This window comes from Cajanus cajan, chromosome 2, assembly GCF_000230855.2.
Source record: "Cajanus cajan strain Asha chromosome 2, NIPB_CcT2T_4, whole genome shotgun sequence".
In the NCBI taxonomy this organism is placed as follows: domain Eukaryota; kingdom Viridiplantae; phylum Streptophyta; class Magnoliopsida; order Fabales; family Fabaceae; genus Cajanus; species Cajanus cajan.
In genome coordinates, this window is record NC_138518.1 from 8,506,960 (window position 1) to 8,579,048 (window position 72,089).

Below are 72,089 nucleotides of genomic sequence, written 5' to 3' on the forward strand. Positions count from 1 at the left end.
TTCTCCAATGGTGATGATGTCCGAGAAGAGCGTTGTCGTGTTCCCTATCATCTTGTCATAATAGGGACTGGTCAACGAGTTTATAAACAGGGACACCGTCTCCTTATCCGACAGCGGGGGCTCTATTTGTGCCGCCAACTCCCTCCATCGTTGGGCGTACGCCTTAAAGGATTCATCACTTTTCTTACTCAAGGCTTGAAGATCGGACCTATCGGGTGTTAGGTCGATGTTATACTTGTAGCGCTTGAGAAATGCGTCGGCCAACTGCCTCCATGTACGCACCTGATTCCCATCCAGCTGCATATACCAGTTGAGTGCGGTGTCAGCCAAGCTCTCTTGGAAGCAATGGATTAAGAGCTTTTCATTAGTGGCATATGCAGCCATTTTTCGGCAATACATAGTGAGATGACTTTTGGGGCAAGTCGATCCCACATACTTTGGGAAATCGGGCACTTTAAATTTGGGAGGGAATTGGATGTCCCTCACTAAGCACATGTCGGCGGCATCTTTGATATCAAAATCATGCCCCTCCATAGCCCTCAGCCGGTCCTCGAGAGCGTGGAATTGCTCCTTTGAAATCTCGGGCTCTCTAATTGTAATCCCCGCCCCAAGGGGTACAGCTCGCGGAGGGTCTTGCTCTTCCTCATGATCCTCCTCATGATGGGACTCATGGTCACTGTGGTGAGCCCCGTGCATGTTTTGGTGACGCATGAGTTCCATCATTTGCGCCATCTGCTCCTTGAGCTGTGAGAGCTCGGTTGTAAGCTTCTTATTTTGTTCCTCCAACGCGTCCATCTTCTTGAGTTTCTGCGCGCGCGTGAGGACAGAGAGATGACCAGCCACTTTCTAAAATGAATGCTTAATCTAATTAGTTTATTTATGGAATGAATACACACTTGACATGAGCTTGGTAACCCTCCATCTTTAAGGCGCTGCCTTTTTAAGACGGAGGTTTATCACCCTCCTTGACTTATGACCTCTCCCCAACGGAGAAACTCAATAGTCGTGGGTCTCTTTCACTCATGTCAAGGGGTATTGGTGAGCCTAAAATGAATGATTATGAGGATGCATGATGTCTTATTGGTAATGATGCACATGCTCCTTACTTTTATTATATTTTCACACATGGTCTTTCCTCTCATGTCATGACATTTTTCATGCATGGGGGTTATTCTTAGACCTTATCACGAGGTTTATTATTAATGCACAAACAATGTCACATAGACCTATACACAAACAATTCACTCATCCACGAACAGTCACGAGCGAATCACGAGGTAGGGGTATCCTGCAGAAAATTGCATATTCAAGGAGGTTCTAACTGTTCTCATTGGTCTGAGGCCCCCAAGGTGCCCCCATTATAGGGACCCAATCCCTCTCGTCGTAAGTCGATGGAAAGTTCCAACGCACTGTCGGACTTGAGTTCATGGTTATCACCTTGAGTGATGCTTTCCGACAACGGTCTACGGGCACCTATAGACCCATTCGACAACCGGCCGTACTAACATCCACTCCCTATGGCTTTCCACTCATGCCCCCGGGTATAGAGGGAACTGTTGTGTGCAAAGGTTTGTGTGCAGTTTTTATTTCAAACAATTGCAAAAATTTAAACATTCAACAGTTATTAAAAGCCACATAGATAAAACATATTATCATACAAGCTAGGGGTAATGAAGCAATTTTAAACTATTATTTTAGAAATAATCCATCACTAAATGGGACTGACTCTCGAGGCTTCCCCAGTGGAGTCGCCATCTGTCGCCACCCGCCGAAACAGACGTTGGCATTCGCGACGATGGTCGGACTCTTTTTAAAGGTTTGAAAAGTGGTGAATTGTTAGAACGACTTATTCTCAAACTGAGACCTCATCGAACTAACAATTTTATTAAATGAATCACCAATCCATGTTAATCTCAAGCGAGACCCTCCATGGATTAGTGGTTTTCGCAAAAGAAGGGTTCTTGGAGTCGCCACCAATGTTTTACTCAAAACATTGGAAAAAGATATAAGGCAATTGATTTCATAAATCAACTTTGGCCATTACAACCAGAGTCGGGTAAGGGAGTCGGTTACGTGCGAGGAAGGTGTTAGCACCCCACAACGCCCCTTTCGGGTTCCCTATGACGGATTATTTTATAAATAACAGTGTAAAATTACTAAATTACCCCTATTTATTAGAAACGACTATAAACGAGATATCTACATGATGAAAAATGCAATGCAACAATCAGAAAGCAATAAAAGGAAGGATTTGAAAAAGAAACCTTTGAAGCGTGCTTTTATATATTCAAACAGACGTTAGGAGGCTTTTTGGCGCTCCTTCCCACTACACGCTTGCTCGCTCCTTCCCTAAAGATTAATTTTTACTATGGAAATCAAAAAGATTTCCCTTCGACTAGTTCGAATCCTCAAGCTAAATGCTCAGAACTCAAGAACTTTGTCGGATCGGCTCTCGGAGAGACTTCTAGGGCAGAACACTGCTCAAAAACCCCAGAATACTCAGCAAGAGGGTCCAAAAGTATGGAAAAAGTGTGGGAGGACGTGCAAATGACGTCTTATTTATAGGATTGGGGCGCAATACGGCCTGGGAGGTCAATACGGCCCGTACTGGGTTTTTGAACTACAGTACGGCCGTATTGAATTTGGTACGGCCGTACTGAAGTTCAAAAACTTCAGTACGGCAAACTTCAGTACGGCCGTATTGAGTTCACTACGGCCGTATTGCAGTTCAAATGGCTCAGTACGGCCGTACTGAACCTCTGGGAGGGTGTATTGAGCTCCAATCCTTGCACACCCTTATTCTAAGCTACTCTAAGACTTCTAGACCTACAAAGAATCATCCTAGGGTCTTCCAGGAGTCCTTCCGGCTGACTTTCCTTCAGTCTTTGAGAGTCTTCGAGCTTTATTTCCGACCCGGACAATTTTAGGGGTCTACATTGATGCATAGGCAAGTAACATCCTAATGGCTTCTAGTCTTGCTACTGGTGCATATGTTTCTTCATAATCTATACCTTCTTCTTGATTATAACCTTTAGCAACTAATCTAGCTTTATTTCTTATGACTAAACCATGTTCATCAAGTTTGTTTCTAAAAATCCATTTTGTTCCTATAATGGGATGATTAGTGGGTCTATTTACCAAATCCCATACTTGATTTCTCTCAAATTAATTTCATTCTTCTTGCATAGCATTAATCCAATGTTCATCATTTAAAGCTTCATCAATATTTTTCACTTCTATTTCAGAAACAAAAGACATATTGTTGCATGCTTCTTTTAGAGAGTTTCTAGTAATTACCCCTTTTGTTATATCTCCAATGATATTTTCAAGAGGATGATTTCTTGAGATTCTCCACTCTCTTTCAGAATTGATGTTTGTTTGACCTTCTTGGATTGTTGAATCCTCTTTTTCTTTATCTTTGTCATCCTTGTGAGTTTTCTCATTAAGATGAGTATCTTCAAAGCTTTCTACAATTTCATCAACAACATCTCTTCTTGGACAAACAAGGTTAGTTTCATCAAATACAACATGTACTGATTCCTCAATAGTCATAGTTCTTTTGTTGTATATTCTAAATTATTTACTATTTAGAGAGTATCCAAGAAATATCCCCTCATCAGATTTAGCATCAAATTTTCCTAAGTTATCTTTTCCATTATTAAGTACAAAACATTTGCATCCAAAAATGTGAAGATGTGAAATATTAGGTTTTCTTCCATTGAATAACTCATAAGGAGTTTTCTTAAGAATAGGTCTAATCAAGGCTCTATTCATAGTATAGCATGCAATGTTGACAGCTTCTGCCCAAAAATATTTGGGGAGTTTTGAATCATTAAGCATTGTTCTTGCTAATTCTTCTAATGATCTATTATTTCTTTCTACTACTCCATTTTGTTGTGGAGTTCTAGGTGCAGAAAAGTTATGTTCAATTCCATTTTCTTCACAAAATAAATCAAAATCTTTATTTTCAAACTCTTTTCCATGATCACTTCTAATGGAGACAATCTTTAAGGTTTTTCTTATTTTGAATTAGTTTAGCAAATTTTCTAAAGACACCAAATGTATCACTTTTATTAGCAAGAAACAAGGTCCAAGTGTACCTAGAGAAATCATCTACTAAGACTAGACCATAGTAACTTCCTCCAAAGCTCATAGTTCTAGAAGGTCCAAACAAGTCCATATGCAAGAGTTCTAAGGGTCTTGTGGTTGTAACTATATTCTTTGGTTTGAAAGATACTTTCACTTGTTTTCCTTTTTGGCATGCATCACATAATTTATTTTTCTCAAATTTAATTTTTGGTAATCCTATTACAATCTTTAGAGATTAATTTATTTAAGTGTTCCATGTTTATGTGAGAAATTCTTTTATGCCATAACCAAGATTCATCATTTTTACTCATGAGGCATTGAGAATGTTTAGGATTATTTTCTATTTTAATTTTATATACATTGTTAATTCTAAATCCCACTATCTTGACTTGTTTATCATTTTTGTGTTCTATTAGACATTTTTGTGAATCAAAGGATACTGAAAAATCTTTATCACAAAGTTGGCTAACACTTAATAGACTATGTTTAAGACCATCTACAAGTAAAACATTTTCTATGGAGGTTGAGAAATTTGTACCAATTTTTCCAATGCCAAGTATTTTTCCTCTGTTGTTGTCTCCATAGGTTACATGTCCACTTCTCTTAGGAGTGAAGTCAATAAATTTTGAAGCATCTCCTGTCATGTGCTTGGAACATCCACTATCAATGTACCAAGTTTGGTTACTAGAATCCTTCAAGACAAAGAAGGAGTTGATTTAGGTACCCAAGTTTTCTTTGGGTCCTTAATGTTAGAATTAACAAAAGAACCTTTTGGAATCCACACCAAATTCTTGAGATTGTTAAAATTCTTTCTAATATAGCAATTTGAAGAATTATGACCTTGCTTCCCACAATAAAAACATGTTATTAAAGGAAAACTAGTAACTTGTGTGGGAACAAAGAAATTTTTGTTCTTCTTTTGTTGTTTTTGAGGATTATATCCTAATCCTGTCTTATCAAACATACATTTTTGCTTTCCTAATATTATATCTAAATTATTTCTTCCATTTGTAAATTTTGCAAGAGTGTTTCTTAAATTACTAATTTCTTCCTTAAATTTATTGCAAGTTAAACATGGATGATTTGCTTTATTAGTATCTAACTTAGTTTTAATTTCATGTTTTTCATTTTTAGAGTTAATCATCTTAATTTCAGTTTTGAGATTATCTAATTCATTATTTAATGTTGAAATCTCATTTTCTAATTTTGAAATTGTTTTCTTATAAGATGATACTAATTTAGCAAGTTTAAATGATTCTTTATGTCAATCATTGAATGCATCTTGAAGTTCATCAAATGAGATTGAGATTTCATTGTTAGAAGATGTTACCTCTTCTTCGCTTTCGTAGTCATTGGCCATAAGTCCCAAATTTACAACTTCATTTTCAGAGTCACTTGTAGAATCTATGTCGTTTTCTTCCCAAGTGATATAGGCTTTCTTCCCCTTCTTTTCTTTGAAACTTTTCTTATTATATTTCTCCATCCTTCTTTTATAGATTGGACATTCTAATATCAAATGTCCTGGTTGATTACATTCATAGCATTTTGGGGTTGAAGAAGAGTCTTCTCCTTTTCTTTTATTGTTGAAGTTGATTCTTTTTCGGTTTCCTTTGTTTCTAAGGAATTTTTTGAATCTCTTTATAAAGAGACTGAAATCCTCATCATCCTCTAAACCATCTTCCACAATATTTTCTTCTTTCTCATCTTCTTGTTGAATGGATGATGATGTTTTGAGTGTCATCCCTTTCTTTCTTTTATCACTTTCCTCATTTTGATTCAGTCTCATTAATTCCATTTCATGTTCTTGGAGTTTTTCGAACAATGAGGCACTACTAGAAAAATTAATATTTGTGACGAATTTTGTGACGGAAAAAATAGCATCGCTAATAGTGACGCATTTTGTGAGGGAATTTTAAGTTTTGTGACGGACTAGAATTTATTGACTTTTGTGACGGATTTTGTGACGGAATATATTCCGTCTCTAAAAATCCGTCACAAATTTCGTCACTGAATCAAAAAAAAAAAATTTGTGACGGATTTTGTGACGGAAAAATTTTCGTCTCTAAAAATCCGTCACAAATTTCATCGCTAAATAAAATGTTTGTGACGGATTTTGTGACGGAATGAACTTCGTCTCTAAAAAATCCGTCACAAATTTCGTCACTAAAATGAAAAAATTTAGTGACGGATTGTTCCCTCTCAAAATTCCGTCACAAATAGGTTAAAATATTTTGTGAAAATTTTGTGACAAATTGTTCCCTCTCAAAATATTAAATTTTATTTATGAAACTTTTATATTTAAGAATTATGCATAATTAAAGAAAATATGTTAAATTTTTTTTTAAAAAAATAATAAAATTAAAAATATTTTATTTCATTAAAGGACTGAAAAAATTATGAAATTTATTTAATTAAATAAAAAATTGTCAATTTTGAACATAAGAAACTAAGACATTCATTAAAAATATTTATAAAAAAAACTTGTGAAATTAAAAAAAAAAGAATATTAATTTAATTTTGGCTTAATTACATTTTTGATCCCTCAAGTATTGTAATTGTGCAATTTTGATCCCTAAGATTTTAATTGGATAATTTTAGTCCCTAAAGGATTGTAATTGTGCAATTTTAGTCGTTTAATTTTTAATTGAACAATTATAGTCCCTCAAAAATCATAATTGTGCAATTTGAATCTCTCCCATTAAAAATTTAATAATTTTAAAATTTTAATATATATATATATAATAATAATAATTTAAAATTATACAATTATTTGCTTATTTAAGTTAACATATACTATAATTTTTATTAATGTAACAAATGATATATATTTATTATTACTAAATAAATAAAATTTATATATTATTAATAATTTAATATTGCTAATAAATTAATATCAATAATATTTTTAGTATATTTATAGATAAATTGATAATTTGATAAATATAACTTAGTATATATTAATATACTTTTACAAAAATATAAATATAGTAGATAAGATATGTATATTTATATTTTTGTAAAAGTATATTAATATATAATAAGTTATATTTATCAAATTATTAGTTTATGTATAAATATACTAATAATATTATTGATATTAATTTATGAATAATATTATAAATTAAAGTAAAGAAATTAGAAGTGTCAATTTATTTTTCTAAGTTATTGATTTCTTATTTTTTAGTTTAGTTGTTTATTGAAAAATATCTTTCTAATTTCATAATTTTATAATTTTAAAGTGTAAATTTTTAGTTAAAAAATTAAAAGTTTCTTATTTTATGTTAATAAAATAATATCTTTTAATTTCTTTATTTTTATGTTTAAAAACAAACTTATAAATTAATGTAATTTAGATTTAAAAGTGACAAGGATAATTTACAAGTTTTTAATTATTTTTTTAACTTTAATTGTTTCTAAATGAAGGAAAAGAAGTAAGAAAACAAGAAATCTTGAAACCCTTCATTGAGTCATATCTAACAAATTATGAGACACAATCTCACACTCTAGTGAATCAATTTTTATCAATACCATAGTACTTGGCTCAACCATGGCTTTGACAGTAACACATGGTCGTTATGAATTCGATTAACAAGAACATGGAGAGGTTGGGAACCTTATATCAAAGATTTAATTCGAATGAAAATGGAAAGTACTACTACTGTGATGAATTGGAATGCATATTCAATAAACCCTAAACACTTTGATTTTGAAATGCAAGAATTACTTTGCTCCATCCTCTTTCAACCGTCAATAATTTATCTATTTTAAATTATGTCTTTTTTTTATTATAAAAACCAACAAAACTGTAAAATTGGATAACCAACAAAACTACTACATGGAGGTTATTTTTTAATAAAGTGGAGATCAAAACCTTTGTATTTCTTTTATCTTTAGTTAAGTTATAAATAAATTTAAATTGATTTTTTTTTAAAAAATGAGTAAACATGATTTAGATTAAAAAAAAAGACTAAACATAATAATTTATTGTAGATTTTTTTTATAATTTTTTTTTGGAAAAAACTCAAATGAAATTGAATTTCCAAATAAAATATTAAAAATAACATAAATTTAGTTATTTAAATTTTTGTAATTAAAAAACCCATAAAAATTATATAAATTTCAAAATTCAAAATTAGGCTAATTTTAAAATTGAATTTATAATAAAATATGATTATATATTTAAATTTTTAAAAATGAATTTAGAAATTATTGAAATGACAATTTATATTTATGTTATTTTATATAAAAAAAATGAATTTGATAAATAGAAATATCTTAAGCGGGAAACTATCCCGCTGTTCAATTTTCCCCATTTTCATGAAAATTCAAATCCCATAAGGCAATGCGTTTCAAATTTCAATTCCAAACAAAACCCCTATCTATCTCACGCGCAATCTGGTGGGATTTGTTAGGTCTTTAGCGAACGGTGTCACCCCTTCACAATTTGTTTCCTCTTTGCTCATACACTATGGTCAAGTAGTAGGGGAGGACATGTATTCCCCTTTGTAATTTTCCTTTTTTTTTCCTTGTCTCTTCGCCCTGTTTAATTTTCTCACGAGATCAAAAAAAAAACCCCCCGCGCCTTACATTTCGCTCTGTCTCCCCAAAAATTTAAGAGTCCGCCGCCCAGGTTAGGTTTTCAATTCCATTTCTCTATTCTCTTCCTCCTTTCTACTCCATTCTCTTTCTGGCTTGACGTGCGTGCTCCTTTGCTTTTTACTTTCTTGCTCGTGTTTTCTCGTTAATGTTTGAGCATTTGCTTTCGTCAACAACAACGATGGTTCAGAGGCTCACTTACCGGAAGCGCCATAGCTATGCTACCAAATCGAACCAACACCGGGTTGTTAAGACCCCTGGTATGCTTTTTCTTTCAATTTTTTTATGTTTTGTTTTTCCCCAACTGTGTGTTTTTCTCCTGATCTCAATTATGCTCCTTCGGTTGTTGTCAAAATCTGATTTTGTTAATGCTGTTTGGTGGCTTAACTGACCTTTGCAAATGGGTATGTCTCAGGTGGGAAGTTGGTGTACCAGACCACTAAGAAGAGGGAAAGCGGACCCAAATGCCCTGTCACTTGAAAGAGGATCCAAGGGGTATGTATATTTTTTTTATTTATTTTGTCTTCTTTTTCATATTGCCTTTGAATACTAAGGATCAGTGATTTGTTGTGAAGAATCTAATTTGTATATATGAAAATTGGTATACTTAGAGATCTGGGTATTTATAAAATTACTGAATGTATCTGATAGGCATGCTTTGTACTCTGGGGAAATTTGTCTATCTTGTGTCTTGTGAAATTGTTGAGATGGAAAATTTCTGGATGATTCTTATTTTTTTCCCTTCAATTTTGGTTCAGTGCCTAATTGATTATGTTTTTTGTGACGGGTATGTATCTATTGAGGACAGGTTGTGGGAATGAGATTGAGCTGCTTTTCTTAATGATTTTTCTCAGTTATCTGATTGGAATGGGTGTTGGTATGGACATTTTAAGGAGGTGTTTTGGATGCTATAATTTTCAAGTCCTTTGGGTGTTTGTTGGTAGCCTTAATTCTTAGATAACTGAATTCAGATTTTGAATGTTAATGAGTTATGTGTAATGCGGTGAACACTTTTTTGAAATGATTTATATCAGTTATCTGATTGGAACGAGTTTTGATTATGGCTTATTGTTGTAAGCTCCTGGCCAAGCTTATGAGTAAGCTTTCACTTAATATGAACATATTGAATAATGATGTTTGGGAGAACTTATTTACATTTTGTTTAGGCTTGGGACAGTTAATAATAATAGCTTATGATGTATACAAATTTTGTTTCAACTTATTCCAATCTTTTGAATAACATGAAAACCGCTTACAATGTATATGAAAGTAGTTTTGCTATAATTCCTCTTCCATTATAGTAACTATTTATTCAAATGTGTACATGGTAAACACTTACGTGTAAACAACTTAATTAAGCACTTATTGAAGAAGTGCTTATGTGTGTAATTTGTACCTTTAATCAATGAGGGAAGAAAGTTATACTGTTTTTGTAAGCTATTTTGGAGAGCTAAGTAAAACAAACTAAAAGAAGCTTTTGAACTTTTATAGTGCTTGCGTTGCAAGATAAACTCAATGAAACTGTAAATAAGTTTTTCCAAATGCATGTTTTAATAAGTGTTTAATGAAGCTGTTTACCTAAATTTGCCTTTGGTATTTAATTAAGCTGTTTATCGGAACATGTCCTAAGTAGTGTGAGCAGCATTCTTCTCCTATCATGATTTTCTAATCCTTACATAATCTGCAGATCCCACACTTGAGACCTGCTGAATACAAGAGGTCCAGATTGCCTAAGAACCGCAGGACAGTAAACCGGGCCTATGGAGGTGTATTATCTGGTGGAGCTGTTAGAGAAAGGTTTGTTGCACAAAAGATTATTTGATAATTATACTTGAAAACTTAATTTGTGCTCAAGAATTTTGACTTTCAATGGTGTTAAGTATGAATGTGGAAACTTAATTTGAAATTTATTTTATGATTCTGTGCTTTTTGGTCTTTTATATTTAGAATATGAAATGATTTTTAATGTTCTTGTCGGGAGCATGCTTGGTGATGCCCAACACGTTGAGGAGGTAAGGAGCTGTTTTAATCATCAAACTCTTTTGTGAGATTTTCAATTGGGTGCAATGTTTTATTGTCGGGAACCCCAAGTTCATCTGAATGTTTTATTTTAGATGACACCTGGTTTGTATGTTTGGTAACACTTTAATTGTGCAACACAATTTATTATTTAAGTTATTGTCTGCAGTTAGTGGTGTGCTATTTGATTTGGTTTTTTAAGTTATTGGTTGTATTGCCTTGACTTGACTTCAGTTTGCCTATTAAAAACTGTTTCAGGAAAAAGTAGGATCTGGCTTGTCTCTAGATCAAAAGTAGGGGAATCTTGATAATTCAGAAACTGGAATTGGTGAGTACCTAAGTTGCTGGAGTTTTGTTATTGTGTTTTTGTATTATTTATTCCGTATATAGTTTTGAACCCACCTAGGCATGTAGTTTTGGTTGCAATAATTTATATATATTGTTCCTAGAATTTATTAAGTTTTACTTTTAGGTGTAATGTGTTGATGAAGTTATACTGTGCATTCATGTTCATAAGTAACATAGGAGGGAGTCAATATTGAACAAAGATATATTACTGAGAAGGTTTCTGATTTACTGAAGGTATTTATAACCTTTTTATCATTAAATTTTATAATTATTACTGTTAGAGTTTTACTATATGAGAACATATGAATATAATATGTTGGACAATAGTAATGAGTTATTATATACAGTTGATTAATTGTACAAATTAAATACGCAAGATCTGGAAATCAATAATTGTTCCATTAACATACTATAAACGCATTTTTCAATGATTGTTTGCATCTGATAGGATTATATAGCACACTTAGTTACTTGTTATTAAATTTCAGAAGACAAATGTAATTGTTTAGTCCAGAATAATAGGCTCTGGTAATCGATTACAAGACTTGGTAATCGATTACAACGGTTTAGTTTCAAGTTGTAAAGTTTAAATTCAAATTTGAAATTTTCATCTTCTGGTAATCGATTACAAGAAATGGGTAATCGGTTACCAGAGAACCTTTTAATAAGTAAATTTCGAACATATGATTTTCATTGTCTAGTAATCGATTACATGTATAGGTAATCGATTACCAGACTCTTAAAAACAATGGTTTCCTCAAATTTAGTCATCAACAGTTAGTGAGAGATTCATCCCAGTTAGTGACGGATAAAATCCGTCGCAAATTGTGACGGAATTCTGGCGTCGCAAATTGTGACGGATTCTACTTAATTAAAGTCATCACAGTTTGTGACGGATTTAATCCCTCACAAATTGCGAGGGATTTAATCCCTCACAAATTGCGACGGATTTTTATTAATTTCTAAACATTTATTATTAGAAATTAGTGACGAAAATTATACTGTTTGTGATGCCTTAATTCCGTCACTAATTGTGACGGAGAAAATAATCCGTCACTAAATATTTTGTGACGCCAAATTTTGTGACGGAATCATTTTCGTCACAAATTCCGTATCTAATTGATTTGTGACGGATTTTATCAAAATTAGTGACGGATTTGTTCCCTCTCTAATTTTAATTTTTCTAGTAGTACTGAGACAAGAGGCATGGTTGTCAGATCTTTTGATTCAGCAATTGCAGTCACTTTCGGTTGCCATTCCCTACTCAAACATCTCAAAACTTTGTTAACAAGATCTTCATTAGGAAACACTTTTCCTAGAGATGCAAGATGATTAATTATATGCGTAAATCTCTTTTGCATGTCTTGTATGCTTTCATTTTGATTCATTCTAAATAATTCATATTCATGAGTGAGAGTGTTTATCCTAGATCTTTTCACATCATTAGTGTCTTCATGTGTTACTTCAAGTGTATCTCACATTTCTTTAGCACTTTTTACAATTTGAAATTCTAAAATATTCATCAATTCCTAAAGCAGAAGTGATTATATTTTTGGCTTTTAAGTTATATTGAACCTTTCTTCTATCGTCTTCACTCCATTGATCTTTGGGCAAATTTTTTATTTCATGACCAACTACAATAGTGGGAATGAAAGGACCAATTTCAATAGCATCCCATATGTTTAAGTCTATGGCTTCTATAAAAATTTGCATCCTAGATTTCCAATAATGATACCCTACCCCATTGAATATAGGAGGTCTATTAATAGAGTTTCCTTCGGGAAATAACAAATTTAATGAGGCCATTTCAAATCTTGAAGCTTTTAAGCCTTATACAAGAAACCTGCTCTTGATACCACTTGTTAGATCGAGCGCTTACCACTAGGCTAAAAGCTATAGCTGATAGTCAGGGCGCAACTCTTTTTACTTAAGAGCGCAGCAGCCCAAGCGCCATGATTCGACAGTGACTTGGCCCACCTAGCCTCCGCCACGGGACAATTGATGCAACCCGCAACAAACAAATTTTATAGTCGAACTTTGTTTAAGGTAAGAGAGCAAGAATAAAGATGTGCTCTTTTTGTTGATGGCTCTTCAAATTTAAAGGGAGGAATGAATATTCTTTTAGAATCAATGGACAAAATAATTATGGAGTAATTTAGAATATCAATTATCACCAAACTATTGGTGAGAATTAGGGGTGGCAAAATTAAAAGACTTTTGTCATGAAAAAAAGTCTTGCAAATTTTAAAAGATTATATAAAAATATAATGACTTATAAAGAAAAAAAAAAAGAGAAATGACATGTTATAAAAAAAAATATTTAACTTTCGAAATATTAATTTTATGGATTGATTGGATATCCACTCATAAACAAATTGTTAATGGATAGATTGGATGAATTTTTTTGGTAGATTGAATTTTTATGCAAATTTTTAATGGATCTAAATGAATTAATAGATTATTTTTTATCCAATCTATATATTATTATCCAATCCATCCATTTGTCATCCCTAAGTTTGACTAAAGGTAGCAAATCGATCCATCTATCCAATACCCGTCCAATCCATCTATTATAATAAAAATTGATAATGGGTCAGATCTAATCCATCTTCTTAATTTTATGGATGGTTAGTAATCTATCTATTATTTTTTCAAATGTGATATTTATTGAATTGAGATTTTAAAAGATTATTTTAACATAAAAAAATCTTGCAAATTTTAAAAGATTATATAAAAATATAATAACTTATAAGGAAAAAAAAAAGAGAAATAAAATATTATAAAAATAAAAATTATTCAATTTTTAAAAAATTTATTTAATGGATGGATTGGATTTCTATTCATAAAAAAATTGTTAATTGATAGATTAAATGAATTTTTTTGCTTTAAATGGATTGTATGGATTCAATTTTTATGTAAATTTTTAATGGATCTAAATAGATTAATGAATTATTTTTATCGAATCCATTATGATTTGCCTAAAAACTTATTCGATCCATCCATTTTCCATCCCTAAATTTGATTAAGGGTGATAAATCCACTACAAGAATGTTTTGATTTAGAGTCGGCGAAAAACCGACTCTAAATCATAAAAACTGATGTAATATTGTCGGTTATTCATCAGTTTTGGCTAATGCTAAATAAGTCGACACAAATTTTTTTTGTGTCGGCTAAGCCATCACTAATAAATTTATTTATTTTAATTTTTTATTGTCGATTAAGTCGACACTATGTTGACACAAAATTTATTTTATTTTTTTCTTTATCTTCTTTTTCCAGCTTATCATTTATTCGTTCGTATTTTTAACATTCCTAGGACTCGATCCGTGAACCTTGAGGTCTTAAGTGAACTTGATAACCAAGTGTACCAGAACACATTATGCGTATATAACATTGAAAAAATTATCTTTATCTCTTTCAAAGTACCTATACTGTCAGAAAAGCCGACGTTATTTTAAGATGTAGCGTCGGCTTTTTCATTACTAAATTTAAATTAAGTTTAGTGTCGGAAAAGCCGATATTATTCTTTAAATATAGCGTTGGCTTTTCCGACACTAATTTAATTTAAATTTTGACACTAATTTAATTTAAATTTAAATTAAATTAGTATCAAAAAGCCAACGCTATATTTAAATAATAGCGTCGACTTTTCCAATGCTAAACTTAAAATAAATTTAAATTAAATATTTTAAATTTAGCGTCGGAAAAGCCGACGCTATTCTTTAAATATAGCGTCGGATTTTTCGATACTAATTTACTTTAAATTTAAATTAAATTAGTGTCGAAAAAACTGACACTATATTTAAAATAGCGTCGACTTTTCCGACACTATTTGCGTCGGCTATTAATCGACGCTTATTTTCCGCCGCTTATTCACCATTTTCTTGTAGTAATCAATCCATTTATCCATCCATAAATAAATTCATCCAATTCATCCATTATAATAAAAATAAATAATTAATTAGAATCTAATCCATCCACTTAATTTTATGTATATTAGTAATTTATCCACTACTTATTCAAAATTCATTAGATTACAATGTGAGATATTCATTTAATTGAAATTTTAAAAGATTATTTTGACATAAAAAGTAGTCTTGCAAGTTTTAAAAGATTATATATAAATACAATAACTTATAAATAAAAAAAGAGAAAAATAAAATATTATAAATAAAATTATTTAATTTTATAGCATTAATTTTATGGATTGATTAAATATTCATTCATAAAAAAATTGTTAATAGATGAATATTTTACTTTAAATAAATTGGATAGATTAAATTTTTATATGAGATTTTAATAAATTTAAATAAATTATTTTTATATGATCTATTATAATCATCTAAAAAAATAATTATTTGATTCAGCCATTTCTCATCCTAATGCAAAACACAATAATTCTGAAACTTTTGCAGTCGGTGAACTTTTGCAATCCAGAATACAAAGAGGAACTTGAAGGGTTCGGTAAGGACCCTTACCTATTTGTAAGTGCATAAGCATTACTTGGAGAACATGACTGCATGCATTATAGGTCAAGGATTGTTGAATTAATCCTTGGTTTATACTTTATTGATAGCATAAGCTTTCGGTACAAATTTTTATTTAATAAAAAACAATACGCCTAACCAAAATTGTTTGAATAAAAAATTATTGTACGAAAAACAGATTAATAGGATTTTCTAACACATACTATGTATACATATAAATGACTGCATGAATTATATATTGACGATCCATATACATATAAATGTTCACAATAACAATTAAACAAATCCAAACCCAGAATAAATTGTTCTTTAAATAAAAAAGCAAATAACTACATTTTCACGACTCAATTAAACAAATAAAAATAAATAAATAAATAAATAAAACACCCTGAAAACATTTCAACTATAAAAACTTGTTAAAGTGTAATGTTCAAGAATCAAAACCATCTTCAGTGTCGGACATCATGGTCTAATTATATGTTCAATGTCTGTTTTCTCTTAGTTGCATAACTAACGTGAACAAAATTTTAATGCTTATTCTTTTAGCCACTTGACAAACCTATTCAGGTTCTCTAAAGAACGACCTCCTTTGGTTATGCTGTTCACGACTTTCTCCTTCAACCCAAGAGACCTTGATTTTATGTTGTCATCATTAAGGAGTTGATCCACTTTCATTTTTAACTCCTTGCATGACACGAGTCCATTTTCATTTGAGTCAAATCCCAGTCCAACCTTCAACTCATCACAAATATGCGTCTTGTTATGAAGTTGGTCTGCGAAGTATGGCCAGCACAACAAAGGAACCCCATTGGACAAACCTTCCATAATAGAATTCCAACCACAATGGGTCACAAAACATGCTATGGAAGGGTGACTCAGCACCTTCTGTTGAGGAGCCCAACGAACAATCTTACCTTTACTCCCCAAAAATTCATTAGGGTATACCATCTTATTGTCTTGACGTACAACCCAAAGAAAAGGTCTATTGGTGAGGTCTAATCCAAGAGCTAGTTCATTGAATTGAGTTTGGTTGAAAAGAGTGAAACTACCAAAGGCAACATACAAGACAGAACGATGAGGTTGTTGATCGAGCCAACTCATGCAGGAGAGATCTTCTTCCCAAAACATTCCCATTGGTTTTGTAGTTGCACTAGCACTTGTGTTATCATGACTTCTCAACAAAGGGCCAATTGGGAGGATCTTGGGAATATAGGATAATGTGCCAGGTTCAAGTTCATGTGTGGTGTTGCAAAGCCACCATTCTGTCAAATGTAAACTTCGTGTACAGTGCACTAAATAGTCCACAACTGTGTTACCAATAATTGGGTCACCCATATTCAACCAAAAAAAGTCTCTCGTGTCCATTTCTGGCATACTTGGTGATATCCGCATTGTCTTTTTCGTGGTTAATGCTAATCCTTCAATGGAAAAACCAAAAAATATTAAGAAAAGAAAATAATAAGTCGTAATACCACATATTAATAGTTATTTATTATGTTTCAATCAATAGGCACAGGGATTCGGTCTATTTATGCATGATGATTTTAGATACGTGGTGTCATTCCTTTTATATAAGAACACTTTTTACATCTAAAAAGAGTGTTCCTGATGCTTATTATACTTTTCATTATGTATATATGCACATTTATATTGTGAGGGAAGATCCCGTTAAAAATGTCGTGTCAAATTTTTTGATTAAAATTAATTATTGATAAAATTAATTAATAAATATTTTGCATCAATAACAAAATTATAAAAAATAATATACTCTTGCTGTGAGTATTTGAACAAAGTTGATAAAAATTGTAACATGATAACATTTTCTTTCTTAATTCCAGGTGTTAATCTCGTACAATTACATAAAATATATATATATATATATATATCGTAAGACTTTTATGCTGTAAACTCTGATCGATAAGATTTAGCAAAATGATGTTTTGACACTTAAAAACCTATTTGATACCTAAAAAGTGGGAGACAAAAGAGAAAAAAAATACAAATATGATAGATGATATGATCGATGTGATAAGAAGAATTGAGTGTGATAATAAGAAATGATGGGTATAACCGTATAAGAAAGCTGTATTTATAAATGTAAAGTGACCAAAAATCATTACTCTATTAGCGAAATGTTATTTTTTACCTTCCAAAGTACTGAGATACATTAAATTCGTTTTTCTTATATCACTTGATTTTTCATGAGTAAACAGAACCTAACAAATTTGGATATATAGTAAGGTACGCATAAACTTTTTCAAAACTACTTTAAAGAGAAAAAAAAAATGAAATAAACATTTTTAATTATAAGCTAATTCTCAAAAATTGTCTTTGAAACCAGTATGATATTCTTACCATAATCAGAATCTATGATCCCATGGTGAATAAGCCTAGGGACGTTGTACAGCAGGGCAAAAAGAGTTGCTGATCCAGGACACAACACAGCTCCTTTAATTCCCAGTTTAGCCCCAACATCTAACGCCCATGCCATGCACAAATCTGCAACAATGAAGCTTATTCTGTGGTCACCTTTGACATGAATATCCTCTATGAACTTCTCAAGTGCTGCAGGCATGGTTCTTGGAATAGTTTCACATAGCTTCCTCTGATCGTTTCTGTCATCATCAGGTCCTAAGCCATCGGGGATTGAAACCAACTTCAATAGTGATTCATCATCAAGGCCTTCTTGTAGCTCCACCACGGAACTCAACATTCGCTTATGGTTGAAGTCGGTGTTCAGAAAAAGCACTTTGCAACCATGCTCTACCAGCTTCTGTGAGAGGGTCATCATGGGATTGACATGCCCTTGAGCTGGATATGGTAAAGCTAACACGGTTGGAATGTTCATGTTGTATTTGGGTTGGTTTCTATTGATTCTGTGGCCAATTGTATTAATCTTCTCATATGCCCCCACTGTGATATATATAGTTACTCCCACATGCATGGCTTTATTGTATAATGTATATGGATTTATTTACGAGATATATATCTGTCGCAATATTAGACCAACAATGTAGTACTGACTTTCTTAACCATGCTAACAGACAAAACAGTTTGATGATTTCTATTCTTTAAAAGAATAATTATACTCTATTCATCAGATATAAGTTTAAAAGTGATTATGAAAATTTCTCTATAAAATATATATATATATATAGATATATAGAAGACATACTCTTAAAAGTAGTTTTAAATTATATCCAAACAAATTTTTTAGTGTCCAACTAACTTCATTAATAGAATATTTCTTGAAGTATAACGAATTGCTATCTATACAATTCTTATATATCGGCTATGTACAAACTTCTCTTAATTCACCTAAGATTATTATGAGAAATGTTGAAAGTTTCTGTTTTAACAATTATGACATACGAAATTATGTTGTTGAAATTTAGACAACTTTATATTATTATAAGAAATATATCTCCTTTACTAGGTGTGGTATGTATATAAGTGGATAACATGAGTTATTTAAGTATGCATACGACGGATTCTTGACTATACAAATAGAGAAACATGTGGGAAAATAAATTGTCTCTTAAATGATACTTTCTTCGGAATATTAATCTCGTGACTTCTAACTACGGCAATAAATCCTTTTGTGTAATTTTTTTTAAGAAAAAATATTTTTTAACAAAATAAATAATTTACCATTTCTTAAGTGTATAATTATTTATTTTAAAAAATGGTTTTCTAAATTTGAGAAGACGTAGGTATCTTTTACCTTATTTAACTGATTAAAAATAATATTTGAACATATTCATATATATATATATAACCTAAAGATAGTAAAATAATAAAAATGGACCTAATCCTACTTTTCACTAGTATAAAGATCCTAATTGAAAAATGTGAATTTACTATTTCTTAACAAGTAGTTGATCTGTCCTCAACAAGAAAAAAAAGTAGTTATGATCTAACTAAAACTAAAATTAGATCTATTCATGTCTTAAATTTTTTTTTAAAAAACATAATTAAGAAAAAAAAAATTACTATACAGATCGATGATCAGTTACATTTTCAAATATAAATTAATTATTCAAAAAAATAGTAGATATTTTACACAAATAACATAACTATCCCAAAAAAAATACCATTTCTTCTTTTACAAGTTTTTGCGTATTATTAATTTACGTTCACATCTTAGTCTGAATACTTCTTCATCATACTTTTCTAAAATTCGTGTTCTGACTGGCTAATAAAGTTCCATGTATTAGTTGGTATTTGTATTGAAGAAGAAAAATTGTATTCTTCATATGCAATGCATGGTTTACGTATAAAAACACATGAACAGGCTGATCAGTTCTGTCAAAACTTCGTCTAATGTATTTATTTTTTCTAACTTTTTGTGTACTTTTCGTACTAATCGTGCCTTTTGCATTCCCACTATATAGAAGGTCTCATTTCAGAAATACCAAATTGTACAAAATTGATTTAGTCAAATTTTGCAGGAACGTGCATTTAGTCAAAAAAGCAAACATATGTATATATAAAATTATAAACAGCAGTTCCATTCAGCACGAAAGAACAAAAGGCACAGATACAGATGAACTCTTAAAGCTCATATATAAAAAGAAAATGAACTCTTAACGAGAATGACTATTGGTTTTTCAAGCGAATAATATTAATATTAATATATTTGCCGTCCTTTAGTACGCATTTGGTATCGTTTTGACTAGTTAATAAATGTCCACATATTTATGGTCTTCAATTTGACTGGTAGCTATTTATATTTTTCTTCCTTTATTGCATGTTTGGCAACCTTTGTTCCACCGTTTTTTTTTTCTGAACATTTTTTTTTTATGATGACACTGATATATATACCCAATTCCAAATTTTTATGTATATATAACCTTTGATAGTGTAGCATTTAATGCTATTATATTTCAATTTTATATAAAAGTACACATTTTTATAAGTAATACATTTGGAAAATTTTGTTTAAAAAATACTCCTTGCATCTCAAAATGATTGCAGTTATAATATTTGAAAAAAAATCACAAAATGACTTATGTTCTAAATTTTCAATATATAATATAAAAAGAAAATTAATTTGCCTAATCATAAATTCTTCGATCACCATAATTAAAAGTAATGTGTTTACATATTTCTCTAGTCAAATTATATCTAAAAGTGATATATTGTGCTTCTTAATATATGAATGTGTAAAAATCTTAAATCATAGTCATTTTGTGACCAAATTTATTAATGACATTTAATTTTATTAACTAAATATTAATACAAATATAAAAGTAAACGAAACTATTCTTTTGAAAAATCAAATATATAATAATGATATATAGAAATTAATATGATATATAATAATGATATATAGAAATATTAAGGACGGCTAATTCTTGATAGCATCTTGATTGCCAATAAAATTCTAGAAGAGACAAAAAGAAAGAAAAAACAATGTTTACTGTTTAAGGTTGATTTTGAGACGGCTTATAATTATGTTAATTGGGAGCATATTTTGTTTGTTATGGAAAAAATGAGGATTCCAATTTTGTGGAGGAGGTGGATAGACTACTAGAGTGTTTGTTCTTGTGAATGGAAGTCCATCTAGTGAATTTAGAGTTGGTAGAGGGTTGAGACAAGGAGACTTACTGGCTCCTTTTATTTATTTTATTGTTGTAGAAGGGTTGTCTTCTTTAATGTCTAAAGCAGTTCAGGAATGTGTGTTTACAGGCTATATGGTTGGTGGGGATGCAATGCCAGTATCACATCTACAATATGGTTGATGATACCATCCTAGTGGGCGATGCTACTCTGAATAATGGTTGGGGTATTAAAGTTATTCTACAGTTGTTTGAGTTAGTAGCAGGTCTCAAGGTTAATTTCTTCAAAAGTCGATATTTAATGTAATTATTTTAGAGTTTTGATATTATTTAATTAATTATATGAGCTCTATTTCATTTATGAAACATGATTTGTTATTATCATTTTTAATTAGTGAAGTAGGAGACATTTTATAAAATGTATTTTATTAATATGTATGCTTATGTTTATGTTGATTATTAAAGAATGAGTATATTTTAATTATTATTTATTTTTATGAGAAAGAAAGGAAGGACGTTTTGATAAATGATTTATTTTATTATTTATTTATTTATTAAGAAAGAAGTTATTCATTGTTAGGAAGTTACCTGAGGCTACCAAAATCATTTTACACTTCTGACTTCATTTTTCTTTCTACGCTCTCTAAAGACCAAGGAGAACTTGAAGAAGAGAATCAACCTGATTTCGCTCGTGCTTCATCTTCTATTCATCAAGGTAAGGGGGAGTGAGAAACCTCACTTGAGAGTGTGGGAATAATTGTTGGGTAGCAGGATTAACCCCTAATCCCTTGCTTGATGCATGTTTTAGGAATAGGAAAATTATGAAAGTTTTCTATTTTAATATCTGAGTTTTTTGTTGGGTTTCTGGTTGGATGTGATGCATGAATATGTGTTTGATTTTGAAATTAGATAAGTTTTTATATGAATTAGAGTGCTCTGTGATAAACCCTATGAGAAATAATTAGGGATATGATCTTTTGACAAGATTTGAGGTAGTTTGCATAAAATTGGGTATGGATTTGTGATATGGGTGTTATTTGAAGTGTTTTTACTGATTGAATGCTATAATTGCGTGTTTGGTTGTGAAATACGCAAGATTTCGCGAAGTTAAGTAATGCAGGTTCGTGTTGGGGCATTGGCCGTAGCTTTTAAACTAGGCTTAGTTTTTTTAAGTCGGGCTTAACAGTTAAGCCAGGCACAAATTCTTTAAGTCGAGCTCAGGAAAGTTTCACCGGGAAAATTTCTCCGCTTTAGGTGCGACATTTAATTCGTTGGGCGTGCTCAGGCGCGCCGGGCGTGATGCTCTGCTAATTTTGGTGCAGCATTTAATGCGCCGAGCGCGAGTTAGGGCGTGTTGAGCATGATCCCTATGATGTTTTATATGTTTTATGTCTTGTTTGAAGGTGCAAATTGTGTGGAAATTGCCTTATTACTGTATTAACGTAACTAATGTGTTTTATGAGCATGATAAGGACAAGAATCTCCAAATGATGATCTTATGTATGACTATGAGAAATGTGAAATGTGAACAAGTGACATGTGACATGGTGTGAATTACGTGCTATTGTGAATACTATGACTATGAGAATGTGAAACATGATGAAATGAGATAAGACATGAAATTCTATGAAAAGTAAAGTGATGAGTCCATGAAGTGTGAATGTGTGTGACATGTATCATGTGCATCTATGTGTTGAGTATGATATGGAGTACACCATTAAGGAAGGTCCTCCTTGTGTAACAGTTTGGGGGAGTCCTAGGGGATAGTGCGGTTTGGATGTCTCGATTCTGCCCGTTTGTGAGCACGAGACGTATAACTTGCGCAGCTTCACTATCCCGACCAAACCCTAGCAGTACATCCTTCTAGTTGAGAGTGTACGGGTAGCTCTCTACATGTACTCCGAGACTACCTTAGGTGTGTTGTTGAGTCAACGCACCAATGATATGGGATATATGATTGGTGCCACATGCATGCATTTATAAGTCGAGTCCCTAACATGATTGCATGATAAATGAGTGTGCATGTGATACTGATTGTGTATGTGGATTGTTTATATGTAATTTGTGCTTATGACTTGTATTATGTTTGTTGTGTGTGTTATCTAACCTTTATTTTTGCACCTGAACTTGAGTGAGATGTTTCTCACTTCCTTGTTTCTCTTTGTATGTGTTTAAATTGTGTTGCAAGTGATCATCAACATGAGGATGTTGGTGATGAGGCTTAGACTTCAGTTGGGCGTGCTCTAATAAGATATGTGATATCGGGACATAGTTAGGACTAGTTTAGGACTTTAGTTTCTTTCTTTTGTTTTCGAAAAACCTTTAACTTTATTTCTTTTGTAATTTCTGCAAGTGAATTATGATTATATATACGAATGTGAATCCTTTACCTCTTTGTTAATTGAGACTTATCTAATTGAGAAAGTTTTTATTCATTCTTATTTTATCTTACAATTATTGTATATTATGTTGGGGTAGAGGGTGTCACACTTCCTATATTACAAATGTTCAGGGGAAATCTAGTTTACTTTTGATAGTGATTCGCTAATGCTATCAAAATAGTGTCATTGCCAAGAACACTTCATAGGTTAAAAGTTAGGAATAGTAGTAGTGTAGTTATTAGTTTTATAGTTGTTAGTCCTACTTTTTTTTATCCTTTTATTTTTTATTTTTTATTCTTGTAATTCTGAAAATTATGAAACTGAAAATATGGATAATAACAGTGAGCTAACCTTGAAGGAATTGGCCACACCTAATGTTGTGTATCAACCATGGTGTATTTAATATCTTGAAAATCAAGTGAATTGTGAGCTTAAATTTATGCTAATCCATTTGTAGCCTAAGTTTCATGGAATTGCAGGTGAATATCCTCATAAGCATTTAAAGGAGTTCCATGTAGTGTGTTCCACCATAAGACCTTTCAATGAGTGCTAGAAGATCATGTGAAAATGAAGGAATTTCCTTTCTTTGTGGATGGTGTTGGAAAAGATGGGCTTTAATTTTTACTAGCAACCATCACTACATGGCATGAGATGAAAAGATTATTCCTTGGAAAGTTTTTCCCTACCCCCAGAATTGTAGCAATTAGAAAAGAGATTTCTAGAATAAGGAAGCAAAATGGTGAGACTTTGTATGAGTATTGGGAGAGACTCAACAAGTTGTGTTCCACTTGTCCTCATCACCAAATTAGTGAACAATTGTTGTTGTAATATTTCTATGAGGGACTAATATTGATGGATAGGAACATGATTGATGCAGCCAATGGAGGAGCATTGATGGATAAGATACCATTTATTGCAAGGAAACTCATTACAAACATGGTAGCCAACACTTAATAATTTGGATTCTAAGGAGTTGTTAAGGGAGTAAATGATTCGGTAACTAGAGTTGTTTGGAAGTCGTAGATTAAGTTAAATTAATTGATGTTGAGTGAATTATTGTTTGTTTATTGTATTGTTTGATGTGAGCTTCATGTGCAAGAAGAAGCGCTCCAACCTTTGGTACCTGAAGTGGAACTAATTTGTTGCTAATTAGGCTTACCTCAAATTCGTAATTGTGTAATAAGCCTTATAGAAGAACCTCAAGATGTTCATGTGGAGAAATAGGATCTTCAACCGGCCGGTGAAAGACAACAACTAGTGCTTTGACTCAAGCAAGAAACTTATCCATGGTTTTTCCTTCAAGAGTTGTGATACGTAGCTCTATACACAACTGACTTGCTCTTGCTTGCATGTGTGAAGTATTCGTGAAGTTTCTCCCAAAGTTCCGAAGAATGCACACAACCCATGATTTGTGTGAGTATACTACCTATGAATCGATTGCAACCAAGAATGTAACAATTGATCTTGTTGCTCCCATGCTTGATACACCGAATTTACCGATCTAGTGGCACAGTCTTCTTTAGAAAGAAACCACGAAGGGATATGAGGATTCACCAAAAAAGAATGAAAACGATACTCTTTGATGACAGGATCAATTTGTTGTAATTTACCAAGTCAATTATAACAACTAGTCTTGAATCTATTGCTCTAATATAAATAGTGCTCATGTATAGAGATAGGTGTAATATTTCATATCATTCTACTTTCATAACTACAATATAAAAAAATGCAATTCTTTCATTCAATTCAGTATTCGAACAAGCCTAAATATTATAATTAAGATTGCGATGGGCCACCGTCTGAGCATTTTTTAGCCCCCAAAAGTGATGGACCTACAAAGTCAACACTAGGCATGGCAATGGGGAGGGGCAGGTTTTATGTTCCCCACTCTTGCCCCCATAGATTTAAACCGCCCTGCCTTTAATACTTGCTGGAGATAAAATCTGGATATTCATCCCCGTCCCCGACGGGGTTCGGGTTTCCCCACCCCACCCCCGCTCTTGGACCTTTTAGTCTAATAAATATGAAAAAAAAAAAATTTAAAATAAAAGAGGTGAAGAGGTGAAGAGATGAAGAGGAGAGAGTTGTGGCCGCGTGAGGTGAGTTCATGTCTCTAAGAAAAATGAGGTTAGGATTTCTAATTTTAGTTTGTGTGTGTGTCTGTGTGTGCGTGCGTGCGTGCGTGTATGCGTTTCAAGCAAGTACCCACGGGACCAGATTAGAATGTCATGCCTAGGCAACACCCTTACTCCCTCACTCCCTCATTATGCAAATCCTTGCAAAAACGAAAAGGAAATAATTCCATAAATAAAAACAAAAATTTAGAATAAAAAAACAAAAAGAAAAGAAAAACAGTAACCATTGTACTAATTTACAATTTCTTAAAACTTTTTAAAAATACTATTCAAAGGCCAAGCATACCTTTAATAGCCTGGAATTGTGGTGATCCTCGGGTGGACCATACATGATTCCATTTCACTCTAGACTTCCTGTTTTTAATAATCATGTCTTTTATTTTATTTTTTTTAAAATAAAATATTGTATATATTATATGTACTGATAATAAATAAAAAGAATTAAAATAGAAATTATATTAAGAAGGTGAAAAATAATCTTGGTATAAACATGTTTTAATATGGAAAAACATGCACTTTTTGTTTTACCAAAGGACATTTGTATCTTTAGAAATTTTTTGCTTTTTAAGTATCTAAAGTGTTTGGGTATCTAAAGTTAAGAATGTTAATTTTTTTTTATATTTTTTTGTTATTTAAAAAATAGCGATCTCAAGAAACATGGTTTCTTGTAAATGGATTTTACATAAATTTTTTACAAAATTATTTCCATGTAAACACATCACATTATGTTTATTTGTTTATTTAATGTAGCAAGGATCTTTGATTTTTAGGAAATATTTATAAATATTTCCAAAATTACTTATGACTAACCAAACAAATTTTCACAAGAATCATGATTTTCAGAAATTGTGATTCTCTTGAATCATTATTCAAAGCATAGAAAATTTTGTACCAAAATATAAGAACCAAAAATGTATAAATTAGTTGGACAAAGTAAGACATTAATAAAAAATAATAATAAAGAATAAAATCAAAGCTTAAATAACTTTTTAGTGTCTAAAAAATAGCTTGTTTTTGCTTTTAATCCTCTTATATTTTTTTCCATTTTCATTTTTGTAAAAAAATTGTTTCATTTTTTTCTTTGCCTTCAAATTGACCATTAAATCTAACGGGAAAAAATATCATAATATTACAGGAAGCAAAATAGAAAAGTGAGAAAATTTTAGGGATCAAAATAGAAAAGAACCAAAATGAAAATAAAAAAATTTTGAAAGGACCAAAATAAAAACAACTAAAATTAAAAAGAATTAAAATGAAATCAACCTTATTTTTTATGGACTAAATATTTATTTGAGTTAAAATTATAAAGTTTGAACTTTTAAATAAAAAATATAACTTCATAATATAATTATAAAAAAAAAGTCATATAACAAATGCATTGATGATGAATGCAGTGAAAACTAGCAAAAATAATTATCAAAATTAAATGCATAACTTTGTAAAGTCATATAATGATACATTCCCCCTTATAAATATACAAAAAGTAAATACGACAAACAAGTAGAAAAAAATAAGCACAAAATAAGATAGAAATACAAAACAAAAACATTACATGTGAGTATGAAATAAAAAAAGAGTGAATCACCTGTACACTGTCAGTGTAAAGTTTTTTTATACGGGTAACCAATTATATCTTTTAATTGTGTCATGTCACTGTAAACATATTTACTTTTAATAGTAGCATGGTACAATTAAGAGATATAATTGGTTGCCAGTGTAAAAAAAATTTTACACTGACAGTGTATAAGTGATTAACTCATAAAAAAATTCAAAAAAAAAATGAAAAAAATATATATATTAATATCTTTCTTACATTTACACCGATATCTCTTATAAATTACATCAAGAAAAATAAAAACCTATTACTATTTCCTGCTCATATATTACTACTCATTTTGACATCTCTATTACATTTTATGTTTTATTTTTTCTACTTTTCATTTTTTATATTTCTTTCATAATTTGAAGGTGACTGCAACTTTAATGAAAGACTTTTATAAAGTTTTATGTGTAATGTTTAATGTTTTAGATGATCACTGAAGATTAAGATTTTTACTATCTATAAGTTCAAATTAACGTTTAAACTTTATAACTTTAGTTTAAATACAAGTTTAGTTCCTTTAAAATAATATTTTCTTAATTTTAATCCTCTTATTTCTAATTAGTTTTATTTTAATCATCTTAATTTTAGTTATTTTTATTTTAATCCTTACAAGTTTTTGTTACTTTCATTTTAGTCATTTTCTATTTTGGTCCTATAAATTTCTTTTTTTCCACTTTTGTTCCTACATTTCTTTTGACTTTTTTCTATTAGATTTAACGGTTAATATGATGAGAAACACAAAAATGAAACAAAATAATTTTATAGGAATGAAAATAAAAAAAATAACAATAAAAGAAAAATTAAAAACTACCTATTTTACATTTTTATATTGACAAAAAAATTATTTAAGCATAAAATCAAACTTACCTTTATTCAACGTGATTGAAAGCATATTTTACTCTTCAAAGTATTTAATCATGATTCATGTGTTGTGTTGGACTATTTTTTTGTCATGTTATTCATCCCCAACGGACACCATATTTGAGTCCAAATTCTAGCATCGCCTCGCACAATTCGACCGTTGCAGCCACTTTTGCCTAAACGGTCACATTATCGTTAACAATTTTCATATACTTGTTTCTTCCTCCTCACACCTAGTTCTCACATTCGCATTGAACCTGCAGTTCCCACTTCAACTCATTTTCCTTGTTCCGTGGCACAACACAATAATTTCATGGAAAAGGAAAACATGCTCAAAACGCCTCCAAAAGTTCCAATCCAAGCACAAGTTCCCGAACCTGAATGCAAAACACCAACTCCACTGCAACAAGACCAGAAGGATCACAACTCATCAAATGAATTGCGCAAGCCTGTTACCCCAGATCGTCTTAGAGTCCCCAAGGCATTCAAATACCCAGAAAGGTATTTAGATAAGTGTTTACAAAATCGATTTTTGATTATAATTGATTTATTGGGTGTTTGGGATACTTCCAAGAATTAATTTTGACCCCAAAATCATGGTGAAAAATTGAAGCAATTATTTATTATTTTAGCCTTCAACCTAGTTTTGTAATTGATTTTAGTTGATTCTTTTTTACTGGAATAATAGTTTAAATAAGTTGGAATTTGGGAGACTCACGAGGCATGCCTGAGGACTCAAAGAACACCAAGAGAAGTATTTACAAATTACTTATTGGTCTTCACATATGAGAATCAAACTCATGTATTTGTGAGATATGAGTTCCCTCCTTAATAACTAAGCTATCTTCGTTGGTTGATTTTGATAGAATTGAAAAGCAATTCAAATTACACACTTGTATTTTTACAAAGTTGACTCAATTCACAATTAATTTTAGATTTATAATCAATTTTCAATATTAAATTAAATAGTTAAATATTTATCTAAAGTCGCCTATGAAGCCAAACACCTATTATATTATGAAATTCTAAGGATAAAGTATGCAGATGACATTATAGTTAGGTTAATGAAGTCAATGTGTGAGGTCTTATTGGGCTTTTTTTTGTTCATTTTCTTAGATATACAAGCCCAACTGATTCGATGATGTCACCAGTAACCAAAGGCCTTCTTGCCAGAACTAAAAGGGGTGGTGCAGTGTTACCACCTGGTAAAATTCAACCACCAAAGGTACACTAATAAGGCAATAACAGTCAACAGATTGTTCTGCATTTGACTTTTCTGGCTATGATACTTTAACTCTTTTGGGTGCTCTGCAATTTTCAGTGTGGTGCAATTTTCAGTGTGGTGTAACAGTGCTTGTATATGTTTTGTGAATTACTGCAGATTCTAGACATGCCCTTGCAGGATGTGGGTCCTTTCCAGAAAATGCAGATTGATGAGAAGACCAACTCAACTTGAGGAATTCAAAGAACTTTTGTTCAACGTGATAAATCATGTGACAGTGGTTCATGGGGACAGTTTAAAGATGATGTATTTAATATCAAAGAGAAAGAGATAGATCTTTGTTCCCATCTTATAGAACTGTCTGTTCTAATGATTGTAAGGTCTTTGAAGTTTATGATGCTCAATTTTCTTAAATAGCCTTTTGTAACAATGATTGTCCCTGTTAATTAAAAAGTTTATATTTTCAGATTCCATTGAAACTTGTAAAAACATGTACGATAACACTTAAATCTCAGTCTCTTCATCACTAATTGAGAGAATCATTTTATTTTGATTAAAGAATCATTTAATAAGTATGGGTACATAACCTCTGCAATAAGGATTATAACAATATCATTTTATTTTGATTTAGATATATTTTTTATTCTTGTATTCTATCAATTTTGTTTCTTGAATAAGTACAACACTTTGAAGGGGGGTCTAGCTGCTCTTGCATTAATTAAATTAACATGTTTGTGTTCGTTACAAGAGAATTGAAGGTCGTAACCAAGTTAACATGGCAAACTTAACTATCACTCCAAACGGACCTCATACCATTGAATTGAGCCAACATCACCATCAATTTCAAGTTCACAAACAGATCTCACAAGGAAAGAAACAGCATCATCAATGTTCTCGTATCTAGCAAGATCAGGAGGAAGAACCTTGCCAGGCCAATTTTCCAATAACTGTTTCAAAATTGCCTTCAACTCTTCCTCAGAAACAAATCTCTCATCCTGCCCTGGTTCTAATAGTACGTAAGTTTCAGTTCTCTCATTTGCCCTTCTCCTCCTCCTCAATGCGAAAACCTGATAGGAAATGCATGTTGATTGTTAGAACAAAAGCTGAAAAGGTACTTGATTAAAGGTACTTGATTAAAATAAAACACATGGACAAGGAAAGGATATTTAACGCCGTCAGTCAATCATAGATTGTCATAAATGGTACTCTTGTAATAATTATGTTAAAAATAATATCTAAGGTGATTTATTATTAGTTGATACGTGATACCTTAAAATTTTTTATACCAATAATGTATAAAAAATAAATTTATTCTATACTTTAGAGTAAACTACATTGACTCCTCGTTAGCTTTTATGAGATTGCATCACCCTCCTGCGTGAGAGTGTAATGTTTTTTCAAACAATTAACAGGGTTAGTTAGTGTAGAGATAAAAAAAATGTAGGAAATGTATATACAATTTCATGAAACTTCAAGGAGTATTTGTGTAATTTACTCTATAATGTAACATATGATAGCAAGGATACATTGGACATACTCTTAATTAAATAGAAGCATTCAACCCATATAACATTTCATATAGGACTTTCTGAATTGAACAGAGAATTTATATTTAGACTAAATGGGTCAATCATAGTCAGATATTAGATATACCTTAGTTTTACTTCTGCAATCACCTGTAACCTTTGAAAGTCTCTGATGGATTGAAGAACTACAACATTTAATTAGGCATGGTGATGATATATGGATTACGGGATTCTGAATATAGTAACCTTCTGCAGCTGCAAATGATCAGAAAGCTAACACATTAGTAAAACAGAAGACCTTGGCTTTTCTACATAAGGCTACATTTACCTATAATTTAATGCATGTTTGGTTTAACTTCTTTTCAAGGAAAATAAACGCTTATTCTTCAATAGCTCTCTTTTTTCTTTCTTTTTTTTATAACATAATAGCTCTCTTAGAAGCTGGCAAAATAATAAGCAATTATTTCTCTAAAATAAGCAGAAAAACTAAACGCTTAGATTACACATAAACAATGAAATCTACATTTGGTTCAAAATTGTACTGCATATTGTTAATGTATGACTGACTATGGATGAATCATGTTAATGCTCAAAAGTTCATTTTCTTTGCGCAATCATTAGCAAGAACAAGGCAACAAGTGTTCTCAGTTACAAGCATGTCAAACCTGATTGGCATTCTGTGCTAAAGATAAATATTAAAGGCTAATGATATGAGCATAGCTTACAGCAGAGGGAACGAACTCCAACATTGAAGGGACGAGACTGCAAAACTCCTACCATAGCAATTACCAAATATTTAGCACTAAGCTTCTTTCATGTTTCTGAAGCATTGTACAATGCGACCAAGTATATCATCCATATAGCCCGTGTCAAATTACAATCACAAACTCTAGGGATAACTTCTTTATTCTAATTCTCTAACTACCCTCCATTTTTATCATATTTTCAACATTGCCCTTTTGTACATTACATGTCCTTGCGCCCTTTTTTTTTAGTTTTGGCTACTCCCTATTTTTGGCGCTTTGGTTAAGATTTCTCGAGACTTAGAAACACGTTTACAGACCAAACGAGTTTCTGTGCCAAAAAAGGCATGTTTGGTCATATTTACACATAAGAATAAGCATGACATGATCAGATATATTAACCATTTTTGTTAATTAATTAAGCTACATTTTTTAATTCGGAATCAAGCAAGCTATATTAAGAATGAATATGTAGATAGAGTTTTTACTCTATGTGAATGATATATGGATAGAGATAGACTTTAAAATTATATAAATCTTGGTTTGCAAAGCTAATCGAAATATGTTCTTCTAGTATATTCATTGATAGTTTAATACAATATTTTCATTAGGCATTAACCATCTAAGGTCTAACGGATACCAAAGTTGGTTGAGTTGTGATATGTCATAATTAATCACTCTGTTATATAAACGGAGTAATTCCCGAGATCCTCTCCTTGCCTTTCTTTATCATTGTATTGTCTTCTGTGTTTCTCCATAGACAAACCCATATACCCCAAAACCCAGCTTTCATTTCCTTGTCCCCATGCCAGCTTCTCCTTTTTCTTAATTTTCCTTGCAATTTTCCTACTCTTGATTTTGGTGCAGAACATGTTAATCCAATAATGAACTTCATCTTGCACCAATTTTTTGATTGAAGGATCGTTGAAAATTGTAGATACAGGGTTCCCGGAATTAATCGTAAAAATTTGAGTAAGTTCTATAGGTTTCCCGTTTCCCTCGATATTTCATTTGGCGATTGTACAATATTCAGAAAAGGGTATTGTTTATTTATTATTTTACATGAAGGTCATATGTTGTATGCTAATGCTGCAAATTATATAACGATGCATGTAATGTGTTGTAGCTCTTATGTGCATGGCTTATGTTAAAATTCTCTTGGTACCAAAAATAATCTGTTACGAAAGCATGTTAATTCTGTTTCCAAAGTTTTATGAAACATTACCAGAAATTTATTGTCTCATTGTCACAATGGTGGTCTAAAAGTGCTACATGTCTTGCTTTTTTGTAGGGTTCCAAAATTAATGGCTTTCTTGAATTATGAGAACAAGAGAGGAAGTGGTAAGAAACTCAAAGTGCATTTTGATCTTCCTGAGGATGATGACTATCCCAATCAGAAGCATTCAAGATCCTCATCTGATTCTTCATTAAATTCAGATGATACAGACAAAGATGGTAATAGCATAGACAATGTTGATTCTAAGTATAATTTGTATGGCTCTCCTGTGTGGAGCTTTCAAGGAGGGTCAGTTACTCAATCTCCTCCAGTTCAGTTTATGAGTTCTCCAGGGTATGATCCAAACAGAATCCCCTCATCTGTATTTGCTAATAGATCCACAAGTCCTATGGAATGGAGTGTTGCCTCAAATGAATCACTATTTAGCATACACTTGGGAAACAATAGTTTCTCAAGGGATTATGCTTTTCCTCACAACAAATCTGGGGAATTGCCTAGGACTAATGATGGGGTCATCATTCCTTCAACACTGCCACCTGTTCAAGAGGTGAAGGCTAGTGGCAATAATATGGACGTGGAGAGACACTCTGTATCATCAGATTCATCAAGTGAATCAGAATATTCAGTTGGGAGGCATGAAACTGCAGGTTCAGTTGTGGAGGTTGTTGACCTTAAGAAAACAGAAACATCAGCAAATGTTGGAACGAATGAAATAGTGTTGGGCAAAACTCCAGAAGATCATCATAAAGAAGAAAAGGTCCCTAATGAGGAACCCAAGAATTATAACAGTGTCTCCTACCGTTCAGTGGGAAGCGATATGAGTACACATTCATTTCAATTTCCTATGTGAGTTCCCCTCATATCTTGCTTATATCACTGTTTTATCATCATGACATAACTTCCCTAAGGAGAGTGGATATTTAATGCATGCAAATCAAAAAACCTGTTTGGTATGAATAAACTTCTCTACAAGTAGAAACTAACAAGAAGATAAAATAAATTGAGTTTCTTCTATAAGCTAAAATCAACTTATGCACTTAACTTTTCTAGAAACTCTCTCTTTAATTTCTGCATAAGCTAAAGTGCATAAGTCGATTTTAGATTATGGAAAAACTCAACACATTTTACCTTTCTATTTTCTTCTCTTATGTCTCAAAAACTACTCTGAAATATGATAGAAATCAAATGGAAATTCTTGGTTGATGGAATCTCAAGTAAGCAAGAGTAATGTATATGCAGACTAGTTCTTCCAACCTGTAAAGAGTTTGATAATAACTCATACAATCCAGCATTGGTCACTAGCATTGTGTTTGGATTGGCTTCATTCATGTATTCTCTGCTTAGTTTTTGTTCTTCAAAGTAATATAAATTATAATTAATATGATGTTTTTAGAGGGTAGGATATCCTTCTATTGACCATCGTTTTTTTTTTCTTGAATTCTTTCAGATTGACAGCCGATGGTGGAAGAAATAGTTCATCAACAGTAGAGTCAGAAAAGCGAGAAAAAACTGAAAATCAGGAGCAGCAGCCAGAGAATGTGTTGGAGCCTCCTAGTCCTAAAGCAGAAAAGGAACCAAAGCAAAGTAGTAAAAGTTGGTGTTTCTGCTTCTCTTGTTCACCGTGTTTTTGAGAGAGAAAGATCTTCAAATGATGTTGGAATGGAAATAACTAAATGACTAAAATGATGATTACAATGAAGAACATTCAAAGGATCTGCTGGTTATATGGGGATTATTTCCTGCATTGTGCACATCTTCTCTAAAATGCTAGAGGAATAGATAGTTCCAACCCTGAGATTCCAGGCGCGGCTTTGGTGTAGATGATTTTAATGTTAAATGGTATATGCATGACTATCAAAAGCCACAGATGGATTTGCACTTCACTTTGTAAGGTTTTGCAAAATGCTAATCATCTGACTCTCAAGCTACAGTTCTCTGCTTACATTTCCTTAACATGTATTAGTGGGTTAAGCTTTTGAGTCCATGAATTCTTATATTTCCTCAAATCTTAAATGATACATGGCCATGATTTTAAGTTTAAACAACAAATGACTTTGAATTATACTCTATTTAAGAGTGTTGGAGATCCTAAATTCAACTAGAGATCAAAAATATTATACACTAAGCAATTTTCATTTTACAAACCAGTTTTGTAACATTAAATTATGTGATTATCCCCTTTCTTAAGATGTTATCAGAGTCTATCTTGGTGAGTGTTGTTAAACTTGTTAGGTCACCCGTTGTCAAATTCCACCGATGTTTAGTTATGTAAATTTCATATTCGAAATATCTGATCTTGAGTGGTAGGATGCCTCATTTATCTTAGTTTTGTCATACTAGAATTATTAATATTTGAATAGTATTCAATCAACGGATAGAAAATTAAGAATCGAAAATTTAATTGAAGTATCAATTCAAAATCTGTACGGTAAAATTTTTATAGCTCAATAGTAAATTCAAATTCTCAATCAACCTAATTTAACGCGAATTTAATCAAAAAATGTAGATCTAAATCTAGATTTATGAATTCTATCAAAACATGAAATACAATCGTGATCTCACAATTTTGACAAAATTCAAGAATGGTGAATGGTTGAATTAAATGATTTAGGCTATTTTATGTTTAAATCTAAATCTAAATTTAGATATAAAATTAGTCTTCAATCTTTGTTCTAGATTCAAAATGAAATTTATCATGAAAAATGAAAGAAAAACATAAAACAGAGAATAAGAGAAATAGAAAATTCATTTTGTGAAAAGATTGAAAACTCAAACTTTACTATAATTCTTGAAACCTAGAATTGATTAATGAACTAGTCACACATCATAATCACATTGCAACAATCCAATTTGTGTAACTAAGAAAGATTACATACAATGTTCAAGTTTCATTTATGAATGAAGATATGAACCAGATGATTATCCCAACCAAAGCAAGAGAAGAGAGCAAGTATGAGTTGTGATCACTTGTGTGAGTTTATATATATATATATATATATGGGGAATGCTAATATACTTCCACCTATTTTTTAGTTAGAGTATGTTAGCAACCTACACCAAAATTTTAGGACAAGAAAACTATTCATTTCTTTTAATTTGGTTAATTTGTATAAAGGATATTATAGTAATTTAATTTAATTTTAAAAGAAAATAAAACATTTTCTCTTTCTTATTAACTTCATTCTCCAATTCATTTCTTTTTTTTATTAATTAATTTTTTATTTGTTCAGAGAGAGGAATTTAGATCCTCTCATGTAATATTCTCTCTCCAGCCTCTCTCCAGTAATACTAATAACAATTGGATATATCTAATGGCTCAAATTTAATCTTATAATTAATGGATCCTCTTAAATAATTTTTATAAGATTAAATTTGAGCTATTAGATATATTCAATGGTTATTAATGTTGATGGAGAGAGGCTGGAGAGAGAATATTGGAGGAGAGGATCCAAATTTCAGAGAGAGAGATGGGGGAGACATCATGAGAGATGAGAGAGAAATGAGTTAAATAAAGATTTTAATAGGAGAGAGATAAATGAGTTAGAGAAGATATTTAATAGAAAAGAGAAATGGGTTAGAGAATAAATTTAATAAGAATGAGAAATGACTATAATATCCTTTATACAAATTAATCAAATCAAAAGAAATAAGTGGTTTTCTTATCCTAAAATTTTGGTATAAGTTGCTAACATACTCCAACTAAAAAACAGGTAGAAGCATATTAGCATTCTCATATATATATATATATATATATATGAGGAGGGTTCAAACGACACCGGTGCAACTTTTATTAAGTGTTACACCACTTAATAACTTTATATTAAATGTGAATTTTGAAAATCCAACCGTTAGATTGAAAGTTCATATCTCTTAGATCATGTATATCAAATTTTGTTAAAATTGAACAACAACTTGAAGGTAATCAAAGTGTTCATATTTTAGTATATTTTGAAATGTATATATTACGTCAATTTTGTTTTATCAGAATGAAGTATCAAATCATCTTAGATTAACATAAAATTTGATATACATGATCTAAGAGATATGAACTTTCAATCTAACGGTTGAATTTTCAAAATTCGTATTTAATATAAAATTATTGAGCGGTGTAACACTTAGTAAAAGTTACACCGGTGTCGTTTGAACTTTCATATATATATATATATATAGGGAGCGTATCAAGTGAGAAGTTTTTATTGTGAGAAGGTGAGAAGGTGGAAATATAATCCTTAGATTAATCAAGTGAGAGAAAATTTGGGATTTAATCAAGTGAGAGAAAATTAATCTAAGGGTTATATTTCCACCTTCTCACAATAAAAACTTCTCACTTGATACGCTCTCTATATATATATATATATATAGAGAGTGTTATCATTTCTCATAACTCGGGTGAACTTGGGTTTACAGAATAATGGTCAACATTTTATTTTTTTGACTTTTTATTAAGTTAAAAATCTACACCAATCTTATATAGGTTATGTTTATTCTAACTTTTAATTTAAAAGGTATATTAAGTTTAAAATTAAAACTAAGTGTTTCAAAAGTAAAATAGAAGATGCTTAATATCTTTTTATTTTTTATTTTTTTAACTTAAAAAATATAAGCTAAAAGACTAAAGAAAGAAGAAAGAATGTTCAAAGGAAAGAACCCAAAAGAGAGGGGAAAGAAAAAAAGAAAAGTCAGATTCTTTGAAAGTTTCTTCACATTATTAAAAAAAAGTCACTAACTTTGTTTTTTATATGAAAATTAATCTACATAAATTTTAATGTTTCAAAAATAAATTTGATATAAATACATATATTCTTAAAAAAAAAAAAAAAAAGTGCTGAGCTAAGTAGTGGTCCTAACCAAGAATGATTTTAGGCTATTTATTTATTTATTATGACATGATTTTAGGATCTTTATGAATGACATGGCAACCTCATTTAATTTTTTTTTAAAGAAAAATATGATATTAAAGTAGGAGGCAGTGTGTGAGCCAGTTGTGAAGAACGTGGGTAGGTAAGGAACCGTCAAAGACTCAAATGCAATATTGACTCTCTTATTTTGGTATGATGCAATTGTGACGTTTGTAATACGTAACTTGTTTAACCAAATCCTTTTGTAGAAACTACAAATTACAGCACTCGTTGGAGTCTTGGATTTCATTTAAACAATCAAAATTTCGAGAAATTAATTTTCGACCAAATTGATGGCTAGTTCTATCTATATTATGATTTTAAAAAATAAATAACAGCACTCATGGTTAGTTAAAAAATAATAATAAATAAAGATGAATAAAGTATATATACAAATAGAATGTAAAAAAAAAATCAAATTATAGGCAGAATTTTCTATGGCTTGGAAGATAGCTACTTCATATAATCATGTCATTTTTTTTCTTTTATATACGCCAAATGAATTGACATAGCCACATAGGCATTTAATTTAGGCATGAAGTTCACTGATGGGAAAAGTTGTCTTCTTTCTTTGTCACATGATGAACAGGATAAATCAGGATAAGGAGGAAGATTTTATGCAGTTTTTTTAATTGTTATTAATTTTATTTTAATAACTTGTATAAAAAATAATAATTTAAATATTAATATCAATAATTCAGTGAAAATTTTAATTATTATTAAAAAATAGTAAAAATAATATTGAAAGTACTTAATTACTAACTTGTATATTTCATAAATGAATTACATGATTAGTTAAATTATTTAAAATTAAATAATAAACTACTAGAATCAACTTAATAATAGAAGAATATGTATATGATTTTATATTCAAACTCTATAAGGTAGATAGATTAAAAAATAGTAATTTGTTAAACTTATATGCTTAAGACTGCGAAAAACTACTTAATTTTTTAAAATAAATTAATATAATCACGTAAAAAAAACATTTAGTCATCGTATTTTTAAGAAACGTATTTTATTATCATCGACTCATCATCTATATTTAAATAAGAAGATGTAAAACGAGGAAGAAAATATTATATTAAAAGTTGGAGCAAGAAAATTTTAAGATACAAAATACTTGAAGGAAAAGAATATTTTTTGTGAGTAGTTTTTCTCCACCAAAATCTCATTTAAATTGTCCATTTTTCATTTGAAAATGTAAGAAACACACTTTTTTTCAATCAATCTATTTTATTAGTCAAAATTTATTAAAATTTTGTAAATTTTACATTCTAAATTTTATTTAAAAAATGTGCTAAACAAAATATGTTACGAAATATGAAAACAGTAACGCTTCTCTTCACGAATATATTTGGGGGCATAAATAAATGTTACATGTTACTATATTAGTTTAAAAAAGTATATCAAATAAACCTCTCAAATAATTATAACGTATCGTATTTAAACATTTTATTGTTAAATTTATTTGTTAAAAAAGTATTCGTCTTTGAGGGGTTATGATTTATTTATTTTTTATTTATTTGTAGAGGGGCTATGATTTGATAGATTAGGAATAGGATATGTGAATCTTACAAAGTGTTTCGTCCAACATGAAAAGCTTGATCTCAGAGTCAAGGTCAATAATACTACGCTTAAGTAGTTCAGCTATCACAGCTGATAGCAGTTTTTCTTTCTTTCTTTTTAAAAAAAAATAATAATTATTTTGATAAATTATATGAGAAACTTTTAGAGTACCCTGTTTGAAATAATAGAAATAGTAAAGAAATTGAATAGTTGGAGAAGGAATGGTTAAACCACTATTTTAGAGTACTTTTACAAACTATTTATCAAAATGAGGTTGTTTTGAAACATATTACACCTTTGAGACTGTTTTCTACGGTGTCGCTATGGCTCATAGCGACACTAGTGACATGTGGCAATTTTGGGTCTGATTATAAGCCATGAACGCCATATTAGTAGAGTCGCTCAAAAGAAGTCGCTATAGCCTATAGCGACTCAATCCGGCTAAAACTGAAGTCACTATAGCCTATAACACCACATTTATATAAATAATATAAAAAATATATTAATATAAATTTAAAAATATAAAAAATTATGTGAAGAAAAAACGAATAAAAATAACGTAATATAAGAAAAATAAAAAATAAATTTTGTTAAAAAATAATAATTAAACTATAAAATAATAATTGAAAAAAACAAGTGGGGCGCTATGGCCCATAGCGCCACCTGGGCGCTATGGCCCATAGCGTCGTTCTTCAAATAAATTATAATAGTATTTTATAAATATAAAATTTAATAAATAAATTATAAAAAATTTCAGGTAAAATCGAAAAAAGAAATGACTTAAAAAAAATATTTTAGAAAAAAACAGAAATATTATTTATAGATAATGAAGAAGAAAGAAAAAAAAAGGGCGATAGGGCCCATAGCGCCACTGAGGCGCTATAGCCCATGGCGCCTGTTTTAAACTACGATGAAATAACACAAATGGAAGAGGACGATATGAAATGAATTATGTTCACCCACAACAACTCCAAATATCATATGAATATACATCTACTAGATTCCCTGAATTTTGTAGTGACCCACATGAATCAGGTTTATTACAATATACGCATTTAAAATGAAGATCGTCCCTGAATTTTTCATTTAATATTTTTTAATTAACATATAAAAAAATTATTAAATATTTAAATACATATTTAATTCGTAATATAAATATTTAAAAATATATATATATATATATATATAAAGTAAATAAATTATAGAAAAAATAAGTTTATAAATAGAAATTAATATTTAATTAATTATATAAAAGAAATTATTTTTAAAATTAATTTAGTTAATATTAAAAAAAAACCTACAAACATAGTGGTGTCGCTGCCCATAGCGACACCACTTTTTGATTTTTTTTAGTTTTTTTTTAATTATGTTTTTTAAAGGAAAAAAAAATATATTACGTTTAATTATGTTTTTGTGACCCAGTTTATTTTAAAATTTAATTATATTATATTAAACAAATTATATATAAATACTGAAAATGCAAGGCGCTATGGCCCAGAGCGACACAGTGTCGCTATGGGCCATAGCGCCTCTCTTAAAAATTACATAAAAATTTATTTTAAAATTACATTTTTAAAAAAACTTAATTTTATTTTTATAAATATATAATAAATAACTCAATTTATTATTTTTATTTTATATTTCCATTATTTTTGTTTTTCTCTTTTTTTCTTAGAGGGTGTCGTTATGGGTTACATCATTTTTGTTAGTCCATTAACTGTGTTGACCCAGCCTATAGCGACACTGATATGGCTCATTCCAGCCCACCCTAGACAAAAAAAAAATTGTCACGTGTCATAGGTGTCGCTATGGGCCATAACGACGTCGTAAAAAACAGCCCCAAAGGTGTAATATGTTTTAAAACAACCCCATTTTAGTAAATAATTTGTAAAAGTGCTCTAAAATGGTCGTTTAGCCGGAAGGAATGGGTAAGAAATAAAATTAGGATGTGGTTTGGTTTGTATGAGTCATATTAGGGGAGAATAAAAAAGAAGCTTTTTTGTAGCAACTTTTTTCTGATGCTGCAAAACTACCGTAAAATGTATATTATCATTTAGTAAGGTTATAATTACACCGACATAACTTTTACTAAATATTATGTTATTTAATAATTTTATATTAAATGTGAATTTTATAAATTCAACCGTTAGATTGAACGTTCATATCATTTTATATGTGTATATCAAATTTTGTTAAAATTGAACATCAATTTGAAAGTGATCAAAGTGTTCATATTTTAGTATATTTTGAAATGAATATATTACGTCAATTTTGTTTTATAAAAATGAAGTATCAAATCATCTTGGGTTAATATAAATTTTTGTATATATGATTTAAGTGATATGAACTTTCAATCTAACGGTTGAATTTACAAAATTCGCATTTAATATAATTATTGAGCGGTGTAACAATTAGTAAAAGTTACACCAGTATTATTATAATTTTTCTATTATTTATTGGACAGAAACCGCGACAAATTATTTTTTTTACCTTTTTTTAAACACGTATATGCGATTTTGAAACTGAGAGAGTATAAATTAATTAAAAAAGATTACAATCGATTAAAAGACATTTGTACAGCCACGATTTCTGATATAATATAAAATTAAATAATATTTTTAAAATTTTCTATTTCTTTTATTTTTCTACTTCTACTTACCTATTTATTTCTTTTGTATTTTTCTAAACTTTATTTTCTATATTCTTTTTTCTTCTTTATCAAACACACTTTAAAGAGACATTTTGTACATCAGAAATTTTTACTTTCTCAAGAATCTAACATAAGAAATATTAATTTCTCATGTTTAATTTGTTATTTAAAAATAGCATTTCTAAACTAAAAAAGATTGTTTTTCGAGAGCAGTTCTTACATAAGTTTTTCACAAAAGGATTTTCATGGGAAGGAGGGGAACTAACTTTTTGAAGTAAAAAAAACAAAAAAAAAATTAACATAGTAAAAATGTTATATTACTTTTATTTTAAGGGTGAGGCGAGTTGACCCATTAAAAAAGCGGGACGAGGTGGGACAAGTTAGCTACCAAAAGGAGATGAGTTGAAAATCACAACCCATCCCACTTAGTGATGGGTTGGTGAATTGACTCACTCTAATGAGTTGGTGGATTAAAATGGTGGTTTGACAAGTTGACTTACCTTCAATTTACTTAAGTTTTCTTTTTAAAAAAAAAAGAATCTTAATTGAAATATTTAAATATACATTATCACTTCAACTTATATTTTATTAGTTGCAAAATTGATTAGAGGTATTATATTTTTCAGAAAAGGGGTAAAGTAATAAATATCTCTATTAAAAATAAGATATTATACATGAAAATGCACTAGTAAAAAACATGTGATTGAAATACTTCTATTTCATATAAAATAACAATAATTAACTAGAAAAAAAATAAATATAAAATAAAAATATTGATCTAACATAAATCACATCAATCCACTAACTTAGCAGGTTCGACAAGATAGATTAATGGGTTTATTTATCCAACTCAAGACACCAAAATTCTTACTTTATTGATCCATCAAGTTAAACCTACATTGTCATTCTTACTTTATTGGTTTATTTAATGTAGTAAAAATTCTTGATTTTCAATTAATATTTAATAATATTTTCAAAAATATTTATAACCAACCAAATAAATTTTCATGATTATTAGTAATCATAATTTTTTAGAATCATGATTTTCATATATGAAAAAATTTTCTGGACATCAAATGTCTCCAAAGCTCTTTTCATAATATTGATAGAATCATGTTAAAATATATTTTATAAAAACTATAAGAAAATACAATTTACAAAATTTCAAGTCTTATGTAAACTAGTATTTTAACATGTGCAATGCATAAATATATTTATTACATATAATTAAAACTTATATATAATTATATATAAATAAATATTATATTTGAATATATAATTATATTTAAAATTATTATACATAAATATTTTTAAATATATAAATTATATTTTAGATTTATGATAAATAATTTTTTATATTATAGTAAAAAATTTATTTTATTTATTGATAATTTATTTAAAAATATTAATATGTAATTCATTAATAATTATGATAAATAAAAATCAAATTAGATCAAAAGTTAAATAAAATTCTTACGAGAGTAAGTAAACTCCCTGAAAACACTCTCATATAAAATAGATATTCGTATTTAATATGTAAGGGTTGATTATATATTGAAGATTAAAATTTTTTTAGTGTATAATTTTTTTGTAAATTTTTATTCTTATTCTTCAAATGAATATTTTATTAATTTTAATTGTTGAACTTTTACCGATTTTTACTTTTAGTCTTTCAATATTTTCTTTTGTTAATATTTTGATCCTTGACATAAAAATATTCATAGAAAAAATTCAAGACTAAAACTAAATAAAATTTATTCAAAATTAAAAATTAAAAACATGTTTAATTCTATATAAAAAAAATTCAAACTGTACTATCCGTACCGCGTAACCGAGCTCCGAGCTCGGCACCACAACGCAAGCCAACCTCGGACGCGCACCGCATGACATCAGCTCGGCATTTAAGTGAATCATAACCGATTCCCGAGGATCTCGCCCCAAACGAGGTCTGTTATCTAATCATATATATTACATCTTATCTCAGGCCCAAGGTCCAAAGCAACCCTAATTCACACTAAGGTACGTGCATTACTTATACGAGATTCATACTCCCACAAACACTAATTTTAGCATCGAAGTCTCTTTTGCAGGTATCACCCCCATCTTGGAGCACCCGCGAAGGAGGCTCACCGATCTTACCTGGCGGATCAGCTCTACAGTAGATTTCCGGTAAGAACACAAACTAATGCCTTTTTTGATGATTAAAATATATATAACTAACTCTTTTTTTAACTTACGCCAATAAAGAAAAGGAAGAAAATTAAAATGCTAATTTTTTTTGGTAAATGAGTTTTGATAACTAATCTTATCTTATATAGAGATATAATAGTTAAAAAAGTAATATAAATGCATATTAATTAAACAATTAACTCAATATAGTTCAATTTAATCTTAAGAATAGGATCTAAAAGAACAAAAATATTTTTAATTTTCAATTTTTTGATTATGTTTTAATTTTTTAGAAGAATAATATATTTATTAAACATGCAAAGATTTTATATAAATTTTTTGATAATTTATGGTTATATCTTATTTTTGGTAATTTACAATTCAGTCTTATTTGTGTAACAATCCGTTATGACACCTACATTATATGTCTTATCAATTAATAGCCAAAATAACCAATTACTTAGAATTATATATTTATAAATACTTGGGTATATATATTATATAACATGCATGTAAGTGTAAAACAACATACAAGTATAAAACAATATTAGTACCGTAATCTAGTAATTGTCAAATATACAACCTAAGTTATCGATCAAACAACATCTATACAAAGCTACACAAAAGTAACATAAGAAAAATGACATCTTTCTATTCTACTCTCATATCAAGTATGATCATTACAGTCTAACAACATGAAAACAAGTAAGGGTAAGCTAGAATCCAAAGAATAAACATATACAACATAAATCATGATTAATAATCATTTCAACACATCTCATGCGTAACTCAACAATTCAACTCAATCAAAATCATCAATATAGCATATGTATCACATAACAACACAACCACATATGCATAATAATCAATTACATGCATTTTCACACATTTCAACTACGAAGATCTCCTATAATATAAAGTGAGTAGTCTAAGTGGCTTGACCCTACTGAATCAACAACTTGATCTTCTCACACCGGCTAAATCAACAACCAAATGGGATATCAATCCCTACAACATGTTTTCTCAAATGTCGTCACCTAAACTAGAAGGTTTAGTATTCTTGTCAAGGTGGAACTACTTGGGTCTGAGTCTACCACGATATTAGCTAACTTAACTAAGTCTCCTATGAGATTAGCTCACCGACTATTGTCCAAATACTACGCCTCTTTGATACTCAACTAGGGACTAAGTGATCGAGTTTGTACTTTACTTAGATTGGTCTCTTGTAATTAGTATAACTCAACTTGTCTCCTATATTGTGGTTGTTTGTAGTTGGTATGCCTGAACTTAGCCTAGATACCACATCAATTAAGGTCATAGTGGAGACTCAACTATCATCTTCAAAATTCAACTCCCCAAGAAGTTTTTTAATAAATTGGACTCTCAAAGCACCACAACACAATATCCTTACAATGAGATATGCAAATTTAAAAACAATCACTCCTCTAGCTTAGGTTGATCAACACAACTTTCAATACCATGCCTTAAACATTTCCAACATCAACCTCACAACAACATCATGCATAAAACAATTCAATGCATCTACTCAACAACATCATACAACTCAACTCAACTTTCCTCAATTCAACTAAACAATTTAATCACCAATGTATAATGAATTACATTCAATCTTCATCATACATTATGTAACACAACCCACCCTACAAGATATATGAAGAAGATTACATAAAAAAAAAATGGGAAACAAACACTTCAAGTGCCGCAAAGATTGCTTGAAGCAATGGAAATTCGCTTTGAGCACCTAATAACTCGCCCTAAGCGAGGTCAGGTAGAAAGCACCACTAGGAGTCTCGATCTAATTGATTAAAGTGAGCCAACTATCACTCTAAGTAAGCAAAATTTGCTTAGAGCACCCCAAAATTTAATTAAAGCTGGGCTAATCATCACTCTAAGTGAGTGAAGTCAGGGACCACCTCTGCAACACAATATCACTTGGCTCTAAGCGAGTTGGTTCTTGCTCTAAGCCACCGTATGTTGACTTGAGCGATCAAAATTTACCTTGAGCAAACCAAATTAGAGAGTACCTCTGATTTGGCCCCACCTACTCGCTTTGAACGACCTCTCATAGGCACTCCAAGCGATTGAACCCAAAAAAACATGCACGAACCCAGAAAAGAACATAACTAAAGAACAACATAATCACTCCAGAAATTCTCTCATCCAACTACAAGATTCATTCATGCAACTCAGAAATAGTCATCTATTATCATCATACAACTAAAAAATTTCATAAAATGCCAGATGCAACCATCAAATATATCAAGATCATCAACTTATTTATTATTCAACAAGAACACCAAGAACAAGAACACAAGGGTTTCACCTTAGCAATTCAACTTCAAGGCTTACCAAAGCATAAGTTAATACAACAGAACACTATACATAACTTAGAAGATCGAATGACCAACTTCTCTTACCTTAGAAATCTCTAAGTTGAGAAGAAAAGGAGAAGGAAGAAGAAGAAAATAACTCTGAACAACCAAAAAACGACTCTGCACCGACTCAACACTTTTGATTCATGACTCTACAAACCAAAATCCACAACAACACAACAAGAATGAGGCTTCACTAAAAATTTACCCTCATAAAGAGAAGGTTTAGAGATGAAGAGAACTTATAGTCTTTAGAGTGTATCTTTCTAAATCATCTCTGTAAGATTTAAAAATAAAAACTTATTAAGCTCAATTCTAAACAAAGACTTCATATATTCCTCCCTTTAGGCTCAAATTGAACCTCTATCTAAAGAAACTCTTAACTACCTAAAATTCATTTAAAATTCTTGAATTTTAGAATTTCTCAACACAAAACAACATTTTACAACAATAACATATAATTGTAAACCAACAACAATAAACTAAGACATACAATGTTACACTTTGAACTAAAAAATAATCATAATTGAATCTATAATTTTTGAAAATTAGATTTTAAATTTATTTTTACAACAACTTGGAATTACCAAAAAAATTAATAATTTCTAGCTATTTTATTGACTTCAGAAACTCAATTTGTAAAAAGTAGTAAAAAAATAAAACATATAATAAATTATTTTAATTTAAAAATTTATATATATATATATATATATATATATATGTAACACTGTACGTTATAAGTTAATTGTTTAGGGTTCAGTGAAAGTTAAAAGGAAGAGTATATAAGATTTTCTTTGAGAATAGAGCTCATACGCTCATTCTTAGGAAAACTTAGAGAGAAGTTTTAGAGAGAAGGGCTATGGGTTTGTGAACTCCTTTCTCTCACAAATTTCTTTGTTTGATACCTCTTATTCTCTAGATCACTAACCTCTTTTATCTTTTCTTTGAATTCAGGCTAGGAAGCTTGAATTTAGCTAGTTGAAGTCTGTAAGTCGAGTTTCAGGATTTTCTTCTCCTTCTTCCTCTTCTTGGCTATTCTAGGTTAATCTTTAGGTGACGGAAGCTAGGATGTTGTTTAATTTGTTGCATGTGAGTTTAGAAACTCAATGGATGCATGATTTGTGGAAGAAATTGTTGAATCAAGGGGATTTAGCACTTTTGGGGTTTTGGGCCATTTTCGGGGTTTGTAGTGATTTTCATGCACTGGATGAGTGCATGTTGAATCTGAGAGTGTTTTTGGATTGTATGAGGTCTGTTGGTTGTTTTGGATGGATTACATGTGATTGATTTACTGAGATTGCAGGTTTGTGCTTGAATTTCTGAGGTTAGAGTGCTAATATATGAATTTACTTTGGGCGCACCTTCATGATGTTGGGTGGGCATTCATTAGGGGTAGCCATTTCACGATCACACCAAGCGTAAAGAAGGTCATGTCGAGGGCGATATCAGATAGTGACATGGATGGATTTTTATTGATATGATGTTGGGTGCAAGGCTGGTTGCACCAGGCATGAATGCCCTAGGGAATCTTTGACTTCGTGATGCCGAGTGTAGGGTAAGTTGCGTTAGGTGTGATTTCTTAGGTGAGTCTCTTCCAGACTTACATTGGGCATGGTACCCTAACGTTGGGTGTTAGAGAGCCCTAAAACTCTCAGGTTGAGTTTAGGTCGAGCACGAGCTGAGATTTGTCGGGCGTGAATTGCATTTTGTTGTTGTGATTGAGTTGTGATGCTTTTGCATGTTTTGATGTTTAATATTAGTTCATGTACATGATATATGATGCAAAATGTTGATTGATTAATATGTATGCTTAGAATGGTATATATGAATGTTTAAACATGATTTGATATGTATGTATGTCTATATGAGCATGATATTGATCATAATGGTGGATGGATCATGTATGACGTATGATGCATTGGTTGCATGTGATGCCTTAAGGCATGTGTCTAGCCTAGGATTTAAGGAGAAGGAAATATGTTTTTGAATTAGAAGAGCTCACATAGAGTCTATTGAGAGTGGTGCTTGGATAGGCCACTAGTTTGGATGAGAGTGGTGCTTGGATAGGCCACTGGTTTTCGGTGAGAGTGGTGCTTGGATAAGATACTAGTTTGGGTGAGTCTCCTCTAAGTCCTTAGCTAGTGTTGGAGCAGGGTATGAGGTTGAGGGTTATTCCCTTAACCAAGTATTGGAGAAGGTTGCTTGGTTCCTAGCAGATAAGCGGTGGGCAAAATCCAGAAGTGACTTGGTAATGCATGCCAAAGTCGTGGTAAGCCTATACCTAGTTGTACTATTCCAGATGGTGGAATCGGACTTCTAAGTGTGTAAGTGACACTATTCAAGTAAACACCTAGGGATATTTGATATCCCGATTTGCTGTTGATCCAACAGGACGCTTTAGGCGTAAAAATGGCTGAGGTGATTTCTGTAGGATGAGATGTCACTTATACTACTTTGTTGTTAGGGGGGATCTCCTAGGTGAATGCATCACGACACATTAGATGATAAATATGCATTGATATCTTTCATGTGTTACTTTATTGCATGATTGTTGTATGATAGAGTGCATGGTTTGACTTTATAAAAATGATTGGTGATTTGATGATTGTGTAGCATAGATGTGGATCATTATGCTTGTATGATTGTTTATTGAACTCTAACTTATCATTCTGTTTTCATGTAGATGGACTACGATGATTATACTATGTGTGGGAGCAGATCATGGTTAGGTTGAAGTTGCTGTAACCATTGTGGATGTATTGGATTTTGGTCTTGATGTCGGACTAACTTAGGATTAAGTAGTTGGTAGTGCTTAACTAGTACCAGTTAGGGGTGTTCAAATTGCTAAATTGAACTAAACTAGAAGAAAACTAAACTAAACTATAATAAATAGTTCATCAAACTAAATTGAACTAAAATAAATATTGACTAAACTAAACTAAACTATTATCTACTTTAGTGCACTATAGTTCTAGGAGTTTGAACTAAACTATAATATCAACTAAATAAAACTATTATTAACTATAAACTAAATTGAACTACATTAAAAAAAATTTTAAAATCAACATTTTTAAATTGAGTTACCAAATCATTGATATTAATTATGAATTAACACTACTATAATTTTTTTTATTACATGCGATTTTTCTTGCGAATTTTTCATAAAAATTTGCAGGAAACGTTGTTCCTACAAATTTTTTTGTGAAATTTTATCTATAGGTAATAACTTCGTGGATAATATGTTTTTGCGAATTTTAAAATTTGTAAGAAATTTTCCAGCGAAATTTCTTGTAAAAAAAATCGCAGGTAGGTTTCCTGCAAAAAAAAATCGCATAAAAGTTTCCTGCAAGAATATTTTTTACGAAAAAAATTAAAGAAATCATTAATGATCACAATGAATTTATCTGAAGCATTTGTTTTCACGCCCCAACATGTGATATATAATCTTTTAAATTCTAAGATTGTAGATTATAAGCCTAACACTTAACCATACAAATCAACTTATAAGATAAGTGTTGCCCCAACTTATATATTCTTTAATTGTTTTATTTTCAATTGATGTGAGACTTGAAGTTTTTTTAAAATATTAAACTTATAAATTTAAATATTTTTTTTGATTTTTCTTGCAGATTAAAATTGATAGGAAAATCCGCAGGAAAAGTTACCTGCAAAATTTTTCTACCATTTAGTAAACATTACTTGCAAATTTATTTTTGCAAGAAAATTTGCAAGAAAAAAAATAAAATTCTTACAATATTTCCTGTAAATTTTGACCATGGAAATTTTTTTCTATGATCATTAAAATTGTAGCAAAATTTACAAAAATTTCTTGTAGATTATTTTTCATAAAAAGATTTATAAGAAATATCTGTAAATTATTTTTATTAAAATAATAATATTTTTTAGCATCAAAAATAAAATTATTTGAATAATAAAGAGATAAGTTTGTATATATATATATAATACATTTTTTAATTTTTATAATATTTATATTAAAAATATTGAAAAAGTAATAATTACGAAAGATATATAAATTTTTATTCAATTAATAAATAATTTTTTTTTAATCCTATAAATTAATTATTTATTTAGAACTATAATGCACTAAACTACTTTTTATAATAGTTTAATTTTTAAAACTAAAACTTAAAATATAGTTTAGTTTAGTTTTTATAAAAATTAGTTTAGTTTTTTATAATCTAGTTTAGTTTAGTTTTCCTAATAATTTAGTTTAATATAGTTCTTTAAACACCCCTAGTACCAGTGTATTATACATGAATTATATATATATATATATATATATATATATTAAATCATGAATAAATTATTAGAGTTAAACTTAGTAATAGGAGATTGAGACAAAATTTTATGTTCAAATTTTAATATTTTATTATTATTAATGTAATTTTGATAGATTAAAAAAATAATTAAATTATCCTTTATTATTATTAACGACCTACTTTCCAGTACAGACAAACAACGCCAACCATGTTAGAATTATGTATCATGTGGTTTCCGTTCCTTGTTTCTTGACTACGTGCGGTCCCCACTTGACAATGCCCATGTCCTGTGCTGTAATCCCAATTTCCAAATCAAAACTCCTTAATCATTCCTTCAAACTTCAACCACGGACAAGCCATTTTTTAAGAACTTCATCTTTAATTCCAATAATCTTCACGTCAATCATATAATTATATATTTAAAAAAATTGAAATTTAATATCATTAATTAAACTAAAATAATGTCATACAGATTTATTTTCATGTTCATTAGTCTAAGTTTATTAAATTATTATGTTTCTTTGAAAAAAATTAAAATAATATAATAAAAATTAAACTTAAGTCCTTAACTAAGCACTCTAAGTTCCACCACAATAATAACATGTTTATTAAAAAGTCTTAATATTATTATTCCACCACTATAATAGCATGTTTATTAAAAACCTTAATATTATTGGTAAGAATCATTGTGAAGTTTATCTATAATATGTGTATGGTTAACTATATATATATATATATATAAAGAAAGTTTAAATAATATTAGTATAAATTTTATTAAATATTATATCATTTAATAATTTTATAAATTTAATTATTAAATTAAAAGTTTTAATTTAATATAAATATATAAGTTATATGAAATTATAATTGAATAATTAGATTTATAAAATTTATATTTTAAATTTACAGAATTTATGTTTATACTTAATAAAAATTATTTAATAATGTAATATTTAATAAAAATTATACATGTGTGATTTGAACTGTCAAATATTTTTGGAAAATAAATTTAAAAAACCATTCTTACACGAAAAAAACAAAAGCAAAAAAAAGAAAGGGAGAAAAACGCGTTTTGCAAAGAGAAGACTGTAGTGTTGAGTCGAGTCTTGTTCCTCCTTCTTCTCCATCATTTCCATCGTCTTTTCCCCTCAACACCACAAGATTAGGGTTTTCAGAAAAACCCTTTCTTCTTCTTCTCTTCAACGCCACTCCAAAAGCGGGGCGGAAGCGTTTCTCCGTTCAATTGGTTCGCGTCCACTGTGAAATGTTTTCTTCTTCTCATTGCAGTTCATTGATCAAATGGAATTCCCTCGCGCAATTTCTCTTCCTCGTCTTCCTCCTCTACCTCTGCCCAAACGACGCCGTTTCGCCCGATTCGGACAAATCCGCGCTCCTCCGCCTCAAGTCCTCGGTCTCCGACCCCGCCGGCCTCCTCTCCACGTGGACCGTCACCGGAGGCGGTGACTCCGGCAACTCTGGTCACTGCACCTGGTCCGGCGTCCTCTGCGACGGAAACTCCCGCGTCGTCGCCGTCAACTTCACCGGAAACGGTGCCGGTAACCGGTCCTCTCACCCGTGCGCTGATTTCGCTCAGTTCCCTCTCTACGGATTCGGGATTCGGAGAATCTGCGACGGTAGTAACGGTTCTCTGTTCGGGAACGTTTCTTCTTTAAATATCGTCAGCGAGCTCACGGAGCTTAGGGTTTTGTCTCTCCCGTTCAACGCGTTGGAGGGTGAGGTCCCCGAAGGAATTTGGGGCATGGAGAAGCTAGAGGTTCTCGATTTAGAAGGGAATTTGATAAGTGGCTATCTTCCGTTTCGAATCAGCGGGTTGAGGAATTTGAGGGTTCTGAATCTCGGGTTTAACGAAATTGTTGGGGAGATTCCGAGCTCGATTGAATCTCTTGAGAGTTTGGAGGTTTTGAATTTGGCTGGTAATGCCTTGAATGGTTCTGTGCCTGGTTTTGTTGGGAGGCTTAGAGGGGTGTATCTGTCGTTTAACCAGCTTAGTGGGGCTATTCCGCGTGAGATTGGGGAGAATTGTTGGAAGCTTGAACATTTGGATTTGTCTGGGAATTCCATGGTTGAGAAGATTCCGGGGAGTTTGGGGAATTGTGGGAGGTTGAGGACGCTTTTGTTGTATTCCAATTTGTTGGAAGAGGGTATTCCGGGTGAGCTTGGGAAGCTTAGGAGTCTTGAGGTGTTGGATGTTTCCAGGAACACTCTCAGTGGTTTCGTGCCGAGGGAGCTCGGGAATTGCTCGGAGTTGGCTGTTCTTGTGCTGTCGAATTTGTTTGATCCGCGCGGAGATGTTGTGGGGAGAATGGTTGGTGTGAATGATGAGTTGAATTATTTTGAAGGGGCAATGCCTGTGGAGGTTTTGGCCCTTCCGAAGTTGAGGATATTGTGGGCTCCCATGGTGAATTTGGAAGGCGATTTTCGGGGGAGTTGGGGCGGTGGGTGTGAGAGCTTGGAGATGGTCAATTTGGCTCAGAATTTTTTCAGTGAGGAGTTTCCGAACCAGCTTAGTATCTGCAAGAGGCTGCATTTTCTTGATTTGAGCTCGAATAACCTTACCGGGGAGCTTTCTGAAGAGCTTCATGTTCCCTGTATGACTGTGTTTGATGTTAGTGGGAACATGTTGTCTGGTTCTGTTCCTGATTTCACCGACAACATTTGTGCCCCTGTTCCTTCCTGGAATGGAAATCTGTTTAAAGCTGACAGCGTTTCCCCTCCGTATGCATCCTTTTTTTTGTCGAAGGTTCGTGAGAGATCGCTTTTCACATCAATAGGGGGAGCTGGTATTTCTGTTGTTCACAACTTTGGGCAAAACGGTTTTACTGGCATTCAGTCATTGCCAATAGCACGTGACAGGCTGTGGAAGAAGAGCAGTTACACACTTCTTGTGGGAGAAAATAATCTTGCAGGCCCATTTCCTACATATTTATTTGAGAAATGTGATGGATTAAATGCATTGCTTTTAAATGTTAGTTATAATAGGATATCTGGTCAAATTCCTTCAAATTTTGGTAGAATATGCAGATCATTAAAATTTTTGTACGCGTCTGGCAATCAACTTGGAGGACAGATTCCCCATGATTTAGGTAATTTGGTCTCTCTCGTATCTCTGAACCTCAGTAGGAATCAGTTACAAGGCCAGATTCCCGCCACCCTTGGCCAGATGAAGAATCTGAAGTTTCTTTCTTTAGCTGGTAACAAGTTAAATGGCTCAATTCCTACCAGCCTGGGGCAGTTGTACTCTTTGGAAGTCTTGGACCTTTCTTCGAACTCTCTTACTGGTGAGATTCCAGAGGCTGTTGAGAACATGAGAAATCTGACCGATGTTTTGCTCAATAACAACAATCTTTCTGGACACATTCCTGGTGGTTTGGCAAATGTCACTACACTCTCAGCATTCAATGTCTCTTTCAACAACTTATCTGGGTCCTTGCCTTCGCATAGTAGCTTGATTAAGTGCAGCAGTGCTGTTGGGAATCCGTTACTAAGTCCCTGCCGTGGAGTTTCTCTGACTGTGCCATCAGGGCAACTAGGGTCGATTGATGACAACTCTTATAATACAGCAGCAGCACCAGCTACTGGCAAAAAGAGTGGGAATGGCTTTAGTTCTATTGAAATAGCTTCCATAACTTCTGCTTCGGCCATTGTTTCGGTTCTTATAGCCCTTATTGTTCTATTCTTTTACACACGGAAGTGGAAGCCTAGGTCCCGGGTTGTTGGTTCTACTAGAAAAGAAGTTACAGTGTTTACTGATATTGGGGTCCCATTGACGTTTGAAACTGTTGTCCAAGCAACAGGAAATTTCAATGCTGGCAACTGTATTGGGAATGGAGGTTTTGGGGCAACATATAAGGCAGAGATATCCCCAGGAATCCTGGTGGCAGTGAAACGTCTGGCTGTTGGACGTTTCCAAGGTGTTCAACAATTCCATGCAGAGATTAAAACCCTTGGGAGGCTTCATCATCCGAATCTCGTCACTCTCATTGGTTATCATGCTTGTGAGACAGAGATGTTTCTCATATACAATTATTTGCCAGGTGGTAATCTTGAAAAGTTCATCCAGGAGAGGTCCACAAGAGCTGTGGATTGGAGAATTCTTCACAAGATTGCCTTGGACATAGCCCGCGCACTCGCATATCTGCATGATCAGTGTGTTCCTCGTGTTCTTCATCGCGATGTCAAGCCCAGCAACATCTTGCTGGATGATGATTTCAATGCTTATCTATCCGACTTTGGTTTGGCTAGACTTCTGGGAACTTCAGAGACACATGCTACCACTGGTGTAGCTGGAACATTTGGGTACGTCGCTCCGGAATATGCCATGACGTGCCGCGTTTCTGACAAGGCTGATGTGTATAGCTATGGAGTGGTGCTTCTAGAGTTGCTCTCAGACAAGAAGGCACTGGACCCTTCATTTTGTTCTTATGGAAATGGCTTCAACATAGTGGCATGGGCATGCATGCTGCTGAAGCAAGGGAGGGCAAAGGAGTTTTTCACTGCTGGGTTGTGGGAAGCAGGACCTGGAGATGATTTGGTGGAAGTGCTTCACTTGGCAGTTGTGTGTACTGTAGACTCTCTCTCTACCAGACCTACAATGAAACAGGTTGTGAGAAGGCTTAAGCAACTTCAACCAGCATCATGCTAGCTATAGCCCCTCGTTGTGTGGCTGTGTTACCTTTAACATTATTATTAATCTTAGAAATATCCCTTTGTAATTTGTAATTTAGCATTTTTGTGGATTTAGGCTGAGTTCCCAATTTGTACTTATTCCTCCCTTGTACATTGTTATATAGTTATAGCCCCAATTTTCCATGCTCTTTTTCTTTATTAGGTTAGGGGGCTTGGTGTTGATTCTGCAGAAGAATGCAGATATTTGATCTCCCCGCCATACACGCCTATTCCATCTCTATTTGTTCAATAAAATTAAAGAATAGAATCTGTTTCTTGAATTTTTTATTTTTGAGCTAAATTTACGGGTAAGTGTTGAAATTTATGGTTCAAAAGATTACAACAGCAACAGTGAAGATCGCAAAGTCTCTTGTAACCCTTACCATTTTGGTTCAAATTTATCTTTAAATGATCTCATGATGATTACACTGTTATCTTTTAGATAGATTAAATTGCTTATTTTTTTCTCTTATTTTATCTAATTTATTAAATTTAATTCTTTACTTTTCTAAAACCATGCAGTGTAATTTTTTTATTTAATTAAGATTAAAAACGTTAATTTTATCACATGTATATGTACAAAATTTTAATGTCATTAGTCTTAATAAGATAGAAATGATCAAATTACATTATTTTAGAAATTTGATCAAATTGAATATTTTAATAAGAGATTAAATTGAATAAAATAAATAAATTGAGTGACCAAAAAATTAATTTAACCTTAAATATTTGTTACTAAATGTTTTTAATTTTTAGATTTAAAATTTTACTACATTTTATTATAATAAAAAATTCAAACGGTAATGTAACAATTTATTAATTACTTTAAAACTCTCGAGAACCAATTTTAAAAATGTTTTAAGATACCCTTATTCCTTGAAAGTCAAATTTAAAAAGTACAAGTCAATTAATTAAGAGTGACAGTAATCAGGTCAAAATATTATTTTAATTAAATAGTTATCTAAGAATTAACCTAATGGCATCATTTTTTTTTATAAGTTACTTTTCATTATTTACCTTATAAGGTTAGAATGTACACATTTTATAAACATAAATTAGTTATTAATCATAAATTTTGAAATTAGAGCCAAAAGAGTTGAGATGTTATATTTAGGGGGATAATTTTAAATTTTATTAAATAAATATGTAAAATATAAGTATAAATTTTATATTGAATATTTATAATTTTGATTTTTATAAATAATTTAATAATATACAATAGAAAACATATTTATATAAAAAATAAACTAAACATAAATGTTAATCGTTAGTTTCACATATCACTAATAATCATAATGATTTTATAATAAAAATGGGTATATACATTATTTATAAGTTTTACAAAGTGTTTCATTAATTATGCTTTAAAATTATAATTATTATATAATCTTTACGATATATATATATATATATAATAGAATTTAATAATAGGAATTTGATTTTAAATTAGTAAAGAGAAAAACAATGTTGTGTATTAGCCATGATCAATGTTGTCAAAACAAATTTCAATAAGTGAATGTTAAACTATAAAAATGGAGTTATATTTTTGTGTTCTTTAAAAATATCTATCATTTAGAAGGTAACATTCTCAGTGTTTATAAACTTAATTATATTATAAAAACACCTTATGAATAGTTCAATTTTAATATCAAATTATGCAGTAATATATTTAAAACAATAAAACAAGTACAACAATTAAGAGAATAAAGTTAAAGAGATTGCACATTGAGTTTTATACTAGTTCATTCAAATTGGGTTACATTCAATCTTCATACAATCTTGTGAGATTTTTTTTACTATCATAGCTACTATTGTTCAAGCTACAACATTAGTAACCTACTAATATAGATTCTGCACTATGCAACCACATGATGAAATTTCTCCTTCAATAACCTATTGAGATACCAAACCTCACAACCACCTTGTTGACTTCTTTTCTTTCCTTCCTACACCTCTACAACTCAGATCTGGGTAGGAAAGACTCTTTATAGAAATGAATTTGTATATCCTAGCTCTCTATTAAGGTTACAACATTTTCTCCTAACTAGAGCTTCCACTAAGGAAGATCCATACTTTGTTTATCAATAACAAGATTGACATAAGTGTAAAAGTAAAGTTCTCTGAAACATAGAGTATGAAGCAAGATCACAACTCTGATAGCTTGTGTTTTGATTTCACTCTTTAGTCTTGCTTTCTTTAAAAAAGTGGCCTAGGTCATCCTTTTATAACCTTCAAAATTAGTTCATTGAGGTTAGCTTAGTTTTTAAGTTGTGCTAACATTAGTTGTACTTTCCTTTTTTAACGCTGTCAGCTTTTTCTTTAGAAGTTGTTACCTTTTAAGCAACATTCTCTTTAAACCTTCTAAGTAGAATCTTCAATATCAATCTTCTGATAAATTAAGTTTTAACTTAAGCTTTCTAATGAATGGTTCAAAGAACTAGACTTATAAACTAGGTCTTCAAGGCATTTTTCCCGAGAGAAAATGTTCATCTTGAACTTCTTTAAACTCCTTTGATCAGTAATCATTGTGTGCTCATCAAAATAACTAAGATCATGGTGCTACATAACGACTCAAGTAGACTTTTGAATTGTAACACTTTTTAAGCTTCTGAATAATGAACAAAATAAATATGAAACATTTAAACATATTTATTAGTACTTCACACAAGAACTCTTCTTTATTAAAACTTGAAACTAAAAGTTTATTATTATTAAAATGTGTATTAAAGGTAGGATTCAACACTTTCAAGATTTACAAAATAAATTAAGTGGGAGAATTGCATATTTAAAACCAAAATCACATTAGAAAAAAATAATGATAAGCACATTACGAGACAAAAAAACTAGAAAGAAAATTCATATGAAAATAGTGTTAGATAGAAAGAATAATTATTGGTGTGTTTTTTTTAAAAGATCAAGTTATCAATTACTTATATAATATTTATAAACTTGTTCCATTTGCAAAGATTAATAAAAAATTATCTTTAATTTTAATAATTATAAAAAAGATAATAAAGTCAATTTTTAACATTCTAATAAAATCAAGGGTAATCATTTATAACTTTAAAAATAGGAACAACATATTATAAAAAATCTTAAAAATAAATCAATGATTCTTAAATATTTTATCTAAAAAAATGAATTATACCCACAACAGAAACTACAAAATAAAAATAAACATTTTTTTTAAAAATAATATCATTATCTTCATAATAAATAGTATATAAAAGAGAATAAATTAGTTTATAAAAAAATATAAATAAATTTAATTTAAATATAATTATTTGTACAACTAAATTTCTAAATGTAAATAATTATTTGGAAAAAAATATTTAACCCTCTTAAACTTCACTCCTTTTACATATAGACACCACAAATTTTAAGTTCATTCTAATTGATCCTTAAACTTTATTTTATTAGCAAATAAACACCATAAAATTTAATTTTATTATAATTTATCCTTAAACTTTATCATTTTTACAAATAAACACCTTGATTGCAATTTTATCTTAATTAGTTTTTCTTTTGTAAGTCTCTTATATTACATTGAGATTAAATTACTATGATAAAACAATATCAATCATTTATTTATTTTAAATCACACTTATTTATTAATTTTTTGGTACATATATATATTGGTTTTATTTTCATGTATATTAAAATACCATGTAATTCAGAAGAAGAAAAAATCAAATAAAGATTTATTTTTATTGTTCTTATCATTTTTTTTCTTCTAAACTCATTTTTATTATATTTTAAAAAAATAATTATTACATAAAAAGAAAAAGATTAGTAAATGATTGATATTTAAGATAAATAATTTACTTTAAATTGGTAATATAAAATTTATAAAAATAACAAATTATCAAATGTCAAAATCAATTAGAATAAAAGTAAAGTTGATTGTGTTTATTTGTAAAATAAGTAAAGTTTAAATATTAATTAAAACAAAATAAAAGTTCATAATATCTATTTAATAATCAGATAAAGTTTAAGGATTGATTAGAATAAAATACAAGTTTATGATTCTTATTTGTAAAAAAAGTAAAATTTAGGATGGTTGATTCCTCTTTTTTCTAATTATTTTAATTATCTTAATTATTTTAATATTAAAATCTAATAATAAAAATTAAAATAAATAAAATTATTAAAAATTTAGGGGCGAAGGCCCCTCCATCCTAAGTACCTCCTTCCGTCCCTGCCGTAACCATATTTATGGGGGAAAAAAAATCCACACCCTTTTCCTATTTTTATTTTTGGGGTTAAAAAGATTTTAGTTCCCCAATTTTTTTTAATAAATCCTACTTTTAGTTGCTCTTAAAATTTATCAATTTTTAATTATTTATTAATTTTTTTTCATATAAATTAGTCTTTAGAATTAAGTTTTTTTTTTTAATGTTAAATGATGATGTATGTTAATAAATTATAATTGACTTGACTATTGATGTTCATGTGGTTATTTAATAGATATCAAATCACATAACACAAATTATTCTTTATTAGTGAAAAATTGTTTTAATAACATCTTTGATTTTAAAAAATAATAATATCTGATCATGAATGAATAATTACGCATGTCATTTGATTTAATATCTACTAAGTATTCGCATGAATATCAATAATTGAATTAATCATAATTTATGATGAAATATTCATTTAATATATAATATTTGATCTTAAAGACTAATTTATGTAATAAGATATAAATGGTTGACTTAAAGTTAGAAAATAAATTTCTGGAAAAGACTAAAAATTAAATTCTTAAAATATTAGTAGAATAAAAACTTACTAAACCCTAATTTTTTTAAGCTTACTTTCTGACTAATCTATGTGATAACACACAAAAAAAAAAAAAAAAAATATATATATATATATATATATATAGGGAACATATAAAGTGAGAGGAAATTTATTATGAGAGATGAGAGAGTTAAAATATAACTTTTAGATTAATTTTCTCTCACTTGATTAAATTTCAAATTTTTGCTCACTTAATTAATTTAAGGGTTATATTTTAACTCTCTCATCTCTCATAATAAATTCCCTCTCACTTGATATGCTCCCTATATATATATATATATGGTATTCCAAGAAAAAACTCATCGATGAAATGCATACTTTTACAATTTGACAACTATTTAGGTATTTTGAACATTCTGCTTAATTTGTATTTCGTTTGCAAAATTTAATTTCACCTCCAGTGTTTTTGTTTACTTTCTTGCCTGCCTCATTATTGAAGTAGCTGACTAGAAGTTTCAAAAAAGTGGAGCTTGTGGCTATGATTCAACCATAGATGCATCAATGTAAAGTTGAAAAGTTATCAACAAAAGTAACAACATAATATATAAAAGAAAATTACAAATAAAAAAATGGCACATATTCCGTGAAAAAAAAATAATGATTTAGGTAATATATCAAAACTAATAATGGTTACACTTGTAGGACGCGACTTCCATTAATAAATTATTATTTTAATACTTACCAAACATCTTTTCAAATAAGAATTTGTCGACCTATGACTTGTAAAAAACACTAATAATGGTCGTTCTTTATATGATTTTAGATTTATAACACTAAATTGTTCACTTGTTGAAGACATAATTAAATGTATTTCAAAGAATTTGTTATGCATCACAAAAATCTTGAAATCAAAAAGTCAATTCCTCCTTAGTCTAACCACAGGTTCCAATATTTTAAGTTTTCAATGGGGCAAACTTAGAGAGAAATTGTTTATTATTTTGAAAGAAAAAATCTAATTACACTATTTAATTCACCTTAGACACCTCCTATTATGAGCCTTGAAGTTAGACCTATTCTATTTTTCACATAGATCAAAATAAGGTACCAAGGTCTATTGTATTTGATCACATTATTAGTGTGATTAAGTATCATCCAATAGATGATAATATTAGTTCATTTTTGGAAAAATAAAATTTACAATTGATTATAAACCTACAAGAATTTATAAGAATTCCAACATTGTGTCACTTGGGCAAAATCAATTATATAGTTTATAACTTTGAAAAATTTTAAAAAATGACTCTCAGGCTAATAACTCTTTGTGGCTACAAAATATACGACCCCAAGATACACCACCAAATTTGTAACACCCTAATATTATCATTAATCATTAAAATTTAGTTTTTATAAATGAAGGGGTATTTTTATAAATGTATTTTATTTATATGAAATATGTGGTTTTATTATAATATGATTTTATTAATATTTGAGGGAAGGAGAGGTGAACATTGCTTAAAATATTTTTCCTAAATGGTTAAATGAGGGTTAAGTTTTTTTTTTTTTTTAAAAAGGGTTACAACAAATTTTTTTATGTTCTCATCTTTTTCATTCTACGCAGATGCTTTGAAGAACTGGAAGAAGAATCAGAGTTCGTGGAGATTACCACGAAGATTCACATCCTTTGACTAGTGTTGATCAAAGTACTAGGGGAAGTGAGTAATCTTGCTCCGGATATGGGATAACAATTGGATCATGAGATTGACCCTCAATCTTTTTTTTTCTTTTGTATTCATTACATGTGGGGAAAACCATATGTTGCATCTGATTCTTGGTTTCTATCTTCAATATGATTCTTTAGTGATCTAATTGATGTTATTAACTTGCATGTATGCTTAAATTCGTGTATCAAACTAATTTTTTGAATCTTGGATTGCCATGGATTCCTATGGGAACCTAAGGGAAAACATTTTTTGTGATTGTATAAGGAGAGGAGATGATATGAGTGTGCAAATATGTATAATTTGTCCTCATTAGAAGTGCATTCTTGATATTTTGAAGTGTTTTACCAATTGAAATTGTAATGCGATAAATATTACTTATGCAATTTGCATTTTCTGTAGGCTTGATTTTTTGATACGATGTTAGGAGCCATTTTGGGCTCGCTGGGCACTATTGTGGCCAAGAGCAAAGTTTGCTCTCTATGCCACTCATGCCGAGCATGGATTGGTCCTCACTAGGCATGGAAAAACGCAAAGGTAAGTTAGAGTAAAAAAATCAACACAAACACATTGTAGAAAACATCATATAATCAACTCATCTTTAACAAAACAACTACATAACAACACAAAATGAAACTTAGATCATCACATTACAACTTTGATTCAACTCAAAATCACAAATCATCTTAATTTAACACAACATATAAACAACACAATCAACTCAACGCATCATATGCTCAACACAATAGTTGTATGCATCATCATGCATTTCAATTAGGAGATCTCCTACAATACAGGGTGAACAGTTTAAGTGACTTGATCTTACCGAACTGACAACACAAGGTGATTTTTTTGGACTTGCTAGATCACAACAAATTGGATATAAATCCATAACACAACAACTAAGTTTATTGGATGTTGCCACTTAAATAAGGAAGTATAGTACTAATGTCAGGATAGAAAAATTGGTTATGAGCCTTCTACAAAATTAGCTAGCTTAACCAAGCCTCTTATGGGATTAACCCACCAACTACTTTCCAAATACTATAACCTTCCAATATATGGTTAGGATTTAATTTCCCGACTTCGTACTTTACTCGATTGGTCACTTATAACCAGCATAGCTCGACCTGACCCCTACACTATGATTGTTTCATACACATGTGCCTTGATCTTGTCCACACACAATACCAATAAAGTCCTAGAGGAGAACAACACAACATCCATTTCAAGGGTTAACTTCCACGAAGGATTTTTCAACAAATTGGACTCTTAGAGCACGACAACATAATATCCACACAATGGGATATGCAACTTTCAAAGACATATCCTCTAGTTCTAAGTGGTCAACACATCTCAACAGCACAATAACTTATTCTATTTTCAACACAACAACAAAATCAACACACAACTTTACAACTCACATCTCAACCATCACAACCTATTTTCAACTTTTTATTAATATGCATCTCAACAATACATCATACTTTCAATATAACTACACGATCAACACACATCTTGGTCAAAACACATCTTACAACTCACATCTACTTCTCAAGTAACAACTTATAACAAAATCATCACTTAATCATGTAATTGTTGATCAAGCTCAAGATGAAAACATGATTATAGTTAGTTTTGATGATCACAAATGAGCCTCTTGAGAGATAATAGTGTAACTTGTAGTTTACTTTGGGTTTCGAGCCTTTTGATGAATAAGAGTGCAAGTTATATCTTGTTTTGTGTGGTTTTAAGCTTTGTTGTTTTGTGCTTGGTAAGTAACTTAGCATTTTACCTCTATCTAGATGATGATTGATGGCTTAGATATATGTTAAGATTGATTTGTAAAGAGAAATGGTATGAAAAATCAAGATATTAAGCTTTCACTTAAGATAATCGATTATTTCAAGTAATAATCAATTATTTGTTATATTTTTCTGTTACATGAAGAATAGTTGTTGTAATAATCGATTATTCATCAAAACTATCGATTATTTCAGAAACAGTTCTATAGAATAATCAATTATTGCTAAAAATAATCGATTAAAATGTTATTGGTTGATTTCTAGAATTGCTAAGAACAAAATAATTTATTATCCATGTAAATAATCGATTATTTCAATCAGAAAACTTATATATATCATTTTTCATACCTTGAATAGAAGAGACTTAAATCTTTGTGATATCATTTTATGAAAACACTCTTTGTAACACATTTCTCTCTATAAGAGTTTTTTTTTTTTTTTTTTTTTTTTTTTTTTTTTTTTACCTTTGTGGTAATCTCAAGAAAGTTTCAAGAATTGAGTTGATCATCATCTTCCTAGAATGAAAAGCTAAGCTATATGGTTGCTTTCACCTTCTCTGATTTATTCTGTAAATAAGGTGAATTCGTTCCTTAATTTTCTGTACTAGTTGTTATCTTAAGTAGGTTTCTTAAGAGAAAAGAATCTTGTAGTGGGGTGCTACAAGTAGGTGCTTCTTAGGGTTCAAGAAGTGATTTTCTTAATATTGTAGAAGTGTATCGCATGTGGTATTGTGATTGTAAAACTTATGATATTAAGATTAGTGAAAAATCTCAATCAGATTAATTGAGGACTGGATGTAGGTCACAAGTGGATGTAGCTAAACCTGTATAAAATTGGCTATGCATTATTGTTTCTCCTTATACTTGAATTCATATTTTTGGATTTATGTATTCATGCTTATTGATATGTGTTGTTAGGCATGTTCATTGCATTAAGTATTGAGTAAATTTAGAGTTGTATTGAACTAATTATCGTATCTAAAGGCTATAAGTCAACACACTTCTTTGGAAAATTTTAAAAAAAAATTTAGAAACCAAGATAGTTGCACCGTAAAATTTGAAAAACCAATTCACCGCCCTCTTGTTTAGGCTATTTTTTATAATAGTAACAGCTTGAACCAACAAGAAAATCAACACTTCATCAACTCTATCATCATGTTTTTCTTCAATGACTCATGCCTAGCGCTACTCACCTTGTGCCCAGCAAAGTCTAGGTAGGGAGTTCTTTACCTTGCCTACACCTAACACTACATGACTCATGCCTAGCATGGCTAAGGTAGAGGCCCTTGGGACCTCACGCTTGGCATGGTAAAACATCACACCCTGACCCATCTTAGGCAGAGAATCTTTGTTGGAGTCTCATCTAGTGTCATCACCTCGATGCCCAACAAAATCCAGACAAAGAGTTCTGGCTTGGCCATGCTGAGCGCCACACAACATTGGGCCTAGCGTCACTAAGTCAGAGAGCTCTCAAGACATCCACGCCTAGCATCATTCAACCATGTCTAGCATAGTTTCAACTTGAGATGAGTCTCTTTCCTCACGCCTAGTGCCACTAATCATGTGCCTAACGTGATTGAGATAGAGAGCTTCGAATTAGAACAACGTCTAGTGCCTTGAAGGCACACTCGATGCGGTATCAAAGTGTTGCATATGCAGAACTTGATTTTTGAGCCAAACCTGAAAATCAACAAGCATCCAACACATGCAATCAAGAACAACAACTCTAATCTACACAAGCAACTCAAAGTCAACTCAAAAATGAACATGCAACAACAACACATGAGAAATTACCATCTTCTTCTTCAAAAACTCAAACCCCAACTTTCAACTCAACCCACTCGAATTTGATCCACACATAGACATGAATTGGAATGATTTTGTGCAACATACAATGACGCAACCATCAACAACTCAATAACTCCACAAAAGCAAGAATCTAGCTTCCCTTACCTCGAGTGACTCAACTTCAAGGTATAAGAAGAACAACCAACTCCACAATGAAATCAACGATTTGATTCGAGGTTTCCACCACCTGAATCATAATAACACCATTTAGAAAGGATTTGGAAAGAAGAAGAGAAAAAGATTGAAAGAACAAGAGCTCATGAACTAGAGACCTTCTCCCTAAAATCTTCTCTAGAAAGTTGAGGAAAATGAGTTTATGAGACTCTGTTCAAATAGAAACCTTATATACTCTTCCCTTCGGGGTCAAACTAGGTGTCAACATAGAAAACCCACTCTCAACAACACTAAAGCTCAAAAGGGATCCTTAGACCTCCGAGCCCCTTCAACACAAACAACTCCACTTAACAACATAAATCAAGTAGGAGTTGTATAATACTATCACAACTTATAGTGTTACAATACTCTCCAACGTGAATTTTCATCCTCGAAAATAGATTTACTTGGGAATAAAAATGGGTATTACTCTCTGCACTGCTTCTTAACCTCCCAAGTAGCCTCATTAGTAGCTACATCCCACAAAATCTTCACCAAGCTGATGGACTTACCTCTTAGTTCTTTCAGCTTGTGATCAACCACAATTACAGGTCTCTTTGCATAAGTCAAGTTCTCTTTAACTTGAACTTCGTCCATCTCAATAATAGGTCTTGGGTCATGAACATATTTTCTCAATTGGGAGACATGAAACACATCGTTCAGATTGGAAAGGATAGGCAGCAAAGCCAAATGATACGCCACCAAACCTAAATGATAAAGGATTTGACAAGGACCAATGAATCTCGACATCAACTTCTTAGCCCTCGTCGCCCTTTCGACTTTAGAAGTGGTGTCACCTTAAAAAATACATGATCACCCTTAGCAAACTCCAAAGATTTCCTCATCTTATTAACATATGATTTCTTCCTACTTTAGGTAGTCTCATCCTTTCTTGAATCTACTTCACCTTCTTAGTAGTCTATAAAATTAACTCTAGCCCCATAACTACTGACTCACCATCTTGGTACCAACATAGAGGAGTCCTACACCTCCTACCATACAAGGCCTCAAACGGTGTCATACCAATACTAGCATGAAAACTATTATTATAAGTAAACTCCACCAATGGTAGGACCTCCTCCTAACTCCCTAAGTGGTCTAACACAAGCCCTCAAAAAATCCTCCAAGGATTGAATAGTCATCTCCGACTAGCATTTGTTGTGGATGGTATGTAGAACTCAACCTCAACCTTGTCCCTAGGGCTTGGTGTATACTCTGCAAAATTTGGAAGTGAACCTCAAATCTTGATCTGAAAAAATACTGGAAGGCACCCCATGCAACCGTACTATCTCTCTCATATACAATTGTATTAACTTCTCCAAGGATCAATTGATATTGATAGGTAATAAATGAGCAAACTTGGTTAACCTATCAACAATCACTTAGATACCATCACTATTCCTAGATGACCTAGGCAACTCCTCAACAAAATCCATAGTCAGACTATCTCACTTCCACTTTGGGACTTCCATCATATGAAGCAAACCACTTGGTTTCTAATGCTCAACTTTCGCCTTCTAACAAGTCAGACAGGCTGCCACATGTTCTACAATGTCTTTTTTCATATCAGACCACTAGAAAGTCTTCTTGAGATATTGGTGCATCTTAGTCATACTAGGATGTATCCTAAGTCTACTTTTATGGCCTTCTTCCAACATAACTTTCCTCAACTTAGGATCTTGAGGTAGGTAAATTATTCCCTTAAACCTCAAAATTCCATCTTAGCCCAACTCAAAACCAAATGCCTTCTTTGTATCTAACAACCCAAAAATCTTTGCCAACTCAAGGTTGCAACTGTTTCAACCCAACTTGCTTCAAGAACTCACTAGCTATGTGATCATCCCACAACTATAATGTGATCTTAAGTCAACTCAACACACAAATTCATGTCTTTGAACTTGTCCACCATCTCTAATTCATTCAACATCATGGTAGACATATGGATGAATTTCCTACTAAGGGCATCTAACTCTACATTGGCTTTCCCTAGCTGATACATTATTTGAAAATCATAATCCTTTAGAAATTTCATCCACCATCTTTGTCTCATGTTCATCTCCTTCTGATCAAATAGATACTTCAAACTCTTGTGATCACTGAAGACATTGAACCTAGCACCATACAAATAGTGCCTCCATATCTTCAAGGTAAAAACAACTTCCAACTCTAAGTCATGAGTGAGGTAGTTTCTCTCACGAGTCTTCAACTACCTTGGAGTATATGCCACGACTTTCCTATTTTGCATCAACACACACCCCAATCCATGGTGAGAAGCATCACAATACACCTCAAATGGCTCACCAGGATTGGGCAACACCAACACAGGAGAAGTAGTCAACCTCTTATTAAAATCCTCAAAAATATACTCACATGAATTCATCCAAATGAAAGGCTAACCATTTCTAGTTAACTAGGTTAGAGGCATTACTCTCTTGGAGAATCCCTCAACGAACCTCCTATAGTAACCTACTAATTGCACAAAACTCCTAATCTATGATAGTCCTTAGGCATTCCTATTGTAATACTGACTTTACCTTAGTCGAATCCATTGCAATCCCCTTTATTGAAATAACATGTCTAAAGAACTTCACCTCCTCCAACCAGAATTCACACTTTGACAACTTTCCACACAACTACTTCTCTTTCAACACTTCCAACACCAACTTCAAGTACTCTTCATGCTCCTTCGAAAATCTTGAATAAATAAGGATGTTATTAATGAATTCCACCAAAACATTATCCAAGAATGGCTGAAAAATCTTGTTCATATAATCCATGAACACTGTAGGGGCATTGGTCACCCCAAATGGCAGCACAACATACTCATAGTGACCATACCTAGTATTGAAAGCAGTCTTTGGTATGTCACTCTCCTTCACCCTAATTTGGTGATAACCTGACATTAAATCAATCTTGGAGAATAGTGATGCTCCTTTAAGTTGATCCATCAAGTCATTTATCCTAGGAAGCGATATTTGTTCTTGATGATCAACTTGTTCAACTTTCTATAATCTACACACAATCGGCTCCATTCATCCTTCTTCTTCACCAACAACACGGGAGCACCCCATGGCGACACACTCGATCTTACCATTTGTCTCTCCAACTCTTTGATAGCATTGTCGAATCACTGTCTAAAATTACTAGATTTTCCCCCAAAGATTTGTAATATAAGGAACAACCTAGGTCATTCTTCTTGAATGAAGACATACGCCAATTGGATCCAAAATTATCACGGAATTAGAAAGGAGATTTTTATGAACAACAAAGAGAATTTAGAATATTACAAACACAAACAAAAAATTCAATCAGAAAATTCAATCAAAATTTACATCGATTCAAAATTTCAATCTTTACAATAAAATTTTCATAGTTTAACAAGAAATCCTAATTCTCAATCAACCTAAATAACATGAAAATAATCTAAATATAGATCTAAATCTAGATCTATTGAATTTCATAGAAATATGAAATGCAATCGCAATCTCATAATTTTAATAAAATTCAAGAACGGTGAACGGTTGAATTAGGCGATTTAGGTTATTTTAGATCTAATTCTAAATCTAGATCTAGATCTAAAATTAATCTTGAAACGTGATCCAGATCCATTAAAACAAAATTCATAATCATGAGGAATGGAAAATAGATCTATAATTGATAAGAAAAAAAGAGAATTCATTTGATAAAAAGATTAGGAACTCAAAATTTACCATAGTTCTTGAAACCTTGAATTAGATAAATGAATTAACCACACATCTTCATCAAGATGTTATAATTCCTTTGTGTAGAAAAATGTAAAGAGAAAATTCTAAAAGAGAGAAGAGAGAACTTAGAGAAACTTGTAGAGAAAATAACTCCAAAATCTGAAAAATAAGTGTAAAGTGTACATAACTAGTCTCACAACACCTATTAATAGAGAAATATAGTGGGTCTAATCAGAATATTTACAAGGCCTATCCCACTATATCAACTAATTACATCCTAAACAAATCCTAACATTACATTCTAAAAATAAAAAGAAAATATTATGCAAGGCCGCAACTTTGCAATGCACTTGTGGGTTACTTAACGTCCAAACTGGTCTTTTCTCTCAACATATAAATTGTAGAACTCCCTCTTATCTTTTCAGGGACACCAAGAACATCCAAATTTGATGTCGAGAGATCTGGATATGACCTACACAAGAAACAATATCAAAATAGGAAAAAAATTATGGGAATTAACTAAAATTTACAACTAAGACTAAAATGATACACTAGAACAAATCAAAGCTAATATATCATAATATGATACAATCAAAAGTCTAATAAACTAAAAATAATGCATAAAAGATATCATTGATAAACCTAAAACTTAAAAGAGAGTAAATACAAAATTTTAACACTTTTTAATGAATTTCCAATGTATAGAAAACGAGAAAGAGTACAAAAATTCTTAAAATCAAGGCTACAAACAATCTATGAGACATAAATGACATTAAAATCAAGCAAGAAAACAACTCAAATTAAAGAATGATTCAAAAATGATAGAACCTCACAAGATGATGTATACTCTCAACTCTCAAGTGTTTAGGAATGTATTTATACTCAAACACATCATGAAAGCTAGCACATCCAAGCTTTGACAAGCCTCTAATTTCCACAACTTGAAACACATGCAATGAAAGATCAAAAGGACTTTTATTTAGCTTGTAATGTGGTCAAGGTATAGGTGGGATAAGAGAAGTATTTTTAAGCTGTAAATCAAAGAGAAAAGAGGAGCAATGGGAATAAATTCAATAAGCATGAAAGCTACCCCAAATAGGATCCTTTTGTTTTCATTGGTTTCTTATTTATTTCAACCACAATTTCTTTTATTTTCTTTTCTTTTTATTTTTGATGCATTACTTTGTTTTATTTATTTATTTATTTCTATATTTTTTTTCTTTGTTTCCTTTTCAAGCTAAGGCCAAACAATTCAACAACATCAATACAAAATCATTCCCTTGGGGTTACACCCCACACTTATTTAGAGCCTATTGCCAAAACAATTCTAAAGTTCCTTTAATCCCTAAGGTTAAGGTGTATCATGGTTTTTCACTTTATGGCTTGTAATGAGCTTCAAAATCAAAGAAAAGGTTATATAGGCTTAAATGGAGGTAACAAATGGGAAAATGTAAGGTAGGTCATTTTGGCTAGTAGCTTATAAGAAAGAAAGCCTAAATCATATCAATAATATATGTGAAAGAAGAGGCATCAAAGAGAGTCTAGGCAAAACCTAGAGTAACGAGCAACATGAGTGCAATCACACAAGAAAGAAAATGGCATGGAGTGATATATTTCATCCATCAAAATTGGCACAAAATCTCACAAGATTAATATTTTATCACTAATGAATAAAACTTTAATTTTTCTAGCAACTTACTATACTAAAAATGTAAAAATGACTTATATCAAGTATTGCAACCTATCAACTAAAAATTATGCAACAACTTTCACAATTCATACATCTAGAAATTCAAAAGAAAGTATGGAAATTTATGTATTTATTAACTTTTTACAAACAATAAAACAAAGAAAAATATAGAAATAGAAAAAAATACATAAAATAGAACAAAAATAGAGTACAGAAAACAAATATAGAAATGGAAACAAAAAATAGCAATAAAATACAAAACCTGATACAAAAAAGTAAACAAAAACAAAAAAAAAATAGATACTAAAATAGTAAACAAACAGAAAATAGAATTAGAAAACATAAATTCATACAGAAAACATAAAACAAAAAATAGAAATAGAAACCAAAATAGAACACAAAAAATTGAAACAAAATCTAAAACAGAATACAAAAATAGAACAAAATATAGAAATAAAATACAGTAATACAAATAAAATATAGAAATAGAAACATGACATAGAAATATAATACAAAAATAAAATAGAAATAGAGATAGAATACAAAAACAGAATATAGAAATAGCAAACTAAAACAGTAAAATACTAAAACAAAATTATCATTTTTTTATATATACAACTCAGCTCCCCCCACACTTAAAATTCACATTGTCCTTAATGTAAAAATAAATTCAACAGTAAAGACATTACACATTAAAATAAAAAAGGGGTAAAACTCCCTCGTAGTAGCTTGACCAAGGAGAGATCCTCCGCATCCCCCTCCACACTTGAAATTTGCGTTGTCTCCAATTTAAGTATAAAATGCTCCATAAGAAGCATATAATGCTACAAAAAATACAAGTGTAAAATAAATTAAAGGGAGAAAATTTGCATGATGTTTTTCATGATTTGACCAAAGGAAGATCCTTTATTTTCTCCTCCATTTGCTCCTCCACTTTAGATGTTTGGACAATGACAAGACTAATTTGTGGAAATTCGAC

At 30.8% G+C, this 72,089-nt stretch overlaps 5 protein-coding genes, 1 long non-coding RNA gene, 1 other non-coding gene and 1 pseudogene across 8 annotated transcripts; 5 read left to right on the plus strand and 3 right to left on the minus strand.

Annotated features, from left to right (window-relative positions):
• Positions 1 to 7,953: 7,953 nt before the first annotated feature.
• LOC145955235 (large ribosomal subunit protein eL34-like) lies at positions 7,954 to 10,689 on the plus strand (annotated as a pseudogene). Its single transcript, XR_014431878.1, has 3 exons — positions 7,954 to 8,945; positions 9,101 to 9,180; positions 10,373 to 10,689. The product of XR_014431878.1 is annotated as a large ribosomal subunit protein eL34-like (transcript).
• A 48-nt stretch (positions 10,690 to 10,737) lies between these two features.
• On the plus strand, positions 10,738 to 11,280 carry LOC145955236 (uncharacterized). Its single transcript, XR_014431879.1, has 2 exons — positions 10,738 to 11,032; positions 11,177 to 11,280. It is a non-coding gene; the product is annotated as an uncharacterized LOC145955236 (long non-coding RNA).
• A 3,474-nt stretch (positions 11,281 to 14,754) lies between these two features.
• LOC109810989 (UDP-glycosyltransferase 83A1) lies at positions 14,755 to 19,794 on the minus strand. The gene is made up of 2 exons (XM_020374606.3): positions 17,895 to 19,794; positions 14,755 to 16,957 (listed from the first exon to the last, which is right to left on the minus strand). Exons 1-2 carry the CDS (start codon positions 18,481 to 18,483, stop codon positions 16,074 to 16,076), a joined length of 1,473 nt encoding a protein of 490 aa, XP_020230195.2. The 5' UTR covers positions 18,484 to 19,794; the 3' UTR covers positions 14,755 to 16,073.
• A 4,388-nt stretch (positions 19,795 to 24,182) lies between these two features.
• LOC114916668 (small nucleolar RNA R71) lies at positions 24,183 to 24,287 on the minus strand. Its single transcript, XR_003805249.1, has one exon. It is a non-coding gene; the product is annotated as a small nucleolar RNA R71 (small nucleolar RNA).
• Positions 24,288 to 28,215: 3,928 nt separating this feature from the next.
• LOC109811033 (hydroxyproline-rich glycoprotein family protein) lies at positions 28,216 to 29,775 on the plus strand. The gene is made up of 3 exons (XM_020374669.3): positions 28,216 to 28,581; positions 29,197 to 29,305; positions 29,462 to 29,775. Exons 1-3 carry the CDS (start codon positions 28,394 to 28,396, stop codon positions 29,534 to 29,536), a joined length of 372 nt encoding a protein of 123 aa, XP_020230258.1. The 5' UTR covers positions 28,216 to 28,393; the 3' UTR covers positions 29,537 to 29,775.
• A 213-nt stretch (positions 29,776 to 29,988) lies between these two features.
• On the minus strand, positions 29,989 to 31,713 carry CRR7 (chlororespiratory reduction 7). The gene is made up of 3 exons (XM_020374681.3): positions 31,554 to 31,713; positions 30,956 to 31,083; positions 29,989 to 30,369 (listed from the first exon to the last, which is right to left on the minus strand). Exons 1-3 carry the CDS (start codon positions 31,606 to 31,608, stop codon positions 30,094 to 30,096), a joined length of 459 nt encoding a protein of 152 aa, XP_020230270.2. The 5' UTR covers positions 31,609 to 31,713; the 3' UTR covers positions 29,989 to 30,093.
• Positions 31,714 to 32,119: 406 nt separating this feature from the next.
• LOC109811037 (uncharacterized) lies at positions 32,120 to 35,089 on the plus strand. The gene is made up of 3 exons (XM_029273903.2): positions 32,120 to 32,543; positions 32,863 to 33,654; positions 34,256 to 35,089. The coding sequence occupies exons 2-3, from the start codon at positions 32,876 to 32,878 to the stop codon at positions 34,437 to 34,439; spliced, it is 963 nt and encodes a 320-aa protein (XP_029129736.1). The 5' UTR covers positions 32,120 to 32,543; positions 32,863 to 32,875; the 3' UTR covers positions 34,440 to 35,089.
• A 16,680-nt stretch (positions 35,090 to 51,769) lies between these two features.
• LOC109810997 (LRR receptor-like serine/threonine-protein kinase RPK2) lies at positions 51,770 to 55,734 on the plus strand. The gene has a single exon (XM_020374620.3). The coding sequence runs from the start codon at positions 52,032 to 52,034 to the stop codon at positions 55,428 to 55,430; it is 3,399 nt and encodes a 1,132-aa protein (XP_020230209.2). The 5' UTR covers positions 51,770 to 52,031; the 3' UTR covers positions 55,431 to 55,734.
• The last annotated feature ends 16,355 nt before the right edge of the window (positions 55,735 to 72,089 follow it).

Bases quoted from the DNA above. Each gene is read 5' to 3' on its own strand.
- LOC109810989 (XM_020374606.3), bottom strand. From the start codon at position 18,483: ATGCATGTGGGAGTAACTATATATATCACAGTGGGGGCATATGAGAAG. The intron at 16,958-17,894 runs GTAAGAATATCA...TTTCCATTGAAG, and splicing joins GATCATAGATTCTGATTATG to GATTAGCATTAACCACGAAA.
- LOC109811033 (XM_020374669.3), top strand. From the start codon at position 28,394: ATGGAAAAGGAAAACATGCTCAAAACGCCTCCAAAAGTTCCAATCCAA. The intron at 28,582-29,196 runs GTATTTAGATAA...TCATTTTCTTAG, and splicing joins GCATTCAAATACCCAGAAAG to ATATACAAGCCCAACTGATT. The intron at 29,306-29,461 runs GTACACTAATAA...GAATTACTGCAG, and splicing joins GTAAAATTCAACCACCAAAG to ATTCTAGACATGCCCTTGCA.
- CRR7 (XM_020374681.3), bottom strand. From the start codon at position 31,608: ATGGTAGGAGTTTTGCAGTCTCGTCCCTTCAATGTTGGAGTTCGTTCC. The intron at 31,084-31,553 runs GTAAGCTATGCT...GATCATTTGCAG, and splicing joins TGGAGTTCGTTCCCTCTGCT to CTGCAGAAGGTTACTATATT. The intron at 30,370-30,955 runs GTATATCTAATA...ATTTCCTATCAG, and splicing joins ATTGCAGAAGTAAAACTAAG to GTTTTCGCATTGAGGAGGAG.
- LOC109811037 (XM_029273903.2), top strand. From the start codon at position 32,876: ATGGCTTTCTTGAATTATGAGAACAAGAGAGGAAGTGGTAAGAAACTC. The intron at 33,655-34,255 runs GTGAGTTCCCCT...GAATTCTTTCAG, and splicing joins CATTCATTTCAATTTCCTAT to ATTGACAGCCGATGGTGGAA.
- LOC109810997 (XM_020374620.3), top strand. From the start codon at position 52,032: ATGTTTTCTTCTTCTCATTGCAGTTCATTGATCAAATGGAATTCCCTC.